The 72,089-nt window shown below is 37.1% G+C and overlaps 1 protein-coding gene across 1 annotated transcript; it reads right to left on the reverse strand.

Annotated features, from left to right (window-relative positions):
- Positions 1 to 16,404: 16,404 nt before the first annotated feature.
- LOC150075397 (uncharacterized) lies at positions 16,405 to 58,867 on the reverse strand. The gene is made up of 11 exons (XM_090388475.1): positions 58,813 to 58,867; positions 50,245 to 51,435; positions 49,294 to 50,181; positions 45,265 to 45,453; positions 36,978 to 39,122; positions 31,619 to 31,807; positions 24,978 to 31,187; positions 24,501 to 24,680; positions 23,740 to 23,876; positions 22,374 to 22,589; positions 16,405 to 16,560 (listed from the first exon to the last, which is right to left on the reverse strand). Exons 1-11 carry the CDS (start codon positions 58,865 to 58,867, stop codon positions 16,489 to 16,491), a joined length of 11,472 nt encoding a protein of 3,823 aa, XP_090244601.1. The 3' UTR covers positions 16,405 to 16,488.
- Positions 58,868 to 72,089: the final 13,222 nt, after the last annotated feature.

Below are 72,089 nucleotides of genomic sequence, written 5' to 3' on the forward strand. Positions count from 1 at the left end.
ATACATGCATTGTTATTCATTTATATGTTTATATTCATGAATATTCTTCATTCCTATGGCATCTTTGTTCTTCTCTTTTCGTAACCTGTATTGTTCCTCTCTTATCATTTCCATAATTTTTTCCACTGTTTATTTTGTTCATTAAACTCAACGTTACTTTTATTGCATGGGGTGCCAAACTAATCGTCCAGATATCTTTACATTTGACTGCATTCTTTTTTTTCTCTATTGGGATCGTAATTTCAGTCATAAAATACTCTGGCTATTTCTCTTCTCATATATCTTTCCAAATATTTTTTTAGTTACCTTATCCTTGCATTTCCCATTGCTTCAAGTATTTCCATTTGTATCCTTTCGATTCTAACTGTCTTTCCTCTCTTCATCTTCTCGTTATGGCTGTAACCTCTCTTTCAATTATTGTTGGACATAACTTAATCTCATTAATCTTGTCTTATCCTCTCATTTAACTCTCTCATATAAATCCTCCATAATTCAATCCATCTGTTGGGTATAGTATGCTTATCTTTTAATAATTCCCCAACTCTGTCCTCAATTTCATTCTTTTTTGTACCAGTCTTAAATTTATTACTTTAAAACTCCACCCTTTCAAGCGTCAAATCATACCTTCTTTTTCATTTTTATACTCTTTTTTTCCCCTTTCTTTTTCTCGACACTGCTTCCTTAGCCATTCCTCTCTCTCTCCTCAAAATCTTCTTAACTTGTTTTTATATCGTGTTTCTCTTTTCCCTCCACTGTATTCACATTCTTCCATTGTCTTTTTTACATCCATTTCTCCAATCACTTCCTCCGTTATCCACCCTCTCTCTCTCTCTCTCTCTCTCTCTCTCTCTCTCTCTCTCTCTCTCTCCTATTCAATTATTTTTTCACCGACCTTAATAACCACATTCCTTATTTCAGTCCAGTTCTTATCCACATCTTCACTTTTGACCTTACTTGTCAGTTTCCTAGTCTTTCTTCCAAAATCTTCGTTAGCTATTATTCTCCTCACATCCTTTTCATATCTAATTTGTTTTTCTTCGTTTTCTCAGTTCTTCCGAACTTTACCGATACATCCATAATCACTATATTTTTATCTCATCAATATGCATGCGAATTTTTCACACTACTACATACTTTTTTTTTTAAATTTTATTCTGTCTTTTAGTTGATTTCATCCTAAACCCCCTGGAATTGTCCATGTATTACGTCTCCTTTTAAATTACTTTCAACTTCCTGAAGAGAAACATGTTCTTCTGTTTTATCAGTATATATCAGGAAATTGAAACGTCCTTAAGGTGAATTTAAATGTACAGTCTCAAGTATACACTAGTTTTAAACCATTTTGAAAACCGGAGTGAAGGAGATTTTTCAAAAAGGTTGATAGTGCTTGACTTAGAAGGAGGCCCATTAGCTTAATTTATGTCTCCTGATTTATTTTCTTTATTTAAATCTCCTAATAACGATTACTTCAAAAACTCACTCGAATTATTTTAATTTAAAAAGAAATAGATTCCACCCTGTAATTCTAAAATAAAAGGTAAGTAAGCAGCTTATAATGTGAAATGTAATTACAAGGAGCATGACCCGTCTCTCTAATTTTATTCTAGGCTACCAAAAAGAAACATATGTTGAAAATAGTCTTTCATTCATTCAAATTTTCATTCAGTTAAAATATAAATCCATAGAGAAATCTATAGATTTATATTCTAACCTGTGGGGTGAAAAAGCTTCACCTGTTGCTCGTCTATGTTTAATTTTGGAATTGCTGATTTTCCAGATCACATGGTATTTTTCAAAAAAAACTACTTTATTTTTCAATTGTTTTGTTGATTTGTACTACCTGGAATGTGCTTCTACTTTATATATTATTTTTCAGTTGTTATTTTAGGATAAAGTATGATATGAGAGATTTCATAATGCTTTTTTATCTTATCAACTATTTTGTCAGTTTGTGCACCCCGTGTCTAACCGCTTCCTGATGTGTTGGAACTAACAGGAAGTAACACCAGAACAGCTGTCAGGATCCACACATTTTAAATAATAACAAAATACTTGTCTTTTCAAAACAGCTGTTTATTTGAAAGAAGTACAATACCAGGGAAACTTATCGGGGAAATTTTTGTTTAGAATTTCGTTTTATTAGTACTGTATATCATGTTTGCGAATTGCTTATATCCTACGTGAAAGTATATTGGTTTCGCCACTTTTCAATCTTTTGGAAAGTTCTGGATTCGATTTCCGTTGTAGACTGGAGGAATTGAAGGACTTGAATCCATGCTTTTCCACATTATGTAGAAAGAACAGGGTTCGTTCGCACTGTAGTATCCTTTTATGGTCGGTTATTCGTTTTGCAAGATGAAAAAATGAAAAATAAAATATTTCAGGAAGAAAATGCCATGCAGTTCTCTCCGACACCGACTAAGCTAATGTGATGAAAACACACATCAATTGTAATAAAAGAAAAAACAAGATAAAACACGGAAACATGTTTACAAAATAACTTCGTGTTGGTGCACGGCGAGTGGAACATCAGATGATAAAAAAATAGTAATGATAGAAAAAAAAAACTATGAAGACGAGAAAAGTGGTAAAGCAACAGGAAATTTGCTCATATCAAGCCAGTTCTTAAAAAGGGTGACAAATCTCTCCCAAATCTCTCCAATTATTGTCTCATTACAATTCGGATGGAGAAATCGATTAACCGCCAACTCTTAAATTATATTGGAACCTTCCATCTGATCAATGATCGCCTGCGTGGATTCTGTCAGTGTCGATCCACTGGTGATATTCTGGCTTATATTACTCATCTGTGGTCATATTCAATCGAAAAGTGTGGCAAAACTCAAGCAGTTGCTCTTGACGTTTCAGAGGCTTTTGATCGTGTTTGGCATAAAGGTCTTCTAAATAAGCTTCCATCTTACTAAATGGTTTGCTAACTGTTTTTTGTAATTGGGTATCCAGTTTTCTTTTTGACCGCTCACTGCGGGTGATGGCAGATGGCTCTCTCTTCTAACTTCTCCACTAATGTTGGTGTTCTCCAAGGTTCAATTCTTTCTCCCACTCTTTTCCTCTTGTTTATTAATGACTTTCTTCCATTGACCGGAAATCCTATCCATAGTTATGCTGATGATAGCACATTGCGTTCCACCTTCCAGTTTGAGAAACCTTGCCCTGCACAAACAGCTTCAACTTCTGATCTTCCAGGTAATTCTGGAAGATCAGAATTGAAATCAACTAAGTTATCTTAGTTGAATTGAAATCAACTAAGATAACTTAGTTGATTTCAATCCTTCTAAAACTAAGTCCTGTGTTACATCGCTCCAAAAGAATTCTTCTGCTCCCATGCTTATCTTCGATTACACTCCGATTACCGTGATGTATAATCTCTCTTTTGGCATAAGCACATACATTTCAAATACCGCATCCTCTGCATCTAAAAAACTGGGTCTTCTCTTTCGCCCGGCGTTACTTTTCTTCCAAACAAGTCACTGCACAAGTTTCAAATCCGCCCTACCATTTTCCCAGATTTGGAGCGGTATTCCCAGAACTACTCTCAGGCTTCTAGATTCCATTCAAAAGAGGGCAATTAGGTTAATTAATGACTCATCTCTAACAGAGTCTCTTCACTCTCTGTCTCATAAATGTTCTGTTTTTGCTGCATGCCCTTTTTATAGATAATTCCGTGGGCACTTTTTTTCTGAATTGGCTTCTATAATTTCCGCTCTCTCTTCCAAATCAGTCCGAATACGTGCCACAGCTAGCCAACGTACTTTTACTGTCCAACTTCAAACTCACAGAATCAACTTTTTTTCTTCCTCATTTATTAATTTAACCTTCCTTCATCCGCATTTCCTGAAAATTACAATCTTCAGAAATTCAAGTTAAATGTCAACAAGTATCTTCTTTTATCTTCTCAACCTTCAGCCCGTGCACGGTACTAAGTACTATAAGTTCTAATATCTCTCGTGCTTGGGCTCACATAATAATAATAATAATTATAATAACTAGGGGCTTCATCCCCTGCTCGCTTTGCTCCTGCACTTCCGCGCACGCTTTTCTACGTAAAATGTAGAGGTATACCGAGTAAGTCAAATTTTTTCTACGTAAAAGACACACCTGTCGAAACGCACTGGTCAATATCTAATCAGAAAATGACCCATATAATTATTTTCCTGTGCATTTGTAGTGGGGCGAATAAATATAAAGGTAAACTCCAGAATTGTGTACACCCTCCAACGTGGCGGCAAGCAAAACAGTGGGAAAGCAGTGATCGACAAGTTATGACTCCCATATTTCCACAAACGGACAGGAACAAAGCAGTGATTGGCAGATTCCACTGCTTTCCCCGTCCACTGTCCTCCTAGGTTGATATGCCTAGGGTTTTTCCCCACATGTGCCACTGTTTTTCAATCGGAAACTTGTTTTCTCATTTTGAAACAGCGGGATGGAGGGATAAGCACCTTACCTAAGCTAAGCACCCTCCTCGACGACACAAAACAATCAGAAAAAGGGAGGTGCCTTCACTTGTCAATTATCGTCGTCTTCCTCGCTTTCATTTTATTTTAATGTTAAAATGAAATGAAAGCGAGGAAGACGACTTTCGTTATTTTAAATATTTGTATAGTTTGTAAAATATTTAACTAAAATATTTACAAACTATACAAATATTTAAAATATTTACAAAATACTAAACTACAGTATTTACAAATATACAATATTCATTAATATACAAAAAAAGTTACAATGGAACATCAAATGGAACATCATTGTCCACCTTAGTGCAACTTTCCGCACATAACGCCATTTTGAATTGTGCTGCTTCAGGACATAACTATGAAAACATGATACGCTCATGCATGCCAACTAACGAAAAATAACTCCCTTTATCGTTACATGAAATGTATAATGACTAACTGTTGCAATTTTCATTTTGAAAAATTCTCTCATGGTTATAATTGCACATTTTCACTGATTTATCCCCAATTAAAAAATAAATTATTTTGGACAAAATTCCTAAATTTATAGATATCTTCTAGTAAACAACTAATTTTTAATTGTCATTACGGTTTATATATGAACCGAAGGGGCCTTTTCAAATTAAACGCTTTACTTCAAAGCAACATTTAACATCTATATTAAATTTAATGCTGGTACTATTTCCTGATTTATTATGGTAAGCTTTTTTTTTTTTTTTTTTTCCCCTTTTAATCTCATGTGGAGAGTTTGCCAACTCAGTCTCGATGATGTAAACATCTAAAAGGTGATGAAAGGTAAGTGTACTAGTCCCTGGCCTTGAAAACGTAAGCATCGTCCGTCATGAAATTAGGTGTCGGCCATATATGTAAGATATCGAATTGAACAATGACAAATCATAAATATGAAAAATAATCGGAGTGAAGAAATACAACACTATTCTTAGAATTTTTAATCCAAGGTTCGCAGGCTTTCATCACTGAATATGAATGATCGGCAATTATATGCCGGGTCTTTCTTCACGTTTTTATTCCTGACGAATGCAGTTAGAGAGAAAGAGAAATAAACACACATAGTTTAGTTACTGCATTATTGGTTTAAAATATGTGATAAAAAGTAGTGTTACACTAGTGTTCAAAGAAAGTGCATCACCTAGGAATTTCACATTTCTAACCCTTTTTCGCGATGGTATGTTACATTAATGACTAGCATCACAAATAGAAATATAAACAAAAGATATTTATTAATAGTTAAGGCAAAGCTAAGTAATATTTGACTTGTGTTCCTAAAATATTCTAAAATGAGCAACCTTTGCAACCTTGATAAAACATTGCAACCTTTATACAACAGTTACGGTAAACACGACAATTATGGCTGAAATGTTATCAGAAGCCCTCAGTTTGCTGGAGTTTATCATTTAAAATAGAAAACAAAATAAAAAGTTCACCAGGTGCAAACTAATATTTAGTTGAACCGCCTCTGGCCCTGATGGCATTGACAAGATCAATTTCTGAAAACAATCAACTGATAGTTCGTTGTTCCAAACACGAATTATGGCTTCCTGAAGTTCACGAAGGGTCTTTGGTTTCTTTCTGGCAACTGCAGATTCCACATGATGCCAACAGTTCTCTATAGGATTCAGGTCCGGGCTGTTTCCTGTCCAGCTAAGAGTTGTAATGGACCGTTTTTCCAACCATTATTTCACCTGTAACAAATGTAAACACATTACTGTCGAACCTCGCAGAAATGAAGCTAAAGTAACTACAAAAGTGCCTACTTGCACTTTTCGCCCGATGACAAGGAGCAGAGTCGTCCTGAAAGATGCAGTTACTTGGCAGGTTGAAATGGTCTCTAATGGTTGGCAGCAATTTGCCTTCCAATATAGCCAGGTATCCATTGGCATTTACGGAACCTTTTATAAACTGCAGGCGACCTACTCCGCGATCGAAATGCTCCCCCATATCAGTTGGCTGGTATGGAATTTCACTGTAGACACCATACAGTCTGGATGATATTCTTCACCACGTCTATGGCGAATCGTTTGTCTTCCAACCGAGCCATGCAGGTTGAATTTCTTCTCATCCGAGAAAATAACTGACTTCCAGTGCTCGGGAGTTCATTTGACATCCTCCTTACTCCAAATTAATCGGTCGTTTTTCATTTTTTGTGTGATGAGGAGCTTCTTCTTAGGACGATGGGCTACAAGTCCATTTTTGAAGAGGCGTCTTCTGATGTTACTGCACTTGCTACCACTCCTGTGTGTTCTTCTCATTCTCTTTTCAGCTCAGATGAAGAAGCTTTACGGTTTTTAAGGTATAAGCGCTTCAAAACGTTTTTTTTTTTTTTTTTTTTTATCGTAGAGCCTCGTTTGCGACCGGTTCCTTTTTTTTTCTATCAGCAGAACCAGTATTCCTGAGTTTGGAAAGAAATCTACTCACTGTCGACTGATTACAGGACACTCTATAAGCAATATGATGGGAAGAACATCCTTCCTCACGTAAAGCAACGCTAGCACTCTTTCTTCGTGTCGTCAACTGCACGTAACTCGCCATCCTAACACAAGCAAGGAATGACTGCAACTCTTGCAGAACGTACTTATATAGCTGAAAGTAACAGCTGATGCAATATTATGTCATTAATCTTATCTGATGCAATCTGTAAGAAATATTGCCATATATTTATATTATTCGGACTACAATTGCAATTTTAAGGGGTGATGCACTTTCTTTGAACACCAGTGTATGTTCCGATACGGTATATCTAGGCCTAAACAATATCGTGAAGCTTTATCAATTTTTTCATGTAATCATTCCTGAATCTTTACTGTTTTCTGTAGATATGGAACGGCTAACTGATATAGCATTTTATAATAATATTCTAATTCCGGTCATGAAGCATCGTATCAGAATTCTTAATTATTATTAGGTTAATATTCTGAATAAAATATAAATATAAAATAAATATATATTTTTTAAACTATGCATCAAAAGTTGCATTATTTAAAAAATGCCACCAAGTAAAGATATTTTCCAGTGAATCTTAAGATCACTAAACCGACTAAGAGGCGATATTTGCCATTGAATATTGGATCTTAAGATGGCTAAATCGACTAAGAGGGATATCATATATCGTCATATTAGGCCTCCCGAATATTAATGTTTTGTTGTCGATTTGCCAGCGTAGATAGTAAGGTAAAACCTTACTATCTACGCTGAGACCGACTAACATAGTCACAGAGCAAAAAAAAAAAAAAAAAAAAAAAAAGAAGCCCATAAAAGTTGCTCGCGTCATTGATGGAATCGAACCCCGGCCTTTTCCATCCAGTGTATGGAGGACGGTGACGATACCACTGTGCTACAGCTCATATCGACTAAGAGGAGGACGTTCACTATATCCCTAACGATGTTACACGCTAATATCCTTGGCAGTTTTCCTTGTTCTAGGAAAAAATATCGCCACCCTGTTGAAATTAGTGACCAAAAGAATTGATGATCCTAACATAATGATATTGTAACAAATCCTGTCACAGGAGCACCCAGAAGCCTCCTCCTTCCCTTAATGATGAAAGTGAACAACTGTACCTGCCTGAACAATATGTTTGCAGCGAACACCATAAAATATTTCAATGAACTTCAAAATAGACAATTACAAGCTAACTGAAAATAAGCCATACAAAAAACAATCCAGTAGAATCTGTATCGCGGCTTTACTTGAGTCATGCTTAAACCCTTAAGAGGATACCTAATAAAGAACCAACTGTAAAGTCTCACTTAATCCAAGGAAGCAGTGATGCTCGCTTTGTATAACCACAATACTACACTTTAGTAACCTATTTTAAATTTACGCAGATTTCTAGAAAACTTCTTTCTAGAGTCTCAACTGTTCATTTTTGCTTATATTTTAACTTCATTGCATTTATGTACACTGCCCTACCATTAATATCCGGACACCCCTTCATGGATGGGGAAACAGGTCCTATGCAGGCAACACAGAATCTGCTATAAATATACACACTGGGCTTCGAACAGACAATTGCAAAAGTGGGAATGCAAGATGACACGTTCAACAGAATTACCTCAAGACGTTCGACAGAATTGATCACCTAAACAAATACTAGACGCCGATTAACATGGTGTAAAGAGCGCGAATCCTTGATTGTAGAGCAGTGGAAAACAGTCCTATGGACAGACGACTTCGCACTCTACCAGTCTGATGACCGTTCTTGGGTGTGGCGAATGCCAGGGAACAGTTCCTTCCTGATTGTATCCTCCCAACAATGAAGTTTGGTGGAGGCAGTGTCACTCTATGGGCTCCTTTCATGGTTTGGCCTGGGCCCATTAGTCGTTATCGACAAAACCATGAATGCTGTGCAATACCAGGACACCCTGGACAATTATGCACTTTCAAGATTATGGCAATACTTCGGGGAAGGCCCATACCTGTATCAGCAAGACAACGCGCCATGCCATACTGCTCGGGCGTAACAGAGTAGTTTGAGGAGTGGTGTGTGTAAAAAAGTTGGATTGGTCAGCCCAGAGTGCTGATCTGAACCCTATCGAGCATCTTTAGGATGTGTTGGATCGTCGGGTACGTGCACGTCAGATCGCCCAAAGAAGAAGGCCGAACTGGTGGCTGCGTTAAAGGCCGAGTGGAGTAACATATCACCTGACATTTATAAAAAGCTGGTTGAGAGTATGCCGCGAAGATTGAAGGCCGTAATAAAAGCAAAAGGTTTCAGCACGAAATATTAGACACAATGAAAACTCTTTTTTTTTTTTTTGTCTAAAAGCAGGAGTCCGGATATTGATTGTAGGGCAGTGTATATGTGAAATAGGCAATTGTAAATCAATATTGTATATTGTAAATATTATTGTAACTATACAAATAATCTCGTATGTAACTATCTTATTTTCACCCCTCTAGCTTACATGCTGTGCAGGAATAAATGAAAAAAAAAAAAAAAACCGGCAAAATGAATAAATAAATAGTCCATGACCAATAACTCGCCCACTGTGTAGAAAAGCCCATAAAAGTTCCTCCGTTCTCAACCGAATTTAAACCCAAACCTTTTCCATATGGAATGGGGATGAGTGATTGTAATCACCGTGCTACAAGCGAGAGCCGTTTTCACAATACGAAAATACTCATAAGTACAATTCGGTATTTCTCTAAATTAGTTTGATGGCACTTTGGGATGTGTTTGGGCCTAGGATGCCCGATGTCCTCTTACATTAAGCTATATAGAATTAATTATTTATTTCGTATGATGTGATCAATACACGAAGGAACCAGTTTTTTCTTGCTTCCTTCGTGTATCGTGGCCGGAATATGCAACCAACCGGTTGGTTCGGCACCATCGTGATATCCAGCCCGAGGCGGGAATCGAACCCGCGATCTTTGGGTTGCCAGGAAGGCACTTTACCTACCTGGCTAGCCCGGTCGGCTATAGAATTAATAATGTCACTTGTGGAGGTATCAATAAACTGATACCTCCACCAGGACAATGTAAACAAAATATATTTACTAAATGTTTTGTCGAATGTAGTGTCGGAATGAACAGTAAATGAAATGAAAATTGTAATAATTTATTTTCACTTTAATTATTATGATTTCCCTCGTCATTTTATGACAAATGATATGTGCTAGTTAAAAAAATAAATAAAAATTGAACACATGTTGATAACATTAATATTTATTTGATTTCTTTTAATTAAGATAGACGTATAAAACCTTTCACAGGAGTCTTGTAATAATCGTTAATGCAGTCAAACAAGGAAATTGATTGTTTTCCTGCACGTGTAGTTTAAAAAAAAATACATAATTAAGTACTTGTTAATTAATCTCCCTCCACTGTAAAGTTTAACATAACCAGTGTATATTTTTGTATATAAATGAATATACCTACATAAATGTACAATGGTTAGATAAGGTTAGATTTATGTTAGATTTACTTGAGATTTACACTGGCAGGACCATACTTAACTAGTACCGAAAATCACTTTGAGTTATAAGCAAATCATGCATATTCTATTCATAATCTATGGCTTTCGAAATTATTTATGGTTAAAACATCAAAAGAGACAATCGTAATCTCTTATGTGCTATGCTTGAAATCTGTATGAGTATTTACAGTTCAAGCAAAGCATATGTGCGATGTTGAGACTCTAGAGTCTCAACTGTCCATTTCTGCTTATATTTTAACTCCATTGCATTTATGTATATGTGAAATAGGCAATTGGAAATCAATACTGTATATTGTAAATATTATTGTAACTAGACAAATAATCTCGTATATTAATAATCCTATTTTCACCCCTCTAGCTTAATTGGCACTTTAATGGTTTTGCCATAGAGGAGCTTATAATATGCAAGGAGACAGCATGATTCATCATTATCGTCGCTATGGGACGTCACTATTGTCAAATTTGTGGCAGAGGCGAGACATGCGACTTAAGCAGATGCAAGGAATTGGATAATGAATTATTATTTCGGTGTTTATGAATGATATTGATGATGGGATATCAAGTTTAATGTCTAAGTTTGCAGATGATACAAAGGTTGGCAGGGTCATTAAGGACACTACTGACGCTATGCTGCTGCAACAGGATCTGGAAAGGTTGAACAGATGGGCTGAGAGGTGGCAAATGAAGTTTAACATTGACAAATGTAAAGTACTACATATGGGTAACAGTAACCCCAGAGCAATGTATCAACTCTGCGGTACTACACTGACAGTGGTGGAGAATGAAAAGGACCTGGGGGTAATTGTGCAGGCAGATATGAAGTTCTCTGAGCAGTGCAGACGAGCTGCAAGAGTAGCTCATGGTGTCTTGTCAATGATATACAGGAATTTTTCTAGCAGGGATAAGGAGGTGATTATTCCCTTGTATAAGGCAATGGTTAGGCCACATCTTGAGTACTGTATACAGGTCTGGAGGCCTCATTTCAAGAAGGATGTAGAGCTGCTGGAACAGGTGCAGAGAAGGGCAACAAGATTAGTAAATGGAACAAAGGGTTGCTCTTACGAAGAAAGGCTTAAGTTTTGCAAATTACAGAGTCTGGAGACTAGGCACCGGCGAGGTGATCTGATAGAGGTGTATAAGGCTTTGAATGGTTTGAGCATGCTCAATGCCAATGGGATTCTTCATCTTTCTCAGAATAATCACCTCAGAGGGCATAAATTCAAATTGAGGAAGGACGGATGTCGGATAGATGTGCGGAAATTTGCCTTTGGCCAGCGGGTGGTTGGTTGGTGGAACCGACTTCCATCACTTGTTGTTGAAGTTGATAGCCTAAACAAATTTAAAGCTCAACTGGACAGGTATTTCGAACGAACGGAGGGGTGAAATGGGAGAGGGTTTTTTTTTTTGGCTGATGCTGAATAAGCTTGCTTTCTTGCATCATATGCCTCTACTAATGCTAATGCTAATGCTAATTATAACCATAACTGTCTCCTTGTTTAATATACCCTCCCTGACTGTACTCTTAAAAATATGAGTAAACTATTAATGTTAATTAGAGAAACTCAAATAATATTCATAATAAGGAATGTCTTTTTGCATATTTGATCAGCAGAAGAATTATATTTTGTTTTTTATTATTTGTGGCAGCTTTAATAATTTGTTTTATATTTCCAAAATAATAATAATAACGAAGGATATACAAGAGATAAGAGAGTGGGAGATTCGAGAAGAAGAAGAAAAACAGTCGATCAGGAACACCCACAACTGGCGAACCCCAGGAATTGATAATATCCACAACTACTGGTACAAGAAGCTCACCTGCACACACAAGCACCTAGCAGAACAGTTAACTCGAATGATAAGGCACCCGGAGACAATCCCGAAGTTTCTCACCGAAGGAGTCACATATCTGAAGCATAAAGACGAAGATACAAGAAACCCGGCGAAATACAGGCCAATCACCTGCCTCCCAACAATGTACAAGAGTCTGACTAGCTGCATAACCAAGAAGATATCAGACCACTTAGAGAGAGTCAGAACGTAATGGCCGAACAGCAGAAAGAATGCAAGCGGAGGAGCAAAGGATGCAAGGAGCAATTAACCATAGATTCCGCAGTTATGAAGCAAGCACCGCAACCTATATACGGCCTACATCGATTACCACAAGGCCTTCGACTCCGTACCTCATAGCTGGCTAATGAAGATCTGCAAGGTCAATCCGATAGTGACAAACTTCCTAGGAGAAACAATGACGAAATGGAGTACCGCCATTAAGGTCGAGAACATCACAACCAGGCCAATCCCCATTAGAAGAGGAATCTTTCAGGGAGATGCTCTGAGCGCACTATGGTTCTGTCTAGCACTCAACTTAACGGCAGCAAGTATGGATATAACCTCAAAGAAGGAAGAAAGAAAAAGAAGGAAGAAAGAACCTGTACACCCTCACCCACCTGATGTACATGGATGACATCAAGCTTTACGCGACAACCGAGAAGCAACCTCAGAAACTACTCCGGATCACCGAAGAATTCAGCAAGGACATCAGGATGGAATTTGGTCTAGAAAAATGCAAGACCCACACACTGCACCATGGAAAATTAGTTGGCTGAAACTACCAGCTGCTGACTGGTAAAGAGATCGAAGCTATGAAAGAAGGAGAGAGACTTATAAATATCTAGAGATGATGCAGGCTGAGCAGTTGGAACACAAGGAAATCAAGAAGTGCCTGACCGAAAAATATCATCAGAGACTCAGAGGCCTGCTGAAATCAAAATTGAACGGAGGGAACACAGTTAAAGCCATAAACAGCTATGCAGCTCCAGTAATAATATACACATTCGGGGTCATAGATTGGACTAACACCGAGCTAGAAGATATCATGAGAAAGACAAGGACAATGATGACAAAGAGTCGCCAACACCACCACCACCCGATGTCAGCAGTGGAGAGAATAACAATACCTCGGAAAGAGGGAGGAAGGGACCTGATAGACCTGACAGAACAACAAAAAAACAGCGATAGTTAACCTGAAGGATTATTTCGAGAACAACACAGCACCACTCACCCTAAGCGAGGAAACCGCTCCCGCCCAAACGGTACAAGAAACGAAGATAGAAAGATGGGCAAAGAAGACACTCCATGGCAGACCCTACAATGACCTCCATCAAGATCACATCGATAGCAATGTCCAGACTGAGTACACTCATAGACACGACCAGGTAACCAGGATAATACATCAGAAGCTAGCGAGGAAATACCAGTTGACCAAAGAAAGTGTACCATAGTAGAAGTACGAACCCCCCCCCCCGGCAGTACTAGAGACCCTAACCCACAAGCTGTACTGGGACCGCGCCACAATAATGGATAAGACCATCCCGCACAACAGACCGGACATAACCCTTGTGGACAAGATGGAAAAGGCTACCTACCTGATTGACATAGCGGTGCCGAACACTAGCAATGTCCAGAAAACCCATGAGGAAAAAATTAGGAAGTACACGAACCTGAGACATGAGATCAAGGAGATGTGGCATATGCAAGAAGTATCAACCATCCCAATCATATGGTACCAAAGACTCTGCATAGCAGCCTAGGAGCAATATGTCTCCCAGAGAACATCTACAAGGAACTCCAGAAAGTCGCAATCCTGAACACCTGTAGGATAGTCAGAGATTTCCTCGACCGAAAGTAACACCAGACATTACAACCACCCTGTGTACTTGGAAGCAATACCCGTCACGGAGTGGAATCCCCCAATCAGGGAGAAATAATATAGAGCAATAATAATAATAATAAACATGAGAAAGACAAGGACAATGATGACCAAGAGCCACCAACACCACCCGATAGCTGCCGTGGAGAGACTGACAATTGCCCGGGAAGAAGGAGGAAGGGCCTGATAGACCTCATTGAGCAACAGAAGACAGCAATAGTTAACCTGAAGGATTACTTCCAGAAACACACAGCAGCACTCCACCAGGCCATAAGGAAGATAGACAAGCGGTATACCCCACTCAACCTAAGCGAGGAGTCCCTCCCAACCAGGAGGTACAAACGAAGCTAGAAAGATGGGCAGAGAAGACACTCCATGGCAGACACTACAATGATCTCCATCAGGGTCACATAGATAAAATTGCTTCCAATACATGACTCAAGAGCGGGACACTCTTCCCCGAGACTGAAGGATTTATGCTCGCCATCCAAGACCAGGTAATCAACACCAGGAACTATAGAAAATACATCGCCAAGGAGCCCGGAGTGTTAGATGACACATGTCGACGATGCCACCTGGCCTCAGAAACGATCCACACATCACCGCGGGATGCAAGGTGATCACCCAGACTGAGTACACTCATAGATACGACCAGGTAGCCAGGATAATACATCAAAAGCTAGCAAGGAAATACCAGTTGATCGAAGAAAGTGTACCGTACTATAAGTACGAACATCAGACAGACAACCCACACGCTGTACTGGGACCGCGCCACAATAACGGACAATCCCGCACAACAGACTGGATATAACCCTTGTGGACAAGAAGGAAAAGGCTACCTATCTGATTGACATAGTGGTACCCAACACTGGCAACCTGCAGAAAACCGATGGGGAAAAATCAGGAAGTACACGAACCTAAGACCAAAGAGATGTGGCATACGCAACAAGTAACGACCATCGCGATCATCGCAAAATTTCATTTGCGATATGTAGCATTTGAAACTTAAACTCAATATGTATTCAGTTTATTTATTTTTTTATTTTATTTGAACAGAAGGAAAACTACATAAAAACTCTTATTTTTATTAAATTTGTATTTTCCTATTTGAATAAGGAATTTTATAAATCTGTAGTAAAATCTTTCCATTTCCAAAATATGCCAAGTACACTCTTTATGCCGAAATTCCATCTACATACTACAGGCCTTTGTAAGGAGTTACCCTGATATTGCACTACTTTCAGCAGATAGCTTTAGCTGTAATAAAACTTTGAAAACTCATTTCGTGTACCGCATTGCAGCTGACATCGAACTACCTCTTTACAGTATAACTGTTTTGTCTGCGTGTTGTCACTTGAGATCACCTGCTGTCTAATGAGGAACCAGGTAGTCCTGAAACAGGCTGTCATAGCGGTCTCATCTTTTAAACAAATGATCAATTAACCTTTTAAAGAGGCCATCTGTTAAATATTGCAATACCAGGGCAGATTGCTGCAAAGACAAGTTTGTTCTTACATGAGACCATTTCATTATCAACTTAAATCCTCTTGGCTGCCAAAATATATTATTAAAAAACAAAGACAGTCCTGCGAGCATTTTTTAAAGAAAGAAATGTCATTCTTTTCTTTCTTAATATTTACGTATTGTAAACATGTTGATATATATTTTTTTTTTTTTGTAAAATGTTCCGGATTTTAAAGAATTCCGGATAAATGTCACTCTTTTTTTTTTGCATGAATTCCTAAAGAAAAATCTTTGATGCGACTGCCGGATTCCTTTCTTAATATTTACAGATTGTAAAATATTGATTTTTATTTATTTATTTATTATTTATTTTTTTTTATAAAATGTTCCGGATTTTACAAAGTTTAGTGTGGTAAAGAAATAGTATACAGTTTACGTAAGGTTTATTATTCACAATATCAAAATGCTTTGTAGTTAAACAAAAAATAGTTCAGCAGCTGTATTTCAAACACAGGAGAAATAAATTCTTAAAATTAACACAAGTATTCATTGTGTTCTGCTATTGTCATATGATAAAACATTTTCCTTTAATGCACTATAAGGCCATTTTAGAGGCTCAGTTATGAAAATAAACTTTTTTTTATATTTAAAACATTCCAAAAAATTCTTTCTTTCTTTCTTTGTTGTCATCATCACTGACTGCTATAAATCGATAATGGACGAGTCTGGAATTGGAACTGGAATTCATGGCACAAAGTCCATCTAAATATTGAGGATTTTACTGGTGATGACGAGGAATCACTTCACCATGCAGACTCTTTTTGCAGTCATGGTTTGCTTCCTACCTGCAGCAATGCTGTTTATACTTACATTTTTTTAGCTGGCCTTCTTCCTCACACCCATCATCTGATCGATATCGATGTTCCAGTGCTCCTTCAGTCTAGCTCTCTATAGAAAAAGGGTTCGTTATGTCATTATATGAAAATATATTATATGAAACTGGAAGATCACAGACAGTGCTATAGTATGCTGTAGCAAGTGTTCAGATAAGCACCTGTGGAGTTATATTAAGAAGAAAGGTGAAGCCAAAAATGAATTCCTGCTTGCTCTTGCTTAGTGTGTGTGTGTGTGCTGCTAGAATGTTTATCTAAGGCATCTAAGCATGTGCCAGCCATTGAAAATAGGAGCTTTTTTGCCTTTTTGGAAAAAAATAATTAATGTAAACTCCTCTGACCTAGTGGTCGTGCCGGTATAGCTTTGTGATGTGTGCAGGTACAGTTCATTCATTTATATCTTCTGAGTTAACGAGATAGAAAAGTGTGAGTGCATTGCGAATATAAATGTAGAGTTTTTAATCAGTATTATTTTATTATTATTAACATACAAGTGCAGTTATAAGACCGAAATGTATAATGAAACGAGAAATAATTTAACTGTATTTGCATTAAGACAATTTAAATTGCGTATGAAACATAGTTATCCATATTTAAATAGAATTTTCACTAATTTAGTAATAATTTAGTATATGCACTCCTATACAAAAATATTAGAGAATACAAGTGATAGAAGCTGGTTGCCTTTTAGGGGTTACGATAACTTTAATATTCCTCGGCATTGATTTCTCTAGAAATCAATATCAAAGATTTGGTAGCGCACAGGTCTCGTTATGTTAACCCATTCCCCTAAGAATATGTTCTTTAGATTTCTCATATTCGTTGGCAGCTGTTGTTACTCCCTACTGAGACTTTTCAAATGATCCAATATGTTATTGATAGGAATCAAATTCGGGGACTGTATGGCTGCATATATTCACAGCTCTTGAACAAAGTTTTCTCCCTGCATAATCTTGTCCTGTGCATTGTGGCATAGTTAACAGTCACCAATGCGAAAAGAATCCAGTCGCGATAGTCACTAATTATAAACCCTTGACAGAGTCTGCGCTGATAAGCGAGTCACCTCCACTATTAGTAATGCTCACATGGTAAAGCATTAATCATGAAATTAATAATCACTATCATTTATATGCTTATGATCTCATTTCCATACATTACCAAATGATGAGATATTCCATTTAGATATTCGACAGGAAGCGCTCAAATCTCATGATGTGATTTCAGGGTGTATTCTCTAATACTTTGATAAGTAGTGTATTTTATTTTAAAAAAAATTGCTTTTTGTGTTTTTGGCATCTGAACCCAAACATAATTTTATCTCTACAGAGTCAGTTCTTTTACGATTTTCTACAGCGTTGGGGATTTTCGGATATATTTTTTAATGATTGAAGAAATCCAAAAATACAATACTGTTAAAGTCATCTGCCACTTGCCTATGGGCCCACCCATTATGCCCACATCATAAGCGCTTGTTTATTTTGTGGACGTAATGGCTGGATCCGTAGAAATGTCGATTCCAGTACTCAAATAAAGCCTGTACTGATTACCTGTACAGGTTAAAAAAATTTTTTTGAGCTGGTACAGCTGGTAAAAATATGTTGGATAAAACGTTCAGCTTTAAACAGAACTTTTTAAATACACTTTTAAAATGTATTTTTATTATTAACATTGACAATGTTATTATTATTATTGAACCCTAAGTTGTTTTTTCTTATTTATATTGCTATCAAAAAATTAAAAATGTCCATTCGAGTGCAAGATTATTATGAGGCTATATCGAAAAAAAAAAAGTGGTAGCGTACAGGTAAGAATAAAAATAGTACTTTTAGCACCAGTCGAGTCGAGCTGTTGATTCAACATTTTCAGACTTGTGATCTTGTTTGGCATAAAGATCTTAGCAGGCTCCCATATTACATCCTATCTCCCGACTTTAAAGACTGGGTAGCCAGTTTCCACTTTCTCCGTCGCTCATTGTGTCGGATGGTTGAGTCCCTCTGACTTCTCAACTAATGCTAGAGTTCCACAAGGTTCTCTTCTTTCATCCATTGTTTTCCTCCAGTTTATTAATGACCTCCCGTTGACTAGAAATCGTATACAGTACATAGTTTTACTGACTGTGTTGCGTTCCACTCGCCCGTACGACAAACCCTTCTCTGAGCAAACAGACACAATCTCTCGTATATCCACTACAATATCATTTTCTTAACACTGATATTGCTGATCTCAAGTAATATCTGAATGGGAAGAAGAAAACTTAGTTAACTTCTGTCATTCTAAATTATAACCCAATTCTGTTTTAGTTTTGGCAAAAAAGAGTTCGCTGCTGCTATTATCGTCTTCAAAAACATATAAATTTTTCCGACAAGATCACTTATCTGGAGGAGAACGTTACTGGAGGAGAAGGGAGGGTAATTCTGACTAACCTTTCTTGTCATATGCATATCAGAAATATCTTTTGCGCCCTCGGCGTTGTTTCTTTTCTAAAGAGATGCTAACTCTACAACTCTCTGATTTGTCCCACTTTTGGCTGGTGCCTCCAAACCTCCCTTAAACACTAGGACTTTATCTAAAAGAGAAAAGCTAGGAAAATTAATGATCCCGCTCTTACAAATTCACTTTGCTATAAAAGAGACATTCAGTTTCTGCCGAATGCCCTTATTGTATTAAAATGTGCGGCTAAAGAGAAACAAGAAATATTTTTAAAATCATTTATTATTTTAAATACAACAATTTCAATATTTATCCCCTTCAAAGTACTCTCCAGCCGCGCCTATGCAGTGCCCCATTCGCTATTTCCAGTATCTAAAACAGCAGAGGAAATCCTCGGAAGATATCGCCTTTAATTGCTGCCTTGTGTTCTTCTGAATGTCTGCTAAGTCCTCAAATCGTTTTCCTTTGAGGTGGATTTTAATTTTCGGGAACAGAAAAAAGTCTGACGGCACCTGAGCTGAAGGAAAAGGCGGGTGCTCCAATGTTGTGATCTTGTTTTTCGTTAAAAACTCACTCACTGCGGTTGAGGAATGACACCATGCATTGTCGTGATGAAAATCCATTTGTCCGGCCATAAATTGGGCATGTTTTTCGAATTTCTTCACATAGTGTCTGAATGTAAAATGTCTGATTTGGCGGGACAAATTCATGATGAACGACACCACGACAATCAAAGAAAATGACAAACATGGTCTTGATGTTCTATCGAGACATTCTTGCTTTCTTTAAACGGGGAGAAGAGGGAATTTGCCACTGCACGCTTTGACGCTTGGTTTGTCGATCATGCTTAAAGACCCAAGGTTCATCTGTTGTTATCACAATCTAAAAATTTAATAACAATTCTTTGCTCTAAATTACGATTACTCATTTTTCCGAAGGGTTACGATTACTCAATTTTCCGATTCAGTTAAAGAAGAGTTCAATCAAAACTTAACCGATTGCATCGAAACAAAAACCGATCGGTACAGAAAAAAAAAGCAAGCTACAGCACGATATAACAAAAATGAAGACAAAGAATGAAATTACACTGAAAATTAACGGGACCGTTGTTGAAAAGGTAAACTCTCACACTTATTTGGGGTTGAAGTGGGATTACAGACTAACCTTCAAAGACCACCTCAATATGGCCAGGCAGAAAACGCTTGCTGCTCTTTGGGCAATCCAAAAGGAGCTGGTCGGTCTTAGGCCTCGAGAGTTCATCTGGGATTACGTCCAAAGAAATTTGATCCCTGTACTGTTCTATGCATCTGTGCTTTGGTCTGGGCCTTTCCTGCTCACCTCAAGAGATTCCTTGGGACAGAGTATTGGCTCCTGAGATGGTTAAACAGGGTGATAGCACCCTTTTACCATCTCTCGGAGCGTGCTCTATGCAAACCTCGGCCTGAAACCATGGGAAACCATCATCAAGGAGAGGAACCTGCACACATATTGGCTCAACTCCTTTGTGGCTGAATGGATTCACCCGACATCTGGGAAGTGACGACAAACTCTCGGACTATCCAACGAACCCGGTGCAGTGCAACACCTTGTCTACGATCTTCACTAAAAAACCTGCAATACCTGGAATCAGTGTTTCCGGCAAATACGGTCGGACCATATAACTCCCTCGGAATCGATGCCTCAGCTTTCTGCAGCTCGAAGCGTTACAGACAGCCCTGAAAGAACTGTACAAAGTAGAACTATTGACTGTACCACTTTCACAGTTTTGAAACTTCAGTGTTATATTATGTTAGCTTACTTGTAAATACAATGTGTGTTCATATATTTTTAAACTCAATATAATCGCCTTGAATATTTATTATGTACACCCCTCTAGCTGAACCAGGCTGTTACGGGGGTTATAATATTATTATCTTTTTATTTCCACTGATGTGGAAATAAAAAGATAATAATAATAATATGAATGTTGTTGACATGCGCAGTAGGAAGGTGTTGGTAAGCCACGATTTCCGTTTCATTTTAGCCACACCTTGTGTTTCTATGGGCACTGTTCTTCTGAATTATGATTCCGAATGTATTCTTCTGAATGTATGATTCCGTCTGTCTCTTTCTACAAATCCAATATATGCACCTGCTAATCATTATCCATTCATGATTAAGTTCTAAGCTCGCCAAATTAACTTTTCTTTTCTTCATATATCCCTTCTACTTCCGTTCTGTTAATGTCTGATGAAATCTGGGTAAAGACACAGATAGATTTTCATCTAATGCAAAAATGTAACTGCCATTATAATATGTCTTATTAACTATAAAGTATTATGGGAGAAAATTTTCATTTTATAATCAGAATGAATATGTATTTTACTTTGACTGGCACAACGGGTTTAGATTGTTTGGTGAACACAATTCTTCCATCAAGAAATGGAGGAACAATATTATTAACTAACAGATGAACCCGTGCTTCATTGCCTTCCTCAAAATCTTCATCTCGGTTCTCTGCACAACACCTTGTCATCATTCGATTAGTTTCCCATTTTTCATTATCTTTGTTTATCTGTCTCTGCTGTGCTGACATTCTCTCCCCTTTTTTTTTTTTGTTCTAAGGCTTCTTCCTTTTTTGTGTGTGTATTCAGAAGACATATTTGAAAATGGATTATTGGCTTCATCATAACCTAAAGAGGAATAACCTTCTCATCATGCGTTCCCTAATAATTACAATTTACTGTACAGTACTTCAAGACCAGAATCAACAAGTCTCTTCTGTCTTCTTAACTCATTCATGGTACTAGAGTGTTATATGTTCCTATTACCTTTCATTTTTAGATTAATCGATCAAAAACATTCAAACAAGCTGCCATTTTACAACGAAAACTTGAAACTTGCCTTTCGTTTCAGACTTTTCGGAAACCTTGGATATAACATTAAAGCAGTTTTTTTAAAGTATTACAGTGAAATAAAACAAATTTATACATTTTGACCTTTTATCGTTGAATAAATCATATTATTTCAACAGAATAATAGAATCTGTGAAAATTATAAAATATAATTCAAGATTGTCACCTTGAATTGTTATTTGTACAAATAACAATTTAGAATATTCCTGATATCATAAAAATCTAATTAATTATCCAGGCGCCATCAAAATTGCATTTGACGTCCTTGATAAAAGTTAAATTCTCTAATTATAACTTCAGTTCAAAACTAAAGTCGAAGCAATGTGGGCTAATGCATCGTAATAAGCAACCGTCTATTTTAAATAAACAAAATAAAATAATAAGACTTAAAATTCTAATAAGACTAAAAATTGGTAGTTTTAATAAATTTATTTGCTTTGGATACATAAATAACATTTAAAAGGCACTTTCGCAATTACCTAAACAGGTAATCAGTTTATTTTCTTTTTCTTTTCTGTTTTGGAGGACTTGTCCAACAACTTACCACTGCTGTTGGGGGTCTTCGGGATTTAAGGATTTCCATCTCTGTTGGAGGTCTATAGCAGGCAGCTTTGGGGGCTGTAAAAAGTGGTTCTTTTCCTGGTCCCATCCAAATCCCGCTATCGTACGAATATTTGCCGGATTCTGCAGTGGTACGACCAGTAGCCATCAACGAATACTCATAAGGAACCTTTTTGTAAGACGGAAGCTTGTTTTTTAGCTGGAATGAAATGAAAATTAAGATAGTTTCAATTTGATGGTTTATTCTTGAGAAATTACAGAATTTTGTGTCAAACAACGTTAACTACAAAATTGAATTTTTTTTTTTTTTTGGAGATAACTTTAGTTTCACTTTGTACAAATAACAATGCAGATCATGTCATAGAACTGTATCTCTCTAGTACTTGACAAATTAGCTTGAGCTGTAAGTACATTGCGGTACACCAAGAAAATATCAAATAAATTTTTCTTGGTTAATTACAAAAACGTTGATTACAAAATGAGTTTGTGCTAAACGTTGTTTGACACTAAACCCTCGAATTAACATGAGATTCCATACATGTTAACATAACAAAGACAGAATCTAATTCGTAACTAATTTAGAAATAGTAGTAGTAGTAGTAGTGGCATGTGATGCAAGAAAGCATGTGTATGAGCTTATGCAGCATCAGCCAAAAAAAAAAAAAAAAAAAAAATTACACCATTCCCTCCAAATGCCTGTCCAGTTCCTCCTTAAATTTATTCAACCTATCAACTTCCACGACAGATGGAAGTTTGTTCCAGCAATTAACAACCCGCTGGCTAAAGGCAAATTTCCGCAAATCTATTCTACATCTGTCTTTTCTTAATTTGAATTTATGCCCCCTTAGGTTCGTAATCTGAACAAGTGGAAGGATCCCATCAGAATTCAGCGTGCTCAACCCATTCAAGGCCTTATACACCTCAATCAGATCACCGCGCAGGTGCCTAGTTTCCAGCCACTGCAATTTGGAACTTAAGTCTCTCTTGGTAAGAGGATCCCTTCATTCCCCTCACCAATCTTGTTGCCCTTCTCTGTACACGCTCAAGTAAATCTACATCCTTCCTAAAATGAGGCCTCCAGACCTGTACGCAGTACTCAAGGCGTGGCCTGACCACGCCTTGACCAGCCCTGGCAGTCTCATGGGGTTTTGTCTAAATAAAGCTATATAAGCAACTATGCATCCATTTCAATTCGCCATTTTACCCCATCTCATTGAAGCGAGATAAAAATCCTAGATGGTGTTTTACGCTATTGAATTAAAATTTAAAACCTATGATTTATCATTAAAATTCAAATGATGTATTTTTAAATAAACATATTAAGCAGAAAATGTAACAATCAGGCTTACCTCTTCTAATGGAGAAATTTTGCTAGATTTGTTCATGCACTTCATAATGATTACTGTTGTTATGACCACTATAATAGTTAATACCAACACTCCGATTACTACTGCAATTATTATGGTCTTAAGATCTCCTTTGTTTTCTGGTAAAACATTAATAAAAAATAAACATGAGCTACAAGCATTAATAAAATAATATGAGAGACATTATATTAGTTATTTTTTAAATTAAAGTTTTATCACTAGTCAAATTGTAAGGTTACATTTATTCTAATAGAACAAAATGTCAACTGCAGATTTCCTAATTTTGATTATGATATTTATTTTATTTATCAATATTATATTTTTTGATTATGATGTTTTGATTGATTGATGTTTATTTCATATTCAGATCCAAGGTCTCCCACATTGCATTGCAAACCTCTTATGTACAAAATTGCGAACGACTTGAATTAATATACAATTTTTTAAAGAAATTTTATCTGTAACTATATTTTATTATAATTTTTTCCTTTCTTTTTCAGATAACTGAAACAGATGTTGAAAAACACATTTATGTTCAGATGAACGAGTTCGAAGAGTTCAGGTAAATTTGATCAGTTACATCAACTTAATTGAAATTAATTTAATTGAAAAAGGCGGTGGTATTTCTAACCATATTGTAGTTCAAAAGCTCGACTGATCCAAAGACATTAGCAATTTTTAAAAAATCTGAACTTGCTGTATATGTTAAAAAGAAACGGTTAATAATAGCCTACCATTCTTACCTGATGGTGGAGCTTCGTAAGGTATTATCTTGAGTTGCTTTCCATCTAGATCCGTTAAAGATATCTTATTTTCATTTACGTTTCTTTTAAAATCATTAACAGCTTCTTCAAGTACTTTTTTGTCCACTTTGTAATCCTTAGCTTCTGAAGGAACAAGCTCAAAGGACACATCCACGCTTCCTAAGGAATATCAGATATAATCACATTATTTTTAAAATTAAAAAAATGTCAAGTTACACACAAGCATATTCATTGAACTTTGGAACCATTTCACACACGGCTTAGATACTCTGCTTTACTTTGATAAATGGACTCATATGAAAAACACAAAATTAAGCTATCAGAGTTAAATAATTAAAATAAATTTATTACATTAATGTGGGCCTGTGTGGATCTGTCTATACTTGTAAGCGATACCGTCTAATTTTTTAAAGAGGCTTATATAATGAAATTGCATTATAATCTTATGTAAAATACCTTTTTTAATGTTGAAGTTCCTGAAAGATTCTAAGGGAAGTCTCATTGCAGTTGACAGCTGTTTCTTTATGTGTTTTTGGAATTTAGCTTTGCGAATTCCAGTCCCTACAACTTTGTCGTAATCAGCATCAATAACAAAGTGCACAGGAATGGGAGAATCTGTTGAAATTTCAGTAGAAGCCTCATCCTTACCACTCTGCGTTTCTGGAGAATCCTGGTCTTGCGCATTGATTACTGATGTTGTTAGAGAAACTATTTCGGTTGTGGTTTTTATAGGAGACATTGTTGTTTTAATTTTTGTTGTTTCAATTACAGCATTTATGGACTCTGTAGTTGGAAGTGGAATCTGAACCGTGTTTTCTACAGCATCTTTAGAAATAGTGTCAGTTGTAAAGGGGGTTGGACTGTTCGTCGTTTTAGGAATATCACTGAGAGTGGTGTAGCTGGATGTAGCTGAAACAACCTGTGCTGGTTCTTCTCTGCTTCTCCTAGAATAACTCTGGGGAGAAGCTGATGTTACTGTAGAAGTAAGTGTAGAGGTAAATCTCTCTGTAGTATCACCTACTGGAAATGGGACACTTGTTGTATCTTTCAAATAATTAATTGGAGAAGTAACCGGAAGTGATGACATAGCCTCGGAAAGAGATTTAGATGTAATTTCCAGTGACTTCGATATCGACGGTGCACTCTCATCGTGAACTGCTGTGCTTGATACGGTGATCTCGGTTTGGCGTAGAGTATTTGGTTCACTTTGGAGTGTAGAAGTTATCTGCTTAGTGAATTGTTTGTAATCCAAAGTATTTTCAGGTGGTGTAGTTGAAGAAAATTCTTTTGTCATCTCTGTAACACTCGCAGGACTAACGTTTTTAGTAAATTCAAGTGTATATTTTGTAGGATTCATATTATTAGTTCCTGCAGTAGTTTTTAGAACTTGGGTTACCTTCTCAGAGGAACTTTCTTGAACATCGTATAGCGTAGTTGAAGTAACTTGCGTTGTCTTCTTAGTCGAACTGCTTGTGTAATCCTGAAGAGAAGTTTGCGAAATCATATTTTCAGTGGCACTCATGCTCATAGTTTGTTGATAAGTAAATAGGATTTCGTTTGTCTCTCTGGAACTTGCAGCGTTGCCTTGTTCAGTAACTGATGAACTGTGCGTTGTTTTTTCGACTGAATTCTTTATAGAACTTTGCTGGATTGTGGATGGAGTCTCGGTTGTTTTCTCACTGGAACTCGTAATTCCATGAATTGAAGTTGATGGTATTTCTGTTACACTTTCTGTGTATTTTTGTGTAGTATATTGTTGGGAGGCTGTTGATATTTGCTTTATTCTTTCAGTGGAGCCGATAGAGGATTGCTCTGTGGCTGAAGAAATCTGTGTTGTTTCATTGGCAGAAGTCACAGGTTCATCTGTGACTTCTGTGAAATTGTTAAGACCTTGCGAAATTGGTAAGCCCACCGTTGTCGTCTCTGCAAAATTGGATATAGTTGCTTGCTTGACTGTAGATGGAATTAGTGTTGTGCTTACAGAATTACTGTCTGTGTCAATTTGTCCTATTATTGTAGTAAGATTACTTACTGTGGGGCTTTTCTGTGTCGATAAAATTTCCGACAAATCTTCTTTGGAACTGACTGATGCACTTTGTTGGGAAGACGATGTGATAGTCGTTTTCTCTTCAGAGCTTGGTGTGATTTCTTGCTCTACAGTTGAAGTCGATGCGATAATTGTTTTCTCTTCAGAGCTTGGTGTGGTTTCTTGTTCTGCAGTTGAAGTCGATGCGACAACTGTTTTCTCTTCAGAGCTTGGTGTGGTTTCTTGCTCTACAGTTGAAGTCGATGCGATAGTCGTTTTCTCTTCAGAGCTTGCTGTGGTTTCTTGCTCTACAGTTGAAGTTGAAGCGCCAATTGTTTTCTCTTCAGACCTTGGTGTTGTTTTCTGTTCTACAGTTGAAATCGCTGCGACAATTGTTTTCTCTTCAGAGCTTGGTGTGGTTTCTTCCTTTACAGTTGAAGTTGAAGCGACAATTGTTTTCTCTTCAGAGCTTGGTGTGGTTTCTTGCTCTACAGTTGAAGTCGATGCGACAATTGTTTTCTCTTCAGAGCTTGGTGTGGTTTCTTGTTCTGCAGTTGAAGTCGATGCGACAACTGTTTTCTCTTCAGAGCTTGGTGTGGTTTCTTGCTCTACAGTTGAAGTCGATGCGATAGTCGTTTTCTCTTCAGAGCTTGATGTGGTTTCTTGCTCTACAGTTGAAGTTGAAGAGCCAATTGTTTTCTCTTCAGACCTTGGTGTTGTTTTTTGTTCTACAGTTGAAGTTGAAGCGACAATTGTTTTCTCTTCAGAGCTTGGTGTGGTTTCTTCCTTTACAGTTGAAGTTGAAGCGCCAATTGTTTTCTCTTCAGACCTTGGTGTTGTTTTTTGTTCTACAGTTGAAGTTGAAGCGACAATTGTTTTCTCTTCAGAGCTTGGTGTGGTTTCTTCCTTTACAGTTGAAGTTGAAGCGCCAATTGTTTTCTCTTCAGACCTTGGTGTTGTTTTTTGTTCTACAGTTGAAGTTGAAGCGACAATTGTTTTCTCTTCAGAGCTTGGTGTGGTTTCTTCCTTTACAGTTGAAGTTGAAGCGACAATTGTTTTCTCTTCAGAGCTTGGTGTGGTTTCTTGCTCTACAGTTGAAGTTGTAGCGCCAATTGTTTTCTCTTGAGACCGTGGTGTGGTTTCTTGCTCTACAGTTGAAGTCAATGCGATAGTTGTTTTCTCTTCAGATCTTGGTGTGGTTTCTTCCTTTACAGTTGAAGTTGAAGCGACAATTGTTTTCTCTTCAGAGCTTGGTGTGGTTTCTTGCTCTACAGTTGAAGTTGTAGCGCCAATTGTTTTCTCTTGAGACCTTGGTGTGGTTTCTTGCTCTACAGTTGAAGTCAATGCGATAGTTGTTTTCTCTTCAGAGCTTGGTGTGGTTTCTTGCTCTACAGTTGAAGTTGAAGCAACAATTATTTTCTCTTCAGAGTTTGGTGTGGTTGCTTGCTCTCCAGTTGAAGTCAATGCGATAGTTGTTTTCTCTTCAGAGCTTGGTGTGGTTTCTTGCTCTACAGTAGAAGCGCCAATTGTTTTCTCTTGAGACCCTGATGTGGTTTCTTGCTGTACAGTTGAAGTCAATGCGATAGTTGTTTTCTCTTCAGATCTTGGTGTGGTTTCTTCCTTTACAGTTGAAGTTGAAGCGACAATTGTTTTCTCTTCAGAGCTTGGTGTGGTTTCTTGCTCTACAGTTGAAGTTGTAGCGCCAATTGTTTTCTCTTGAGACCTTGGTGTGGTTTCTTGCTCTACAGTTGAAGTCAATGCGATAGTTGTTTTCTCTTCAGAGCTTGGTGTGGTTTCTTGCTGTACAGTTGAAGTCGATGCGACAATTGTTTTCTCTTCAGAGCTTGGTGTGGTTTCTTGCTCTGCAGTTGAAGTCGATGCGACAATTGTTTTCTCTTCAGAGCTTGGTGTGGTTTCTTCCTTTACAGTTGAAGTTGAAGCGACAATTGTTTTCTCTTCAGAGCTGGGTGTGGTTTCTTGCTCTACAGTTGAAGTTGAAGCGCCAATTGTTTTCTCATGAGACCTTGGTGTAGTTTCTTGCTCTACAATTGAAGTCGATGTGACAATTGTTTTCTCTTCAGAGCTTGGTGTGGTTTCTTGCCCTGCAGTTGAAGTCGATGCAGTAATTGTTTTCTCTTCAGAGCTTGGTGTGCTTTTTTTCTCTACTGTTGATGCAGTTGCTAATGATGTTTTAGTGAAAAATAACGTGGTACCATGATTTGTAGCTGATCTAATTTCTGCGGTGCTTACAGTAGACTCATCTCTTTTATCATCTTGGGAGGTTGAAGGAACTTTTGTTACTTTTTCAATAGAGCTTTCTGAATAACTCTGCTCAGTCGACATTGTGACCATTATCTTAGTAGGATCCTCTTGTATTGTTGATGGAATTTTTGTTATGCTTTCAATGGTTGATTGGGCTGCTGTTGTCTTCTGTAGAGAATTAGGTATGGTTTCTTTATTGACTAACGTTGGAATTTCTGTCGTGCTTGCAGAGTAACTTTCTGTAGCACTCGTAATTGAAAGGGACTCTGTTGTCCTTTTAATGGTACTGGCCTCGGAATTTTCCTCAGTCGACAGAATTTGCACTTCTTCAATAGAACTAATTGGCACATTTTGTTGGGACGAAGATGCGGTGGGTGTTGTTTGCTCTAAGGAGTTTGGTGTTGTTTCTATAATTTCGACAGTGGAACTCTCACTTTTATCTTCTTCTGACGATATTTGTATTGATTCTTCGGTAGAACCTATTGTGAAGTCTTGATTTGTAATTAATGAAGTTTCTGTTATTTCCCTAGTGGAATGTTCTGTGGTAATGTCTTTGAGTGATGATAGAACTTGTAGCGACTTTTCTGTAAAACTCTCCGTACTGTTTTGCTGTAAAGTTGCTATTTCTGTTGCATTATTGATGGAAGTTGCACTGGGATCTGAAGTAACTGTTGAAATCTTTGTGGTTTTTTCAAAGGAACTCAGTGTGGATTCTTTCGTAGGCAACGACGCAACGTCTGATGTACTTTCAGAAGGAACTATTGTAGAATCCGTTTGTCCTGGTAACGTAGTTTTCACAGAAGCATCACTAACACTTTGTGCGTCTACTTGACTTACAATTGTTAAATCGGTACTTACAGTAGTAAATTTTTGTGAAGTAGATAAAATTTCTGCTGTATTTTCATTATAACTGGGACTAGTCACGTAGTCGTGAGAATTCGTTGGGATGTTGGTTGTCTCTGTAATGAAATCTGATGTTTGTGATATCTCTGGAATAGAATCCGTTGTTATTTGTGTTGTGCTTGGAATGGAATCCGCTGTTGGTGTTATTTTCTCAACCGACTTTGCTGTATTATCTTCGTAAGTAGCAGTTGAAATTGTTATCTCTTCAGTGGACTTTAGGGTGACATCTTGTAGAGAAGTTAATGAAATTATTGTTTCCTGTGCTGCTGACACAGTTATAGTATCTTGTTCTGTACTCGGTGGTGTCTGTATTCCGTCTTCAGTAGAACTGGTTCTTACATCTTGCTGAGAGGCTGACATAACTTGAGTTTTCTCAGTAGAACTCGCTGTAGGAACTTGGGAAGTCGATGGAACCTCCGTTGTGATATCTTGATAGGATACTGACAAAACTTCTGGTATCTTCTGGGAAGGGTTTACTTCAGAAACTTGTGAAGTTAATGGAATTTGAGTTGTCTTGTCAGAAGAATTCTCTATGTCATGGTGATGAGATACTGACTGAATTTCTGTTATGGCCTCTCGATTCGTTGTGGTACTTCTTTGCGTGGTTAGAGTTTCTGTTGTATTTTCAATGAAATTCAGAGTAGTATAGCGTGATGTTGCTGGAACTTCTGTCATTTGAGGAGTACTTCCTCTGATTTGTGATTGTGCAGTTGGTGGAGTCTGGATAACGTTGTCAGTAAAACTTATTACATTATCTTGAAGAGATGTTGATGAAACTTCTGTTAATATGGTAACTTTTGGCATTGTTGTAGTTTCGGTTGTCTTTTTGGTGACTTCTGTAGCTGTAGCTTGTATTATCTTTTCTGTTGGACCCACGGTGGTCTCTTGGTGGAAAGTTGATAAAATATTTCCTTGTGAAATGCCTGTTTTCTTGTCAGTGAATAAATCTTCTGTGTTACCCACTGAAATCTGTGTTGTTCTTTCAACAGAATTTACAGCTGAAACTTGATCTGAAGTCGATATAATATTTATCTGTTGAGAAGAGCCTTCGGGAGGATATGTTTCTGCGCTGTCTCTCGTTCTTTCAGTAGCACCATTAGATACTCCTTCTGTAAATAATATAATGTCAGTAGTCGTTTCAGTATAACTTTCGGTAAAACTTTCTGAGATACTTAATGGATTGTTTTCCGTTCTCTCATTCTCTTTTTGCAACGTTGATGGAGTTTCTGTTGTGTTGTTGATGAATGTTGCTGTAGAGCTGCCCTTTTTAACTGGTGGAAATGGGGTTATCATATCACTGGAGTTTCTTGGACTATTTTCTTTCGGATATGATAGACTTGGCGTTATCGCTTCAGTATAAACTATGGAAATATCGTGTTGTTTAGCTGATGGAATATTCGTTATCTCCGCGATGAAACCTGCGGTAATTTCACCTGCTCTGTTTAAAGTTACAGGAATTGTCTTTTGAGTTGCATCTGAAAAACAAAATAAAATATTGCTTAAAAATGCGAGAGCAGGAAATAATTGAGTCATCCTATCACTTAAATTATTCATCAAATAACAGAATTATTGGACTCTAATTATATAATTAGAGCGTAGAACATCTAGACTATAATTACGGTCCAAGAAGTTGTATTTTCCAGTTTTTCTAGTTTTAATGACTTTTACCTATTTATTTTTTGAGAAAAAATAAATAAATAAAAGTTTTGATAGAAAACGTTTCCATTCTAATTGTTACATTATCATCGAAGCCAAACCATCCTTATTTGAATTTCTTCAGCGCCCGCTATTACTTATGAAATATTTCAAACGAAAATAAGTAAAACATCTGTCCTCATAAAAAAAAAATTATTAAATCAGAAAAATTTAAATCGCAATTAACTCTTTTACACCAAAATTAACTCACCTATAGAAACTGGGACGGTTACATCCTCACGCAGTAATGGGAGAACATTTCCTTCTAAATCTGTTAGGCTGAACTTCTCAAGACGTATATTTTCCGTTAATTTATCTACAGCTGATTCGAGTTTCCTTTTATCTACTTTGTGGTCTTTAATTTCGGAAGGAATAAGTTCATAGGACACTTTCACACTGCCTGAAAATATCAAAGTTAACACCATCATGAGACCGCTTTATTGAAATGGTTATATTTAATATAGAAGAAAATTTTAAATTTACAGTTATCTTTCTCCCTTATACAACTATCTTGTTTTTCTGGTGATCGAGAACTTGAGTTGGTTGTAGTAGTGTTTTAGGCGGATCAGCAACTTAGGCCATATTGCACCTATATAATCAGGGGCGGCTCGTTGGTAGGCACTACGGAACTGCAGCACCCTCAGCTTTTTAAATTTAAATATACAGCCAACGGAGTTATATGAAATTTTGTGAAGAACAATGCAACGCAATGAATATTTTTATTAACAGGTTCCCTCATATAGTATACTCATCCTCTATTTCCAATAATCATTTCAATAATAAACGAATAAAAACACGAAATCGTTTTCAACTTTGAAGTTTAACCGTAGGTGGAACTGTGTGCTACACAGTTCCACATTTTGGGCCCAGTGGCTGGGTCAATGCCTAATTGGCAGATTGCTAATACGCATTTTTTAGAGGTGATAAAACGTGTCAAAGCAACTGCGGAGCAAGCACTGCCGATTTTAACAGTGAACCAAACTTGAATGAATAACAAAAATTTATTAATCTATTTTCAACAAATAAAAACAAAAGAATGGATTTTATTTTTAAATATAATTTCGAGATTACCCAAGTCTGTTAATAGTAAGTGTCCAGTTAATGTTTTTGTAGTATTTTTAACTTGCTTATTATTATTACCATCTATGTCTACATGTCTTATAACCAAGGCAATTTAATGTAACTTAAAGAAGCAGCACACCCATACATCAGAGTCACGAACCGCCACTATATATAATACAGTATATCTGTAAATTGCGTGTGTTCTGAGGTCGATTTTCTGTTTGCTGGACGAAAAACCGTTTCCGGGAGAAAGAAAAACAATTATCCATTCTCGGTCCTGAGACAGAGAATGGATAATTGTTTAATGGATAATAACTCAGCTAAGTTATGAAAAATACCCACAAAAATTAAAAAAAAAAAAAAATGAATAAAAAACTGACGGGATTCGAACATGGGTCATTTTTACACTCTGTTGGGGGGTGTTGAGATGGTGATTATACCAGCTGAACAACCGACGAAGGCAGGGGACTTTAAATATAAATCAAGGATTATAAGAGTAGTTGTAACTGTTGTTTTACGGTTTTATGTATTTTGTTGGGGTTTAGGAGCATCAGCGACTAAGGCCACAATGTTCCGTGTATATTAACTGTAAATTGCATGTGTTCTGAGGTCGATTTTCTGTTTTGTTGCACGAAAAACCGAGTTTCCGGAAGAAAAAACCATGCTACCCTCGCCTGAGACCGACTAACTCAGCCACGTTGTGAAAAAGGCTCATAAAAATACCTCACGTCATCGACGAGACTCGAACTCAGTCTTTTCCATCGGGAGTGGGGAGGACAGCGATTCTACCAGCTGTGCTACCCACGAGGACTTATACCATATTGCACCATATATATATATACACAGACATAATATATTATTTTTGTAAATTGCGTGTGTTCTGTGGTTCATTTGCCTGTTTGCTGGACGAAAAACACGAGTTTCCCGGAGGGGGGGGGAAAACATACAACCGTTGCCTGAGACCAATTAATTCAGCCACATTGTGTGTGGGGGGGGGGGAAACCCATCAAAATTTCTTACGTCATTAAAGGGATTCGAATCTTGTCGTTTTCCACCTAGTGTGGGGTAGTTGTAGCAATAAGTAGTATTGAACTTTATCGAAAATGCGTTTACACTACTGCCTTATGTAGAAGGTCACGGAACCAAAACCTACAAGTATAGGTCGTGACGCGACGTCGCTGTTATAGGATGTTGTTGTAGGATTTCAGGCGCATCAGTGCCGACCGGGATAGCCGGGTGGGTAAAGCGCCTGCCTGGCAACCCAATGGTCGCGGGTTCGAATCCCGCCTCGGGCTTGGATCAAAGTACTGCAAAAAACCTTGGGAGGTGCACTATGGCCACAGAAGCCGATGCGCCAATAACTACCAAACAAAAAAAAAAGGCGCATCAGCAACTTAGACCATATTACGCCGTATATAGTGTCTGTAAATTGCGTGTTCTGTGATTGATTTGCTGTTCTGCTGGACGAAAAACTCTAGTTTCCAGGAGAAAAAAAACTACACTACCCTCGCTGACTTATTTGGCCTCGCCTGAAACCAAATAAGTCAGCTCAGTTGTGAAAAAGACCCATAAAAATTCCTCATGACATTGACGGGGATTTGAACTCGGTCTTTTCCACGCGGTGTGGGAGAATGGTCATTTTACCAACCGTACTATCCGCGATAGCCGCTGTTACAGATGCTATATGCTGTATGTGCACATGGAAGGCTTTCTTTATGTGATAGCCATTTCTTGATGAATAGTGTATTGCACATTGGTGTCTCTGTAATCAGTGCCTTAATGTGGAAGCACGTTTCTATCAAAAGTGGCAATCTTGTAAAGTGTACTTTACGAGAATTCGAAAAGTAAACCCGAAAACATAACTCCTGCCGAATTCCATGAACTGTATTCGTCTGATGAAGAACAAATTTTTTGGGTTTAAAGTGAACAAACAAGTTTGTAAAAACACATGCATGTAAGTCGACCAAAATTGCGAATTATTTTTTAGTGCTTCAACGGTAAACTTTTACTGCGGAATATATTCCTTGAGTAAATTTACGAAAATTAACCTTAGAGAGATTAGGTGTAATTTTCTGCATATTAAAATGAATAATGGATAATAAATTTCTTGATATACCGAAAATTTAATACTAAAGGTGAAAGGAAATAATGGATAATAAATTTATTGGTATACTGAACATTTAATACTAAAGGTGAAAAGAAAACTTCATGATTATAAGATCTCTCCTCCTAGTGCGATTTTTGTATAATTTGTATAAAGTATTCAACTATTCAGAAAGATATGATAATTAAACTAAGAACTCATGTCATAAGTGTGTAAGAAGTAGATCTTACAAATTAAAATAGAAATATTTGTTTTGCTAAAATAAATCCAGGAAGGGCAATGGAAAGTAAGAATTAGCATTAATGCCCGAGTATCAATTTAAAGAGTAAATATTAAGATTGGATATTTAGTTTTAAATAAGGTTAAAGTTTCCAACAAATTTCCTTTTGAAGAAACACTGGATTTGGGGATGGGAAAGTTATAGACGTATATGTTAAATAGCGGCTAAATGGAAACCAGTAATTTCGAGTAATATAGAGAGCAAACAGCGGTCAGCACTAGAGAAGGGGTACCATTTGAGAACAGGCGTGAAGGGTTGCTGAGGGCAAGAACAATAGGGCCGTGAAACGGGATTTATGAAACGTCTCTTTTGATCTAAACTACCGTTAAGACTAAACAGGAAATTAGTGGACGTCCAGGGTTCGGGTCAAAAGAAAACAGCGTCAGGGTGACTGAATTTTGGATAAGTTCGATATATTTAGCAGAGGTGTGAACATGAATATGAGTGTTTTGGAGGTGACCTGGCAAACATGAAAAGGTCATACTGCCACATGAAAAAAAAAATAAGAAATTTCTAGGGAATTGTTGGTTTGTGCACTGAGGACATCTGGGGTGAGTTGTTTTAGCAAATATGAAGGAATGAAAAAAATTAAACAGTATGGGGATTGGTTGGAGTCCTTGGGGGAGGCGTTCTAAACTTGAGGGAAAGAGTAAAGTTCGGGGGGAGAATTTGAGAAAGTGTCCATTCTGTATCTGACTTCTCTGTGGTCGAAAGGGTCGTGAGTGTGCGGGTTGAAGTGGGAGGGAGTAGATTTTTTTGGTGGTCAGAGTTCACATCTCGTGGTAGCAAGATGAAAAAGAAAAAGAAAAAACGTGAGAAAAATGGGTAGTAAGGACGCGAGTAACTGCGAACTGAAAGTGATGATGGTTTTTTGGAGGTTTCTTAGACTATGTAACGGTCGAAGCAGGTCATACAGAGTGACGAGCCACGTTACACAGTAAATAAGTAAATAACAGTAAATAAGTCATCAGATCAGATGATGGAGTGTGCGTGTCTAGATTGTCGGTAGAACTCTGTCTACTGAAGTGTAATGTAATGCATTAGAAGTCATTCGGGGTTGAACCACAGTCACTCAAAACAATATACTTATGTGCCCTCTCTCCTGAGAACTGGGCTAGGGCGGCTAAATGGGCATAAGCTTCATTAATTTGTTCAATAAATATATTTTTTTTTCAAACGGAGCTGTTCGAATACTTTTGGAGAGTAACGTTGAGTCCTTTTGGAACATTGTGAAGTTTAAACGGAAGAAGAAAGGGAGTGCTGCAGCAGAGGTACATAGGGTGAAATAAGGGTATTCAAATTTGTCCAAGATAAGATCTTAATATATTTTCGAAATATGTAGCGCCCAACCCTACATGATGCATTTTTTTTTCAGGCAAAAAATGGCTACAGTGAATTTTGCTGGATGTGATGGAACACCCAAATAAATTATAGTTTTGAACAATTAGACTAGATACATACAGAGAGTTTTGACTTTCTTAATGGACATATTTCCTAGTATTATAATTTGAATACTCTTATTCAAAAACCTACAATTTTCTTGAACACCGAAGTCGCTTTGTAACAGTATGTAAAACTATGTATACTGTCCATGTTATATATACTGTTAACTATATAACCAATATTTCAAGTCTATAAAATGATTTGGAAAAACAGTTTACAAAAGAAAAAAAAAGTATGTAAAATGAATAAAGTACATCTACAGATGAAAACAGACAGGGAGATTAGGAAATCAAAAGGGCATCGGTAAAAAAGTAGATAATAAAAGCAAAAGAAAGAGCACGATTAAAAATTATAAATGCAGGCACTTTGAGCTCGAGTTGATATCTAAGCAAGACAGTCGGCACAATAATATAATAAACTTGAACAAAAGAAAAACTGTTCATTATTACAATTATAGAGAACTATATTAATGAACCTCGCCAATCAGAATAATCAAGCAGCACAGGTTTGTATATATCTGTATGAAAAAAATAATCAATGCGGCAAAGTTAGAAATGATCAGAGACAAAATCATTAAATACGTTAATGATATTTTAGAAATGCAACAGTCCGACAGAAAAACTCCATAAAATAGTTCTCACTTATATCAAAATGCAGCAAATTATAAATGATTTCAGATACCTCTTCTAACGTTCAAATTTTTGAAACAGGACGAAGGAAGGTTCATTGCAGTCACCAGCTGGTTCTTTATATGTTCCTCTAATTCGACCCTCCGATTATCGTTAAAAGTAACGTCGTCATATTCAGCAGCTAAAGTGAAGCATATATATATTGGAGCATCCTCTTCAGCAATTTCCGTGTACGTCACTATAGTTTCCCTGTTAGGATTATTGTATCTTGTAGTAGATATTGGAGTAGTCACTTCGTATGTGGATTTGGCAAATGATCTTGGTACTGTAATCTCTGTTTCACTAACAGGATTCATGATGGAATTAGCTGAATGTGAATTCTCACTTGTAGTTTCCATGGCATCCATGTAAATCGTTTCAGATGAGAATCGATTGTTCATCGTCATAGGAATATTGCTCGTGGAAGTGTACTGATGTTTGACTGTTGATAGAACCTCGGCTATTTCTTCTGGATGCTCTTCAGAGGTTTCTGGTAAAGCTACTGTTGTTGTTCTTTCTTTTATAAATGAAGTGCGGTCATCAGATATTGTCTCCGGTGTAGTTTCAGATGTAAATGGCCTTGTAATTTCCGAATTGCCAATGCTGGTAATTGAACTTCCTAACGAATGAACCACGGAACTGCTACTGTTTTCTTCATTTAGAACAGTTAATGGTATTTCAGTATTTACAGTAGAGTTCAGTGTGTTATGTACATCTGGAAGCTGAGAAGGAGTTTGATTTCCGCCTTGATTAAAGTTCAAAGTAATACCTTCAGTTGTAGTTGTTGATGGAATTTGCAATGTCATATCAGGGACTGTGCTAATATCAGCATCATGTGAAGTTGATTCTAGTGTAGTAGAATCGACAGTATTAACTTCTGATGTTATTGTAACTCGGCTTATCCCTTTAGATAAATTTGAAATATCATTTTCAAATTTTGGTGAAAACTCAGTTGTGTTACTGACACTAGCTGTAGCAATATTTTGGTGTACATTTGAAGGAATATCTGTTGTTTTTTCCATAAAGATTGATGTGTTATCTTGCTGTATTGTTGAAGGTAGTTCTGCTGCCATCTCGGTGAAGTTCTGTGTGGTATCTTGTACATATTCTGGAATATTTGTTACCCACTCCATGAAGTTGATTGTTGTATCTTGTAGTAAGCTGGATGGAATCTTTGTCATCACATTGGATACAGTGGGAAAATTATTTTCTGTAGTTGTTGAAGCAGTCTTCTTCGTGAAGCTCGATATTGTACCTTGTTGAACAGTGGATAGAATCTCTGAAACTTTGTCAGGGAAGGTCGGGATGGTACCAAGTTCGACAGTCGAAGAAGCAACTGTAACTTTCTCTATTAACTTTGATGTAGTATCCTGCTGTATCGTTGATAGAACTTCTGAGACTTTTTGAACTGTGGTATCCTTAGTAGTTAATGGAACCTCTGTTACACTTTTAATGAACCTCGATGTGGTATCTTGTTTAACAGTTGTAGGAACTTCTGCATCCTTCTCAGTGGTTGTTAGTGTAGTATGTTTTTCGATGGCTAATGAAATCTGTGTTATGTTCTCAGTAGAGCTCGAGGTAGTACCTTGTTGGATATCCGAAGGAGTTTCTGTTATTTCAGTACCAGACAATGTTGTTAAATTTTGTCTAGGTGATTTAATATCCTTTATTTTCTCTGTGAAACCCAATGTAGTTGCTTTATTGACAGTTGGAAGAACATCTGGTGCTTTTTGGGTGAACATCGATGTGATTCTTTCTTGGACAGTCAAAGGATTATCTGTTACCTTATGAACGTTGGTTGGATTAGTATTCTGTCTGGTTGGGGATGGATTCTCAGTTTCCTCCTCAGTGAAAGACAATGTGCTATCTGGTTGGGTGTTTGATGGAATCCGAGTTAATTTCTCAGTAAAGCTGGATGTGGTACTTTGTTGCATATCTGTGGTAATCTCTCTGGCCCGTGTTATGCTCAATGTGATATCCTGTTTTGGGGTCGATGGAATCTGTGTTACAATTTCAACAGGGCTCAGTGTAGTATCCTCTTGGTTGGGATATTGAATGAATGTTATGTTCTCAACGAAGCTGGATTGAGTATCATCTGGGATAACTGAATGATTTTCTATTGCTCTCGAAGAAACATCTCTTATCTTCTCAGTTGCATCTGAAAAACAAAATTTTGATTTTAATATTAAAAAAACCGTTAATTAATATTCATCGTAGTAAAATTATATATAAAATTACAGAGTAAATGGATAATTATTCCTAGCGTAATTATTAAAATTATTCAATTCTTCAATGAATAAATTTGAATTATTCAGAAAACATATGCTACAAGTCAATCTTTCAAGTTTAATTTTTTTTAATTTCAGTGAATCTCTCCTAAGTTGGATAAAAGAAATTAAATTTTAAGATATATTGTCGGTTTCCACTCGTTTCGGAAGATATGGGAAACCACAAAAGCTGTGGGAAATTCGTTGATGGGAATCAGACTTGTGGATTCGATGCCTGTCAACGAATTTCAACTGCTTCTTCATTCAAGGCTGTAGTTAACAGAAATCAGAAGAATGGTGGTTTCCCCCCCGCCGGGAGTTATTCCGTATTTTTTAACTCACATTCCTGGAGAAATACGGGGGTCATTCCCGCCGATGACTGGATAAATTTTTAAAGTTATTTTGAAACGGGGCTGTAATTAGGCTAGGAGGGTGTCAGATATTTCCCCATGAGTTATCCTGGTTTTTCATCCCACAAAACTTGTAAACTGATCCGTACAACATCTACAGATAACGGACTTGAGCTACAAGTTGTGGTTTTTAAGGTACATATATATCCTCCTGGTTAGCACAATTGGTATTATCACCGTCTTTCCCACATCGTCTGGAAAAGATATCAGTTCGAATCCCGTAAATGACGCGAAACATTTTTATGGGTCTTTTTCACAGTGCGTGAGTTAGTCAGTCTCAGGCGAGGATAGCATGGTTTTTTCCCACGGCGACTTATCCAATTGGATTTTTCGTCCAATAAACAGCAAATCGACCATTAGAATACATGCGATTTACAGACATATTATACATAAAATAAATATTCTGTTTATACTCCGGGAAGACCACACGGTCATAGGAGTTCACAATACAAAGGAAATACAACAAACAGCACCGTATTCAGCAGTCACCGGCTTGAGCCCTGGTCACTCAAGGCATGTTTACTTATGTAACCTCGAACTAGTATTAGCATTAGAATTAGTAGAGGCATATAATGCAAGAAAGCAAACTTATGCAGCACCAGCCAAAAAAAAAAAAAAAAAAAAACCCACTCCCATTTAACCCCTCCTTTCGTTCGAAATATTATTTTAGGGTTACACGTAATTGAATACATTAACCCGTATTTGTGTCTGTAAATTGCGTATGTTCTATGGTTGATTTGCCTGTTTTGCTGGACGAAAAAACTCCAGTTACTGGGGAGAAAAACCTTGCTATCTACTCCTGAGACCAACTAACTCAGCCACAGAGTGAAAAAAAAAAGCCCATTAAAGTTCCTCGCGTCATCGACGGGATTCGAACCCAGGCCTTTTCCACCCGGTGTGGGGAGGACGGTGACGATACCACTGTGCTACACGCGCAGACTTGCGTTCGAAATACCTGTCCAGTTGAGCCTTCAATTTATTTAGGCTATCAACTTCCGCAAAAAGGGATGGAAGTCTGTCCCACCAAACAATTACCCGCTGGCTAAAGGCAAATTTCCTCACATCTATCCTACATCTGTCTTTCTCAATTTGAATTCATGCCCTCTCAGGTGATTATTCTGAGCAAGAGGAAGAATGTTATCAACATTGAGCGTACTCAGACCATTCAAGGCTTTATACACCTCCATCAGATCACCTCGCCGGTGTCTAGTCTCCAGACACTGTAATTTGCAAAACTTAAGCCTTTCTTCGTAAGGCAACCCTTTGTTCCATTTACTAATCTTGTTGTCCTTCTCTGTACTCATTCCAGAAGCTTTACATTCCTCTTGAAATGAGGCCTCCAGACTCTGTATACAATACTCAAGATGTGGCCTGAGCATTGTCTTATACAAGGGAATAATCAGCTCCTTATCCCTGCTTGAAAAATTCCTGTATATCATTGACAAGACACCATGAGCTACTCTTGCAGACCGTCTTCACTGCTCACAAAACTTCATATCTGCCTGCACATTTACCCCCAGGTCCTTTTCATTCTCTACCACTGTCAGCGTACTACCACAGAGTTGATTCGTTACTGTGGGGTTACTGTTTCCCATATGTAGTACTTTTCATTTGTCAATGTCAAACTTCATTTTCCATCTCTCACCCCATCTGCTCAACCTTTCCAGATCCTGTTGCAGCAGCATACTGTCAGTAGTGTCCTTAACAACCCCGCCAACCTTTGTATCATCTGAAAACTTGGACATAAACTTGATATACCATCATAAATATCATTTATAAATACAGAAAACAACAATGTACCCAACACTGAACCCTGAGACACTCCACTAATAACATTAGTCCACGATGAGCAGCGTCCATTGATTACCACCCTCTGTCTTCTCCCCCTCAACCATCCCTTTATCCATAGCAGCAATTTGCCTCCAATGCCACACTGCTCCAATTTGTGCAACAGTATCAAAAGCCTTTCTAAGATCCAAATATATAATATCAGAGTTACTGGCTGTATCCAGTTCTTTTGTGACTGCATCATAGTATCTAATCAAATTGGTCAAGCAAGACTTTCCCTTAACAAAACCATGCTGTGTCTGAGCTATAACTGAAGTCTTGTCTAGATGATCCTGCAGTGCTTCTTTAATCTTTCCATTAATTTTCCTGGAACAAAAGTTAAACTCACAGGTCTATAATTACTTGTGTCAGCCTTTGATCCTCCTTTGTGAATTGGGATCACATTTGCTTATCTCCAGTCTATGGATACCTCCACTGAGTCCAAGGAAGCTCTCATAAATATAGCTAAGGGTTTGATTACTTGCTTTGCTGCTTCCTTTAATATAACTGGATATATCCCATCCATCCCAGGTGCCTTTCTTGTGTTTATCCTCAACAATTTCTCCTCCACTTGCTCTCAGTTATTACAAAACCATCTAGCTCACTGCCAGAGTCTACTTCACCTCTGGCATTCCCCTTCTTGAATAACTCCTCATGTGTGAATGTAGATGCAATATATTCGTTTAGTTTGTTAGCCACCTGAGCAGTATCCTCAACTGTTCAACCATCAATATCCAGTGGACCAATCTGATTCATCCCTTTCATTCTAGAGTTTACATAGGTAAAGCACTCTTTTCTGTTTTTCTTTGCTTCCTTTGCCAAGGATTTCTCATAATCTGCCTTTGCCTGCCAAATCTCCTTTGTGACTTGGTTACAGACAAGCTTATATCTATCATAGGCTTCCATGTCACCCATTAATTTATATGTATCCCATGCATTTTTCTCCTCTGCCATATGTCTCATTAGTTCATCTGACATCCATTTAGGCCTAAACCTTGAACAATATTTCTTAGTTGGTATGTAAAGCCTACTAGCTTTCAGGATAAATTCTTTGAATGCTTCTCATTTTGAATTTGCTGTTGGTAACATCATCAGTTGGTCCCACTGTATAGAATATAAATACTGTCTCAGTCCATCGTAGTCACCTTTACGAAAGCAATAACCCTTCCCTTTACCCCTAATGGTAGTTACCTCTTTGAGTAAATCCCACTTCAGCACACTGTGATCACTGCCACCTAGTGGTTCCTTTATCTGCAGATTCTTAATACATGTAGAATCACTACTGATAATCAAATCAAGAGTATTACTCCCTCTGGTTGCCTCCCGAACATGCTGATGTAGAAAATAATCATCCAATAAATCCACAAAAGCCTCGTTAGTGTGTAAGTGACCAACTCACAAATTCCAGTCAGTATCTGGGAAATTAAAATCCCCCATTATAATACTCTCTGATTTACTGGCCCACTCTATTTCCCTGTACAGTTTCTTATTATACTCATTAGAGTCATTAGGCCTATAGCACACTCCTACTCTCAATTTTGATCTCCCAATACTTATGTCACACCAAACTGACTCGACACATCAGTGTCCATCGATGTCGACTGGCTTCACTTCCTTGGATTTTATGTGTTTCTTAATTAATAGCATAACTCCTCCTCCTTCCTATCCTGTCTATTCTTTCTGTACACATTTTACTCCCCAAATTCCAGTTCTGCATTCCTTATTTCTGTGTGTCGCCACGTCTCTGATATCCCTATAATATCCGCCTTTGATGCTTTGAGCAATACCTCAAATTCATCAAATTTATTTACCAAACTCCTAGCATTGGTGCACACGCAAGTATGCATGCACCTGTTCTTTTTCTTAACTACCCTAACACAACCCATGTGTTTACTTGTACCGCAGGGACTCTCAGCAGTCTCTGAAATATCCTGAATCTTGTTTTCCAGGCTTCTGCTCATTCCAATAGAAGCAGTGCAAGAATCACTTTCATCTCTGCCAGTGGCTACTATTAATCAATTAGTCCTTGTATTCCCCCTAAGCTAGCAGTTTTCCGACCCACCTAACACTGCCTCAATAGCATCAGCAAATATTCTTGCACCCTTTCTATTTAAGTGCATCCCATCCCTGTAGAAGCAGTCTGTCCTGTCAACAAGTACAGACCAGGCTGAAAAAAATTCTATACTTTGAGCCTTTCCCAATCTTTCCAGAGCCGAATTGATCAACAAGGCTCTCGTCATATACTCTCTCCTATCGTGTTTGGGCAGAATTGCAGACACTTTCAAATTCAACCCTAATTCACGGTTTTTTTCAACAGTGACCTGTACTTGTTAAGTAATTCTGCCGGTCTCCTACTCGTAATATCATTAGTGCTAACGTGTACAACGATGTCACCTTTTGTGCCCTTAAAGATGATATCCGCTCTACACCGTCAACCTTTGCCCCTGGCAGACATACCCCGGTCCTGTTCCACCAATCTTTTACATACCATGTTTCCCGTTTCCCTGACAATAGAGTCACCAACAACTACTAGTTCCTGTGGGACCAGTGCATTCTGCCTTGGGGGTTTCCGCTGTGTTGCGTGATGATCAAATGCAAGCTCTGGCGTTGATGAGGCCAGCTGAGAGCTTGATGCCCCCCACCCCAAATTTGATCCTTCGAGGGCATCTACCTTGTCCTTCACGCCCTCATATAGGCCTATAACAACGCTGAGTTGTCGCCTGATTTCCTTACACTCCTTACATCGGGCAACACAAAGACATCCCCCATGGCAGTATCATGTCCCATACCCGATTGTCCACAAACATCAAGCAAGCAGTGCATTTTAAAAGCTGTGATTCAGAGGGTAATTTCCCCCCCCCCCAGTTCTCCCCTGAGCCACAGCAACCCCATTAGCTTGAGCCTTTTGCTTTGCTGCTCTTAAATCGAAATCTGAGTCATGATTTCGATTTAATTTCAATAAAATTTCAATTTCGGTACAAAATTATAACCTTAAAGTTGTATCCCAAAAGAGTTATAACACTATATATCTATATATATTTTTCAGTATCGAGTATTATCTACGAGTTCCATTTATATAACTTCCGTATCAAGTTATGTATTAATTAATTATGTTACGTTTGTAAAATCTAAGTCGTTATATGTATTTAGTTAAAAAGTACAATTTAATTGACAATGAAGTTTAGCACGATTAATAGATTTTACTGATTAATTGACAATATTATATAATATGCTATACTATACTAAGCTAACGCTATCTAGTTCGGGATATCACGTTGTATCGTATAACAATGGCGGCAAGTTACGAATGGTAAATCTACAGACACTTAAGTATTAATTAACTTTCAAAATCTCGCTGTCTCAATTCATAATAAACCAAGGATCTTGACTAGGTCTATAAGCTACTTATAGAAAATAATTTAATATAACAATTTGTCAATAAAGCGGCTAAATATGGCTTTACCAATTTGACAGATCTGACCAATTTGACCGGCTTGACAAAACTTGATAAATCGGCTACGGCGACGTAGGTCTAAGTCTCTAAACTCTACAGTTTAATCAATATCTTTATAAAATAAGAAAATAATCAATATCGTTATAATCAATAGAACGATATTGATTTTGATATAATGAATACTGTTATAAAATAAGAAAGCCGAATATTCCTCAGTGGGAAATTGAGATAAAGGAAAACAAGCATTGTTTTCCTTTATCATGCCAGTGGTATTATGCTATACGAATGGCATTAGTATTTAATTAAGAAAAACTTACAAATCAAAAAACTAAATTAACTCACCTAATGACACTGGGACTGTTATATCTTCACGCACTAATGGGAGCACTTTTCCTTCCAGATCCGTTACAGTGAAGTTCTCAAGCCGTATCTTTTCAGTTAATTTATCTACAGCTGATTCCAATTCCTTTTTATTAACTTTGTGGTCTTGACTCTCGGAAGGAATAAGTTCATAGGACACCTTCACACTTCCTAAAAGCATCACAGTTAACAATAAGTTTTACTGAAACATTTATTTCTTATTACAGAAAATTTTGTATAGTTTTACATTAGGTTACCTAGGCTTATAATTTATAATTAACCTCCCCCCCCCCCATGTTTATTGCTCTATTATTGCTAATGCTTCCGACTTGAAACAAAAATATTTTGATAACAACAGTAGTTATAGCAATGAAACGACAGTATAATGTACAGAGTGGGTTTAAAGTCGCCAAACTTATATAATTGGATGTATCTCCGAGTATACAGTACTTAAGGGAACAACATGTAATTTTGCTGACGTAAATCGGAAGTAATATCATTAACTTTCTAAGTAAGCATTGCGTTTAGAACAGAGATGCTTTATTTTGAAGCAATATTTCAAAATCAATTGCTTTGTGATTCCTGTTATACAGGAACATTGAAAATATTTCATGACACATAACTTAGCAAGTGAATTCGTCATATGGGAATATGGTGGACTCGTGTGGTAAAATTTCTTGATTAAGAATTTTTTTAAGAGTGGCTGTGTCACTTAAGAAAAAATTTCTTAAGAGTGGCAGATCATCGACCCTGTTTTCTTTTCAGAAACAGTTAATTAAAGCCTATCGACAGTGAAATCTGTGTTTGAAATTTGAACGAACGACAGTGCCCACGAACTGGAAATCGCCTTTTCTGAGAAAAAATGTAGGGTGTAAGCGTCAGAAAGTAATCGTTCTGAAATAAAATTAGATGTTTAAGCATTTAAATTTTGCCCCTTTCCCTTGATTGATACTAAATTACAGGTAGTTCTCGACTTTACAAGTTAAATCGTTCCTAGTGCGCGCTCGTAATGCGGGAATTTATTTCATATAGACATAAGGTTAAAAATAGGGGTTACGTTCTCAATAATGAAATTAGTTAGCTAATTAGTTTATGTTTAAACAATGGTTGATTTATCCAAAGAAATGAAAACGTAGCCTGTAAAATCAAGGAAATTATAATAATAGAGAAATTATTTACGACTTACAAATGTTAAAGAATGTTTATTGTTCATCATCATCGTCGACTAAATGCACACTCGTTGGTTTGTTGCACAAGGAGTCTTCTTCAAAAATGCTTCAAGAGGCGTTTGTTTCCAAGATAATCTCCTCTTATAAATTTTACGATTGCATGCTTAAGCATTTTTTAACGGCACACACAAATTGCAACTAACACGATTCACGTGGAGTAACAAGTTTACGAAGCTTAAAAAAACGGAATGAAGAGAAGATTCTGAAAATTTATTTAAGTTTTTTATACGATTGAAGATTTCAGTAAAGGACAAACACATTTCACCATAATATCCTAAAAAACCACACAATTCCAGCTATCGAGTTTACTACCCGCTTGCAATAACAGAAAAGCTCAATAAACTGGAAAGTGCAAATTATTTTTATTGTTTTATGGCCGTGACCTCCAAAAATGTGCTTTAGAAAAACATCACAAAGGCGTTTAAAACTGATTCTTATAACAACGATGAAAGTTTAGTGCATTTTAATGATTTGAACTAATACAATTTACAAACCTTGCTCACGACCTTTTATATGGCCTTAAGCTCACACTCGTAACCTTAAAAATGACATTTTAGAGAGATAAATAGCTTAGTTATACAGTAAAAATTTCCGATTTCAACTTCCGAGATCTTGAAACGAATTAGCAAAATACAATGTGTTGTTGGGTTCACATTACGATATTTTAACGATACGATGGTGTCTCTGGAACGGATTAATATCGTAAAGCGGGATACGCTGTATTGTATAGCTACGCACGTGGTTTGGAATGCGGTATTTATAAATGTTTAGCATTCATTTTTTGGAAATTAATGTTCATATTTTCCATTTTGTTTATACTTGGGGGAAAAAACTCGTAAATCCCAGAACTCGTAAAGCGAAAACTGGTAAAGCGAGAACTGACTGTAATGTGCTATTAATGAAAATAATAGAACTTGAAAGTGCTCCCTAAAAATTTGTACTTAGCAAATTAGCATTAGCATTAGCATTAGTAGAGGGATTTGATGCAAGAAAGCAAGCTTATGCAGCATCAGCCAAAAAAATAAAAAATAAATGAAAATAAATAAATAAATAACCACTTCCACTTCACCCCTCTGTTCGTTCTAAATACCTGTCCAGCTGAGCCTTAAACTTATTTAGGCTATCAACTTCCACGACAAGGGATAGAAGTCTATTCCACCAACCAACCACCCGCTGGCTAAAGGCAAATTTCCTCACGTCTATCCTACATCTGTCTTTTCTCAATTTGAATTTATGCCCTCTCAGGTGATTATTCTGAGCAAGAGGAAGAATCCCATCAGCATTGAGCATGCTCAAACCATTCAAGGTTTTATACACCTCTATCAGATCACCTCTCCGGTGCCTAGTCTCCAGACACTGTAATTTGCAAAACTTAAGCCTTTCTTTGTAAGCGCACCCGTTTGTTCCATTCACTAATCTTGTTGCCCTTCTCTGTACTCGTTCCAGCAGCTCTACATCCTTCTTGAAATGAGGCCTCCAGACCTGTATACAGTACTCTAGGTGTGGCCTGACCATTGCCTTATACAAGGGAATAATCACTTCCTTATCCCTGCTGGAAAAATTCCTGTATATCATTGACAATATTCCATGAGCTACTCTTTCAGCCCGTCTGCACTGCTCAGAAAACTTCATATCTGCCTGCACATTGCAGGCAGATATGAAGCCTATGGGCTTCTAGTACCTTTCCAAAATACAAAAATAAGCTATAAAGGAGATAGCTATACAAGGATTAGCTATACAAACAGTTATACATGAAAGTTTCTTAGAGTCAACTGAAGTTAATTTATTGAATTCCATTTCTCCGAAGTTTCACATTTTTGCATGAAAAATTGCAGATATTTTGTTACATGACTAATTACAGATGATTATCCTCAGTGATAACTGAATTATGACCACCTACCTAATATCGTGTTGGACCAGCGTTCGCACCGATAACAGCTGCCATTCGCTTTTCCACAAGGTTTTCCTAGTGTTGGAATAAACGACGGTTTCGCGTCCATACGCATCACTTCTGGTTCCAAAACACCCCACCACAGGTGTTCAATTGGATTCAGGTCGCCAACCGGGCTAGCCGGGTGGGTAAAGTGCCTGCCTGGCAACCCAAAGGTCTATGTTTAACTTCAACTGCCGTTTCTCATCCCATCGACCTAATTATCATTGTATCTTATAATTTAATTTGAATTATAATTAACAAAAAATACAGTTTTCTTGTACTACCTAAATTTCTTTGTAACAGTATAAATAACACTATGATAACTGTAGTTTGGAATCGCTATTCCAAATGAAACCAATTTTCATAGTCGATAAAATGATATAGAGAAATTGTTTACAAAACAAAAAAAGTGCATAAATGAATAAAGCATAACTACAGATGAAAGCAGAGGGGGAAGATTGGGAAATCAGAAAGGTATTGATATAAAAGTAGATAATAAAAGCAAAAGAAAGAGCACGATGAAAAATTATAAATGCCGGTACTTTGAGTTCGAGTTCGAGTTAATATCCATGGAAGACAGCCTCAGTGTTAACAAGGGAAAGAAAAACTGTTCCTGTTACAACAAGAGAGAATTATGTCGATGAAATTCTCCAATCAAAATAATCAAGCAGCACTGGTTTGGACTGTATGAAAAAATAGTCAATGATGAAAAGTTAGAAATGATCAAAGAGACAAAATCATTAAATACGTTAATGATATTTTATAAATGCAAAGGTCTAACAGAAAAACTCCTTACAACAGTTCTCACTTATATCAAAATGCAGCAAATTATAAATGAATTTCAGATACCTCTTGTGACGTTCAAATTTTTGAAACAGGACGAAGGAAGGTTCATTGCAATCATTAGCTGGTTCTTTATATGTTCCTCTAATTCGATCCTCCGATTATCATTAAAAGTAACGTCGTCATATTCAGCAGCTAAAGGGAAGCATATATATATTGGAACATCCTCTTCAGCAATTTCCGTGTACATCACTATAGTTTCCCTGTTAGGATTATTGTATCTTGTGGTAGATATTGGAGTAGTCACTTCGTATGTGGATTTGGCAAATGATCTTGGTACTGTAATCTCTGTTTCACTAACAGGATTCATGATGGAATTAGCTGAATGTGAATTCTCACTTGTAGTTTCCATGGCATCCATGTAATTCGTTTCAGATGAGAATCGATTGCTCATTGTCATAGGAATATTGCTCGTGGAAGTGTACTGATGTTTGACTGTTGATAGAACCTCGGCTATTTCTTCTGGATGTTCTTCAGAGGTTTCTGGTAAAGCTGCTGTTGTTGTTCTTTCTTTTATAAATGAAGTGTGGTCATCAGAAATTGTCTCCGGTGTAGTTTCAGATGTAAATGGCCTTGTAAATTCCGCATCGCCAATGCTGGTAACTGAACTTAAAGAATGAACGACGGTACAGCTTCTATTTTCTTCATTTAGAACAGTTAATGGTATTTCAGTATCTACAGTAGGGTTCAGAATGTTATGTCCATCTGGAAGCTGGGAAGGAGTTTGATTTCCGCCTTGATTAAAGTTCAAAGTAATGCCCTCAGTTATAGTTGTTGATGGAATTTGTAATGTTATATCAGGGACAATTCCAATATCAGCATCATGCGAAGTTGATTCTAGCGTAGTAGAATCGACAGTATTAACTTCTGATGTTATTGTAACTCGGCTTATCCCTTTAGATGAATTTGAAATATCATTTTCAAATATTGATGAAACATCTGTTGTGTTATTGACACTAGCTGTAGTAATATTTTGGTGTACATTTGAAGGAATATCTGTTATTTTTTCCATAAAGATTGATGTGTTATCTTGCTGTATTGTTGAAGGTATCTCTGCTGCCATCTCGGTGAAGTTCTGTGTGATATCTTGTACGTATGCTGGAATATTTGTTACCCACTCCATGAAGTTAATTGTTGTATCTTGTAGTAAGCTGGATGGAATCTTTGTCATCACATTGGATACGGTGGGAAAATTATTTTCTGTAGTTGTTGCAGCAGTCTTCTTCGTGAAGCTGGATGTTGTTCCTTGTTGAACAGTAGATAGAATCTCTGAAACTTTGTCAGGGAAGGTCGAGATGGTACCAAGTTCAACAGTCGAAGAAGCAACTGTAACTTTCTCTATTAACTTTGATGTAGTGTCCTGCTGTATCGTTGATAGAACTTTTGAGACTTTTAGAACTGTGGTATCCTTAGTAGTTAATGGAACCTCTGTTGCACTTTTAATGGACCTCGATGTGGTATCTTGTTTAACAGTTGTAGCAATTTCTGCATCCTTCTCAGTGGTTGTTAGCGTAGTATGTTTTTCGATAGCTAATGAAATCTGTGTTATGTTCTCAGTAGAACTCGAGGTAGTATCTTGTTGGATTTCCGAAGGTGTTTCTGTTATCTCAGTACGAGACAATGTTGTTAAATGTTGTCTAGGTGATTGAATATCCTTTACTTTATCGGTGAAGCCCAGTGTAGTTGTTTCATCGACAGTTGGAAGAATCTCTGTTGCTTTCTGGGTGAACATCGATGTAATGCTTTCTTGGACAGTCAAAAAATTATCTGTCACCTTATTAACATTGGTTGGATTAGTATTCTGTCTGACTGGGGATGGATTCTCAGTTTCCTCCTCAGTGAAAGAAAATGCGCTATCTGGTTGGGTGGTTGATGGAATCCGAGTTAATTTCTCAGTAAAGCTGGATGTGGTACTTTGTTGCATATCCGTGGTAATCTCTCTGGCTTGTGTTATGCTCAGTGTGATATCCTGTTTTGGGGTCGATGGAATCTGTGTTACAATTTCACCAGGGCTCAGTGTAGTATCCTCTTGGTTGGGATATTGAATGAATGTTGTGTTCTCAACGAAGCTGGATTGAGTATTATCTAGGATAACTGAATGATTTTCTGTTGTACTCGAAGAAACATCTATTACCTTCTCATTTGCATCTGAAAAATAAAATTTTGATTTTACAAATAAAAAACCGTTAATTCATCATAGGAAAATTATATATAAAATTACAGATAGTATGAATCAGAGCTGTACTACTCAATATGTTCTACGTTGATAATAATATTAGTAAAATAATAAGAGGAGTTTACCTCAATATAGTGCGTAGAACACTTGCGTATGATACCCTCCAGAAATTAAAACGGAAAAAACGAAAAAATCGACAACTTACCGGTACATTAGAGTAAAATATAAATAATTAAATAATCAATTTAACACAATTCAAATCAATTTAAAACAATTAAAAAAATCTAATTAACGCAATTAAAAGAATCTAACGAAAATATTCAAAACGATTTTTCGTTTTTCGATTTTCGTTAGATTATTTTAATTGCGTTAACTTGATTTTTTTAATTGTTTTAAATTGATTTGAATTGTGTTAAATTGATTATTTAATTATTTATATTTTACTCTAATGTACCGGTAAGTTGTCGATTTTTTCCGTTTTAATTTCTGGAGGGTATCATACGGAAGTGTTCTACGCACTATATTATGTAAACTCCTCTTATTATTTTACTAATAAAATTACAGAGTAAATGGATATTTATTCCTAGAGTAATTATTAAAATTACACTGGTTTACGGTGTAACTGGGGTTTGAGTAAACGTATGTGGCAGTTATTTGTGCATGTTTACTGATTACTAAACCGAAGTCCGTTTGTTTCTATCACGTAAAGATTTTTCACAATTCATTAACAAAATATTACCTAGATATTATTAGCATTAGCATTAGCATTAGTAGAGGCATTTGATACAAGAAAGCAAGCTTATGCAGCATCAGCCAAATAAAAAAAAAAAAAAAAAAAACACTTCCACTTCACCCCTCTGTTCGTTCGAAATACCTGTCCAGCTGAGCCTTAAACTTATTTAGGCTATCAACTTCCACGACAAGGGATGGAAGTCTGTTCCACCAACCAACCACCCGCTGGCTAAAGGCAAATTTCCGCACGTCTATCCTACATCTGTCTTTCCTCAATTTGAATTTATGCCCTCTCAGGTGATTATTCTGAGCGAGAGAAAGAATCCCATCAGCATTGAGCATGCTCAAACCATTCAAGGCTTTATACACCTCTATCAGATCACCTCGCTGGTGCCTAGTCTCCAGACACTGTAATTTGCAAAACTTATGCCTTTCTTCGTAAGAGCACTCCTTTGTTCCATTCACTGATCTTGTTGCCCTTCTCTGTACTCGTTCCAGCAGCTCTACATCCTTCTTGAAATGAGGCCTCCAGACCTGTATACAGTACTCTAGGTGTGGCCTTACCATTGCCTTATACAAGGGAATAATCACCTCCTTATCCCTGCTAGAAAAATTCCTATATATCATTGACAATACACCATGAGCTACTCTTGCAGCCCGTCTGCACTGCTCAGAGAACTTCATATCTGCCTGCACAACCACCCCCAGGTCCCTTTCATTTTCTACCACTGTCAGTGTAGTACCACAGAGTTGATACGTTGCTCTGGGGTTGCTGTTTCCCATGTGTAGTACTTTACATTTGTCAATGTTAAACTTCATTTGCCACTTCTCAGCCCATCTGCTCAACCTTTCCAGATCCTGTTGCAGCAGCATAGTGTCAGTAGTGTCCTTGACAACCCTGCCAACCTTCGTATCGTCTGCAAACTTGGACATTAAGCTTGATATACCATCATCAATATCATTTATAAATACAGAGAACAATAAAGGACCAAATACTGAACCCTGAGGGACTCCACTAATAACATTAGTCCACGATGAGCAGTATCCATTGATTACCACTCTCTGTCTTCTCCCCCTCAGCCACCCCTTTATCCACAGCAGCAATTTGCCTCCAATGTCACACTGCTCCAATTTGTGCAGCAGTCTTCCATGTGCAACAGTATCAAAAGCCTTTCTAAGATCCAAGTATATAATATCAAAGTTATTCCCTGCATCCAGTTCCTTTGTGACTGCATCATAGTATTCAATCAAATTGGTCAGGCAAGACTTCCCCTTAACAAAACCATGCTGTGTCCGAGCTATAACTGAAGTCTTGTCTAAATGATCCTGCAGTGCTTCTTTAACTAGTGCCTCCATTAATTTTCCTGGAACAGAAGTTAAACTCACAGGTCTATACTTACTTGTGTCAGCCTTTGATCCTCCGTTGTGAATTGGGGTCACATTTGCACATCTCCAGTCTGTCGGTACCTCCCCTGAGTCCAAGGAAGCTCTCATAATTATGGCTAAGGGTTAATATAACTGGATAGATCCCATCCACCCCGGGTGCCTTTCTTGTGTTTATCTTCAACAATTTCTCCTCCACTTTACTCTCAGTTAGTACGAGATTCTCTAGCTTACTGCTAGAGTTGAATACACCTCTGGCATTCCCCTCGCTAAATAACTCCTCGTGTGTGAATATCGATGCAAAATATTCATTTAGTTTGTTAGCTACCTGAGCAGGATCATCAACAGTTGACCCATCGATATCAAGTGGACCAATCTGATTCATCCCCTTCCTTCTAGAGTTTACATAAGTAAAGAACTCTTTGCTATTTTTCTTTGCATCCCTTGCCAATGATTTCTCGTAATCTGCCTTCGCCTGCCTAACCTCCTTTGTAACTTGGTTACAGATCAACTTTTATCTATCACAGAAGCCTTTGTTAATTTGTATGTATCCCATGCATGTTTCTTCTCTGCCATATGCCTCATTAGTTCATCTGACATCCATTTAGGCCTAAACCTTGAACAATATTTCTTAGTTGGTATGTAAAGCCTAGTAGCTTCCAAGATAAGTTCTTTGAATGCTTCCCATTTTGCATTTGCTGTTGGTAACATCATCAGTTGGTCCCACTGTATAGAATTTAAATACTGTCTCAGTCCATCGTAGTCGCCTTTACGAAAGCAATAACCCTTCCCTTTACACCTAATGGTAGTTACCTCTTTGAGTAAATCCCACTTCAGTACACTGTGATCACTGCCACCTAGTGGTTCATTTATCTGCAGATTCTTAATGCATGAAGAATCACTGCTGATAATCAAATCAAGAGTATTCCTCCCTCTAGTTGCCTCCCGAACATGCTGATGTAGAAAACAATCATCCAGTAAATCCACAAAAGCCTTGCTAGTGTGTGAGTGACCAACTCACAAATTCCAGTCAATATCTGGGAAATTAAAATCTCCCATTATAAGACTCTCTGATTTACTGACCCACTCTATTTCCCTGTATACAGTTTCTTATTATACTCATCAGAGTCATTAGGCCTATAGCACACTCCTACTCTCAATTAATTTTGATCTCCCAATGCTTATGTCACACCAAACTGATTCGACACTGCACTGTCCAGCGATGTCCACTGGCTTCACTTCGTTGGATTTTATGTATTTCTTAACTAATAGCATAACCCCTCCTCCCTTCCTATCCAGTCTCTCCTTTCTGTAGACGTTGTACTCCCCAAATTCCAGTTCTGCATTCCTTATTTCTGTGTGACACCACGTCTCTGATATCCCAACAATATCTGCCTTTGATGTTTTGAGCAATACCTCAAATTCATCAAATGTATTTACTAAACTCCTAGCATTGGTGTACACGCAAGTATACATGCACCTATTTCTATTCTTAGCTACCCTAACACAACCCATGTGTTTACTTGTACCGCAATGACTCCCAGCAGTCTCTGAAATATCCTGCATCTTGTTTTTCAGGCTTCTGCTCATTCCAGTAGAAGCAGTGCAAGAATCTCTTTCACCTCTGCCAGTGGCTACTGTTAATCTATTCGTCTTTGTCTCCCCCCAAGCTGGCAGTTTTCCGACCCACCTAACACTGCCTCGATAGCATTAGCAAATATTCTTGCACCCTTTCTATTTAAGTGTATCCCATCCCTGTAGAAGCAATCTCTCCTGTTAACAAGTACAGTCCAGGCTGAAAAAAATTCTACCCCTTGAGCCTTGCACAATCTTTCCAGGGCCGAATTGATCGACAAGGCTCTCATCATATACTCCCTATCGTGTCTGGGCAGAATTGCAGACACTTTCAAATTCAACCCTAATTCACGGCTTTTTTTCAACAGTGACCTGTACTTGTTAAGCAATTCTGCCGGTTTCCTACTATACGCATTTATCTCCTATTATACGCATATGTGTACATAACTATAGTTTCTGCAATGGTTTACAAGTTTTATACCTCTTTATTCGTAATCATTATCAAATATTTGCCTCAAATACAACAGATTGTGCATGTTTAACCCGTAATTACACAAACTGCAAGGTCATACTGCAAGGTAGCCGACCTTGACCCAGGAAGGAAACAGCCCTCCCCCCATCCCGATTTGCCGAAAGGGCCCATCTGTGATTCCCAGAATTTTATTTTCCAGTGGAGTCTGGGAAACTCCTGTGTGTAGTTACGGGTTAAACTTGTCTGAGCATGCACTCACTTGTTTGTACAGTCCACTCAACCACAGAGTCTATATAAGTGGCACATCCCTTATGCGGTCACAGTTCTCCTGTAAAAACCGTCGTGAGCTCTCGTTGTGTGTTAGTTTTCTTTTTAGTATGGCAACGAGAAAGCGTATGAACAGTCCCGACATATTTTGTTACATATGTGGTTGTTTTGTTCATGTAAAACACGCGAAATATTACCGATTTTGTAAAAAAATCGTAGTATGCATACTTTGACATAAAACTAGGCGATCAGGATAAATCGTGGGCACCGCATAAAGTATGCCATACATGTGTCGAACATCTTAGAAAATGGAGTCAAGGAAAAAAGGTGTTCTTGCCATTTGCTGTTCCTGTGGTGTGGCGCGAGCCAGTAAGCCATGCCGAATGTTTCTTTTGTGTATGTGACGTTAAAGGTTACAATTCAAAAAATAAAGGATATCAAATATCCAGATCTACCGTCAACTATAAGACCGGTCCCGCATGGACCTGATCTGCCTGTAAAACCTCCACCAGAAACTTTAGAGTCCATATCTTCTTCCACCGTAGCAGAAGCTAAAGAGGTTAGTGAAGAGGAATGTTATCAACCAGAAAATATTTTAACGCCACAGCAATTCACGCAAGTCGAACCGAACGATTTAGTAACGGACTTGGGTCTTCCAAAGTATGCTGCTGGAATTCTGGGATCCAGACTTCAAGCGAAGAACTTACTTGCTCCAGGTACATAATTTTCCTGGAACAGAAATCGTGAAAGGGAGTTTATACAGTATTTTTCACAAGAAGGTCCTCTCGTATATTGCAGTGATATCGCTGGTTTAATAAGTGCCTTAGGACCCCCATCATATGTTCCTAGTGAATGGAGACTATTTATAGACTCTTCTAAGACTAGTTTAAAAGGCGTTCTCTTGTATAATGGAGATAAGTACACATCTGTGCCAGTTGCTCATTCAGCCTACTTAAAAGAAACTTATGACAATCTAAAGTTGCTTCTGGAGAAAATTAAATATCAAGATCGCGATTGGCAACTATGTGGAGACTTAAAAGTGTTATGTATGTTGTTGGGGCAACAGGGTGGGTACACTAAAATGGCAAGCTTTATTTGTGCATGGGACAGCAGAGCTAAAGCGCTGCATTGGACAAAGAAGTAATGGCCTCGGAGGCACAATCTTACACCGGGGTCAAAAAATATTGTGCACGAAAGTTTGGTGAAGTCAGATAAAATCATTTTACCTCCACTGCATATCAAGTTAGGCATAATGAAGCAATTTGTTAAAGCACTGAGGCGCCTCCGTAGCCAAGTGAGCAGGAGCAGCAGTGCGTAACGTACGCTTCTTGATTAGACCGGGGTTCGAGCCCGTGACCACCAAATACGGAGGATGTGGAAAGGTCAGGGAATGACCACCTCATATCCCCGGAGCAATATGGCCTTAGTTGCTAATGCTCCTAAAACAATAAAGCACTGAATAAGGATGGCAACTGCTTTAAGTATCTTTGCAGTAAATTTCCCGGTTTATACTGACGCAAAACTTAAGGAAGGTATCTTCATTGGTCTCCAAATTAGAAAATTGGTTTTAGACGGTCAGTTTGAAACTACTATGACTGCCGTTTAAAGGGAAGCCTGGATTGCTTTTAAAAGTGTAATGGAAAACATTCTAGGAAATCATAAATCACAGGATTATGAGAAAATTGTTCAAAATATGCTTGAAAAGTTTCGCAATTTAGGCTGCAATATGAGCATCAAAATTCACTTTTTTGCATACCCATCTTGATTTTTTTCCCGAAAATCTTGCACAGATGAGCGAAGAACAAGAGGAGAGATTCCATCAGGACATAAAGGAAATGGAGCAGAGGTACCAGGGAAGATGGAATATAAGCATGATGGCCGACTACTCCTGGTGTTTAAAAAGAGAGAAACCTGGCACTGTACATAAAAGAAAAACGATTAGACGTTCTTTTCAAACAAAGAGACGAAGGTCCGATTAATGAAAGTTTCTCAATTGTGATTAATACTTGTTAGTATTTACGTATTTTTTGATATATGAAAATGTAATCCTATCAATTTCTCATTACTAAATACAATAAAGTTATATTCTTTCGTAAAAAACAATACTTTTTTATTTCTTAAATTGTGATGTATCTGGATGTGATAGAAAAAAAAATCTGAGTCATATTTAAAATCACAGCAACATATTTCGGCAGTATTACCTATTGAAATTCAAACCCTAGTGAACAAACAGAAATTTGTAAACTAATGTTATTCAATTCTTCTATGAGTAAATTTTAATTATTCAAAAAATATATACAAGTCAATCTTTCAAGTTTTATTTTTTTTTAATTTCAGTGAATCTCTCCTGAGTTGGATAAAAGAAATTAAAATTTAAGATATATTTTCGTTTCCCACTCGTTTCGGAAAATGTGAGAAACCACAAAGCTGTGGGAAATTCGTTGATGGGCATCGAACTTGTGGATTCGATGCCTGTCAACGAATTTCAACTGCTTCTTTATTCAAAGCAGAAATCAGAAGAATAGTAATGGTCTCCCCACTCCGGGAGTTATTCTGAATTAATTTTTTAGCTCACAAAACATGCAATTTTACCGGTGAACACACTTCTACAGATATAACGATACATTGCAATCTGTCCTGAAGAAATACGGGTGTCATTCCCGGCGATGACTGGAGGAATTTCTAAAGTTATTTTGAAACGGGGCTGTAATTAGCCGATATTGCTCGGAGGGAGTCAGATATTTCCCCATGAGTTATCTTGGTTTTTCATCCCACTAAACTTGTAAACTGATCCATTTTAAGAAATCAAGGAAAATTGAAATTGAAATCAAGGGTAGAAAATCAAGAAATAAGCGAACAAGTTGCACTTAAAACGCACCTTATCTTAACATCTAACAAGTGTATAAATGAATTCAAATACCTCTTGTAACTTTAAAATTTCTGAAACAAAACGAAGGAAGCTCCATTACAGCCATCAGCTCATTTTTGATATGTCTCCGGAATTCGGCTATCCTAGTATCATTAGTAGTAACTTCGTCATATTCAGCAGCTATATTGAAGCAGACATATATAGGAGCATGCTCTTCAGCAATTTAAATATGCGTTACTATAGTTTCCATGTTTGGATGGTCGACAATTGCGGTAGATATTGGAGTAGTCGTTAAGTCTGTGGATTTTGCAAATGATTTTATTACTATAGTCTCAGTTCCATTGACAGAATTTATGATGGAATTGGTTGAAAGTGAAACCCCAGTTGTAGTTTCGTTGATATTCACAGAAATGGTTTCTGATAAGAATCGATTGTTCGTTGTCATAGGCATATTACTCATGGAAGTGTATTGATGTTTGACTGTTGATTGAACCTCGGCTATTTCTTCTATGTTTTCTTCAGAGGTTCCTGGCAAAGCTACTGTTGTTAATCTTTCCGTTATGGATGAAGTAGGACCGTTAGAAATTGTCTCCGGTGGAGTTCTAAATGTGAATGGCTTTATAACTTGAGCATCTCTAATGTAGGTTGTAACTGAATTCCCCAGAGAATGAACGATGGTATTTGTACTGGCATCTTCATCAAGTAGTGGTATCTCAGTGATTGCAATCCAGTTATGAGTGCTATATCCACCTTGAGGTGCAGGAACAGCTTTCTTGTCATCTTGATTGATGTTCAAGGAGATATCTAGGGTTTGAGTAGATGATGGAATTTGCATTTTTGTATCTGGAATACTGCTAATGTCATCAGGCGCAATTGATTCTAATATATTAGTTTTTGTATAATCAATTATATTAACTATCAATTATATAGATGATGTTGGAATTTAGTTTGTCTCTTTATATGAGTTTGTATCTGTTTGAAGAAATTGCCGTTGTCTTCCGCTTGAAGCTCAGTGTAGTTGACGATACCTCTCCTGTTTCAGTGAAGGTCAGTGTAGTGTTTTGTTGGACAACTAATGGAATCTCTGTTACTTTCTCAGTAAAATTTGTTGTGGTATCCTGTTTGATAGTTGCGGGAATCTCTGCTACCGTCTCACAAAAATTTGGTGTGGTTTCTTGTATAGTTGGTGAAATTTCAGTAACTATATCAGTGAAGTTCTGCGTGGTATCTTGTTTAGTAATTGACGGGGAGACTGTATCCTCGGTGAAAGGTACTGTGCTATGTTTCTGGATGATTGATGGAATCTGTGTAATGCTGCTAATAAATTTTGATGTGGAATCTTGTTGGTTTTCTGAGGGGATTTCTGTGTTCTCAGCAATTCTCAATGTTGTGTCTTGTTTTATCAGTGATGGAATATCCGTTACCTTCTCAGTGAATGTGAATGAAGTATATTGTTGGGCGTTTGATGTAATCTCTACTAGTTTCCCAGTGAACATCAGTGTGGTATCTTGTTGAACAGAGTCTGTTACGGCTTTCGTGAAGAGTGGTGTGATATTTTCTTCTGTAACGTTATTCGTGGTGCTTGAATTGGTATCGAGTTGAATTGGTGTTGATGGAATGTCCTTTTCACTTTCTGTAAAACCCAGTGTGGTATCTTATTGGATGGTTGATGGAGTTTGGGATGCTTTCTCGGCAGAAATCCATATTGTATTCTCTTGGATAGGAGATATCATCTGTGTTACCTTCTCAGTTGTTTTTAATCTGGTACCTTCTTGGATAGTCGAAGGAATCTCTGTTACTTTCTCAGTGAAGTTCGATGTGATGTAATCTATGGTGGATGTAATATTCTCTTCCTTTGCGAAAAAGTTGAAAAAAATTAGGTAAAGGGAAGACTAGTTAAATTGCTTTAAATTAGAACATTGGTCTTGTTTTATTGTGCCTCTAATAATGGGTGCTGAACTGTTGAATCAATAATAAGTCAAGCTTTCATATTGTATTTTGAATATTTTATGGCAACTGTAAAATTTTCCCAATTTACCAATAAATATACCCAATTATACCCAAAATTTATAAATATAAATATATTTATAAATTATAAATATAAATACAAAAAATATACTCATAAATATTCCCAATAAATGTACCCACCCGACAAGACAGCCCTATGTTCAAAACGTTTCCGACTTCCCAGAAATGCGGGAACGCAAAATATGAAGTGTTCAATACGATTACCTAGTAATAATAGACCAGTTCTGGCTTTTCTAAAATTTGATGGGTGCCTAGTGGTCACAGTCCATGTTTAAGTGATGCATTGCATCCTGGTTTTCGCGCATAGTATAATTAAAATATTGGGGTACCAACGTCAAATTCGTAAAATCATTACAGATTATTATGGTGACGCAGAATTATGAAGTGTTAGTATTAAAAGCAAAGTGATGTTGGGATTTTCTTTTGATCACAAAGCCATTATTCAAGAGAATTCAGATCAAAAGGCCGGCATATGACCGAAGTGCAAAGCTCTTGAAGTGCTTCGTCGTGAAAGAAATGCGATGAGAAGAAAAATAGATAGTAAAAATCAACTTTATTTTGGTTAAAGTAAACACACACACACACACACACACACACACACACACACACACACACACACACACACACACACACACACACACAGATCTATGTTGGTTGGGTCAACAGATATCATCATTAAAAACGTTTTGCTGCTCAATGACATTGATGTGAATTTTTTGTTTTCGAAAATGAACATTCTCTTTTAAATAATTAGGATAGAAGCTGAAAGCAAAAACATTGCTTTTACTTACTGGAGGGATTTAAGTTGGTATCCTGAAGAAGTTTTCGTTTTCTGTTCACTGGAGCCTGTTCATGGTTTCTATTACTATTTGATTCATAAATTGCTTCTTTAAGTGCGAAATTCTGTGCACTGTATTCCTTGCTTTTGGAAGGAAGAAGTTCATAGGAGACTTCATCACTCCCTAAAGAATATTAAAAGTAAATAGTAGATTCTGTAAGAAAAAGAGCTGTTATTACTCTCCTTTCAGTTATAAAGTCATCTACAAATAAAATGGCTCCTAACGAAAGTGGCATGTGGCGTTATGGATAACAAATAACAATGTAAAAATAAAAATAATAAGCCTACAAATCGTTGTGACTATTTTGAACCATCTGTTAAACTTTCAATTCCAACAGATGTTTGAAACAAAGATTTATGAACCTATATTATGATGTTGTTATAGATGCATCAGCAACTTAGGCCATATTGCTCCTTATATATGTGTAAATTGCTTGTGTTCTGTGGTCAATTTTGTTTGCTTGACGAAAAACCGAGTTTCCAGGAGAAAAAACCAACCTGCCTGAGACCGACTAACTCAGCCATCTTGTGATAAAGGCCCATAAAAATTCCTCGCGTCATTAACAGGATTCGAACTCATGTTTTTTTTCACCGAGTGTGATGAAAACGGTTATTATAAAAACTGTGCTACTCACGAAGCCTCTATCTTACGATTTTGTACTTATATTTGAATTAACATAACGCGCTTGAATATGATTCTATGTATCCTGTGCAAACTACGTCCTGCTTCCTTCCCTCACCAGCTTGTGGAGGGAGCTGCATTTCGATCCACTCTCTATCTCTCTCTCTCTAAATATGAAACTTAAAGAGCGGGTAGATCGAGATTTCTTTTATGCCCCTGGCATGGCCGATCCTATAGTTCAAGGGATGGGGGCGCAGGTGCAAGGCTTAAAGTTTAATTTATCTCCTCCTTGATGGGACTAGCCCCCCCCCTTTGCTAGGATTTGCAGCCCTTTGAAATAGGGGTTCTGGAAAAATTAAGGACAGGAAAGATATTTTGTCGATGTGAATAATATGAGATTTCTTTTTTCGGCAGATGCACAATATGCTCGCTTCCTTGCATTATTATGCTATTTTAATACTAATACTAATACTGATTTCATGTAATAAGACATCATGGCTCTTTGAAAAATTACATAAAGTGAAATGAACTGTATTTTGCACATTACAAATAATAAGTTTAAAAAATACAAAGTTGTTTGGTTATGTAGACTTATATTGAATTCGCGTGAAGGCAACCTAAGGTTGTAAAGGTCAATACAGTGAAACTTCTCCTAACGGACACCTCCCGTTAACGGACATCTCTCTACAACGGACATTTTCAAATTCCCTAACTCAGCTCCATTGGTTTTAACGTGTTTGCAGCTTCTGTCTAGCGGACATTCTCTGTAACGGACGCGGACAGGCAATCTGCACTGTTTCGTTTAGATTAGCACTTAATTTGATCTCCCCATAACGGACAGCGGGCGAGCTCACGGCCCTTTTTCTAGGAACGTTTCTTCCACGTATTGCCTCAATCGTGTGTTTATTTTCTATTTCCGATTTTCTGAATTTTATCAAGGTTTACGTCGCGGTTCTAAACTCTTTTTCAGGAATTTTAAGGCACGTGTAAAACTTCTGATGAATTCGGTGTGTGCAGGGGTGGGGGAATATGGTCGGCCTTTCGTCTTTTCAGTTTTGTTCGGTGTCGTGTTAACTTTAAAAGATAAAGTCGAACTCATTAATGCGAATGATCGGCAAAAAAATAGTGTTCGCAATCTCGCTGCAAAATTCAAAATCGAGAAGACGCAGGTAAGCGACATCCTAAAGAAAAAGAAAAAGAATGAACTGCTCAAACAATTTTGGCAACACGGAAATGATCAGGTTCAAAAATCATTCCCGAAAACTGTTGGACTTCAAATTGACAATGCTACGTACGTGTGGTTTTGTCGCGCACGTGCTAAAAAAAAATTCCCATTAATGGGCCTATTATTAGGGAAAAGGCTTTGGAGGTTGCGAAATCTATGGGAGTAAATGAGTTCAAAGCTTCTGTGGGATGGCTAGACAAGTTCAAAACTCGGCATTAAATTTCTTGGAAAACTGTAAGTGGTGAAGGTGGATCTGTTTATACTGGGATTGTAACAGAGTGGACCATCAAATTGGAAGATTTATGTCGTGATTTTGAAGCTAAGGATATTTACAACTGTGACGATATCACAGGGTTGTTTTTTAAAGCTCTTCCTGAAAAAACAATGAGTCTAAAAAACGAAAAGTGCCAGGGCGGAAAATTTTCTAAGGAACGCTTGACTGTACTATTGTGTACAAATATGCTGGGAGACTTTGAACAACCTCTTGTTATAGGAAAACCACAAATCCTCGTTGTTTCAAGGGCATAAAGTTGAATCTTTTGAATGTTGACTGGAAGTCTAATAAAAAAAGCGTGGACGACACGAGACATCATCAGCGAATGGATAAGTCACTTTAACCAAAACATGATTCGTCAAAACAGAAAAATTATTCTTTTCATGGATAATGCTGCATCTCACCCGCACATTGAATTGTCCAACATTCAAATCGTTTTTCTGCCACCAAACACATCTGCAGAGTGTCAGCCCTTGGATCAAGGGATAATAAAAAATTTTAAACTTCACTACAGAAAACATGTTTTAAGACATCTCATTGCAAACATGAACGATGTAACAGTGCGAGTGACTTTGCAAATAAACTCAGCATCCTAGATGCGATTCAATGGATTTCCTCTTCAGTAAACGCAATTAGAAAACAAACTGTCGTGAACTGTTTTGTAAAGTCTGGCTTCTCAAACGCAAAAATTGAAGTTGTGAACAGCAATGTGGAGCACCAAGAAGAACAAGAACTTCAAAATCTATTGATAATGTATGATACTTCAGCTACAAGTGACCCTGGCTACAAAGATATAGACTCGAATCTCACTACAGAAGATGCTGCTATAGATATCAACGACATTATCATCGATATTTTTCAAGATGTTCCTCATGAGGATGAAGAAATGGAAGGAGGTCATTCTGTCGAAGAACATATTAACCACGAACCACCGATGAAAATAGAAGAAGCGCTCATACAAATCAATCGTTTAAAAATGTTTTTCGCCGCTGAAGAAGATACTGAAGGACTTTCGATGGTTTCTTCAATCCAAACAAATGTTTGAAACAAAATTATCAGCCGGAAGAAGGTGCAGAAGAAAATAAGTGATTACTGTATGTATTTTTCTTAAGATAAAGTCATAATATGCATAGCACAATTGTATGTATATTATTTACAAAAATATTGTTCAAAATCTGTATATATTTAATTTAATTTTACATTAAACGTTTAACGATTTTTCTTTCTTTCTTTTTTTTTTCTCCCTCAGACTTCTTGTTAGCGGACACTTCTCTCTAACGGACAGATTTTCATTCCCCATGGCTGTCCGTTAAAGGGAAGTTTCACTGTATATCACACCATCATATTACCTGTGTTCTATGATCAATTTCCTTGTTTGTGAAACTCTCGTGGGTAGTGCGGTAGGTATAATTACCGCCCTCTCCACACCGGCTGGAAATCCCGTCAAATATACGAGGAATTTTTATGGGTGTTTTTCAGAACGTGGCTTAATCGGTCTCAGGCGAGGGTAGCATGGTTTTTCTCACGGAAACTCGGGTTTTTCACCCAGAAAACAGCAGAAAAACCATAAACAGGAGCACTTTGCGGACATACACGCTATTATATACCGCACAATATGGCCTAAGTTGCTGTTGCGCAAAAAAACTGTATTATGGGATGAAACTGTACAACTTTTTTATGGGATGAAAACCAGAGTTTCCGTAGGAAAAGAACAGGGCAGTGATCGTTTGAGAAATACAAAGTTCCTCCCATCGAGTGAAACACTGTATTAATCGAAGTTCTAGCAACGAGCGTATAAACTATCATGACAGGGCCACCTGAGAACCAACTCATCTGACCATGTGTAATATATCCATACATTGGGTGTGTGTGTTCTCTGTTCCATTTTCAGAAACCCGAGTTTTCGGGGCTAACTTTGCTGGCCTCACCGGAGACCGACTAACTGAACCACTGAGTGAAAAAGCCAATAAAATTTCTTCGCATCATCGACGGGATTATTTCTTCGCATCATCGACGGGATTTTCAACCCGATGTGAGGACGGCGATTATGTTACAACTATGTTACCTGCGCGGTAGCAAGGAGGATATATATAGAGCTGTATAAAATTTATTAAAACAAAATAAATTGATTTTACTTACTAAAAGGACTCGGGATTGTTTTCATCCCAAGCTCCTTGCCATCTAGGTCTGTTAGCATAAGCTCTGTAGTATTCATAAATTCCCTCAAGTTGTCAACTGCTTTACCGAGTACCTGCGCATCTATTTTAGAGTCCATACTATCGAATGGAACTAGTTCATAGGAAATCTTCACACTCCCTAAAAATAAATTAATTTAGATAACTTTAAAGTAAGGAATTGTTCATTCTGGGCATGGATTAATTGAAAGGAATACTATAGTAGACAAAATTACACCTTGCAATTGTCTTTTCTACAGTGGAATCAAATTAAAATGGAATGCAATTTGTAATTAAAATGAAGTCCATTTTTCAATACAACAAAATTTTATTTAAAACGAATAGAGAGAATTCAATTAAAACTGTTACACTGTCTGCTGTAAGTATCCACCTTGTTCATACAGAGTGTATTCACTCGTTTTATTGTGTTTGATTATGATTATCTGAATGCAAAGTGATGTTCCCAAATAAACGCAGGTTATTAATACTGTACTGTACTACACCTAAAATACCACTGCTGTCACAATCAGTGCCTTCTGTCACCTGTCTAAAAATATTTCGCTCCATATCCCATGACATCAGGCTTTCTGTTACCATAGTTACTTTAGTACACACTCTTTCCAGTAGGTTGCAGGATGAATTTATAATGTTAGGTGGATAAATGGCTGACCCATGTATGTTCGATGTTAACATTTTAGAATTCATTATTATTTATTAATAATTAATGAACGCCTGCGTATTTATCTATCTGGTATTAGAAAATCGAAATTAACTGTGATTCAAAGTAAACAGATCTGATTACAAATTACTTAAGAACAATTACTCGTGCCACGTTTATAAATAAACTGAGTTCAAATTACCTCTTGTAGCTTGAAAGTGCTTGAAACAAGCAAGAGGCAGTCTCATTGTCCGTGACAGCTGTTTGGTCACATGGTCTTTAAAGGCTGCTTTCCGATGACCAACAACTTTGTCGTAATCTGCATCAAGAGTGAAATACATGTAAACTGGAGAAATTTCTGCAGTGTTTGGTAAGCTTTCATCACGTGTAGTAGTAATCTCACTAATTTCTGCAATAGAAAATAGAAAATCAGATATAATAGATTAAATTTTAGAATTAGAAAAATTATATAAGATTATCTGAACACCATAATAAAAATACCTATTTATTTATGTTTACATAATCTTTCGATTTGCAAAAGATTAGGCAGTGGGTTGTTCAGGTAGCTAATTACTCTTTGGTTAAAAGAATAATTTCATCATTTAGCCTTGCAGTTATCCTTCATTCATTTAAATCTACGCATATAATGTCCCCAGTTTATGCTATCTCAGAAAGAGAATCTGTATTCCTATTTTAGGTAATCCAATCCATTTTATGTATTGAGCAGAATACCGTGTTTACAGATGTCTTAATTGAAACAGCTAACCTTAAAGCTGTTCTTTAACTTTCAAAACAGATAGAAGTTGGAGGCAGGGGTGTGCAAGGTATAGACTGCACAATGAGTGGTCAGGAGTGGGGCCATTCAATTTTGCAGCCATTTTGAAAGAGCCGACTCGTAGCATTCTTCCATTACATAGACAGATCGTTTATGAAATGTTGTTTATGAAATTATCGTTTATGAAATTTGTCAGATTTCTTATGGAATCTGACAAATTTTTCCGATAACTCTTTCAACCTTATGGTTGAAACAGTTGGGATTACAGCTATTGTATCGCAAATGAATAAAATACTAAAAAATAAAAGTTATCTTATTTAGTTATTGGTTATATTTGGAGAAAATAATATTAAGGACTAATTCCTTTTAATTTTATTCGGGGGGGGGGAGATCCATTTTTTTTTATATTGGTTATAAGAAATAAATGTAGTTTCATATACAATGCACTCACGAATACTATTACTACTATAACCTAACTGTAATAGTAGTAATAGTATTCGCCATATAGTGCAAGGATTATAGCCTCAGATGCTGATGCACCATAAAACCCTTATACAAACAGTAGTGCAAGGAAACCTTTTGCTGCACTGGCGAAAAAAAAAAAAAAACAAGTTGATAAGAAAATACAAATTATATGCTTCTCTTCTCACACAGTTAACCGTCGAGTTGATCTTTACATTTAATGAGACTGTCAGCCTCAACTACCTACGAGGGCAACTTGTTCCAAAAATCAACGACTCACTAGCTAAAAGAAACTTTCTGTAGTCTAATCCAGGGGTGGCCAGCAAGTCGATCGCGGCATTAATTTCGGTCGATCACGACGGATTTTAAATATATGTATAAAAAATTGATTAGTCAAAATCTAAATGTTATTATTATTATTATGCGCCTCACTGCATAAGCTTAGGCGCCTCCGTAGCCAGGTGGGAAGGAGCAGCAGTGCGTAGCACACGCTTCTTGATTAGACCGGGGTTCGAGCCCGTCACCACCAAATACGGAGGATGCGGAAAGGTCATTCAGGGAATGACCACCGCATATCCCGGAGCAATATGGCCTTAGTTGCTAATGCTCCTAAAAAAAAAACAAATAACAACAACAGCATAAGCTTATTACAAATCCGCTGAACCACGTGACTACTCTTGTCGCCACACAGCCGCTAGGCTTGTCTAGTGAAAATTTACGCAGTTACATTGTGGAGAGCATCGTATGTGTCGAATTCTTATTTAGCTTACTTAATATTAATAACTGGACAGTACTTATACGTTAATTTAATACCCTTTGATTTAAAATGAAAACTACGAAATAGAGTAAAACGTATCATTTTCATCAAGAGTGGAAACTAGAATACTTTTTTGTAATGTTGTTGTTTGATTTGCAATGCTTCCGTGGCTATACCCAAAAAAGGAAATTTAGAAAGGCACTTCAACGCACTCCATGGTAAATACCAATCGGATTATCCGCCTAATAGTGACCTTATAAAAAAATGAATTAAAAGAATTTAAATCCAGATTATTCGCATCAACAAAATTTCTTCATTTACAATCTAAAGCAGTAACTGCAGTATCATTTGAAGTGAGCCGTCTTGCAAAAAAATGCAAACCATTTTCTGGTGGTCAAATCATCAAAGACGCATTTTTAGAAATAACAGATTCTCTTTTTGAAAATTTCAAGAACAAAAATGAAATTAAAAGTGCTCTTCAAGATCTGCAATTATCTCGAAATACTGATGCGACGCATCGAAAAAATGAGCGAAACAATTGCGTGCTCATATTGCTAATTGTGTGTCATTTTCTTTACAACTGGATGAATCTACAAACGTCAGTGACACATAGCTCAATTGCTCGTTTTTATTCGTATGGTGTTTGATAATTCTGCCACTAGAAAAGAACTGCTGGGTGTGGTTTCGTTAAAAGAAAGAACTGGATATCTTGATATATTTAATGCATTCAAAAATTTTATTGAACAACTTAAATTGCCACTATTTAAGCTCCTATCAATAACAACAGATGAAGCTAAAGCAATAACAGGGCATCTTAACGGATTCATCGTATTATGTCAAATGAATTCCCAGATTTTTTGAGTTACCACTGTATCATCCACCATCAAGTGTTAACCAGCAAAAGATTAAATACTAAAAGTGTTTTGGACATAGCGTTAAATATCGTGAATTCCATCAGAGGACATAGTCTCTTCAAAGGAGACTTTTCAAAATGCAACTCGATGAAAATGCATCAGATCTGATATTACACACAGATATGAGGTGGCTGAGTCGGAGCAAGTTTCTACAGAGATTTCGAAATTCGCTGAATGAAATTTGTTGATTAAAGGGGAAATGATTATCAGCAGCAAAAAATACGGAGTGGTTGTGTGATCTGGTTTTTTTGGCAGATTTCACCAGTAAATATAAAGTGATCTGAATTTGGAATTACAAGGAAAAAAAATAAAAATGTGGGTGACATGATTAGTAGTATTTCTGCATATAAATATCAATTTTCGCAATGGCTAATGATCTCAAAGAAAAAAAATTCGATTATTTTGCAAATATTAAGATCATTTGCAAAAATATCCTGTTTTTGAATTTAATAGTGAGAAATGTGTTTCTGAAATTGAGAAAGCTGTTGATGATTTTAAAACCAGATTCAGTGATTTTAAAACAATTGAAGAAATTGTTCAATATATTTCTTATCCATTTAATGTCGACTTAGATACGAAACAAATTGCAGAAAAAATCTCTGAGATTTTTCACATGCAGAAAATATTACTTGAAAATGAAATTATTACATTTGTAAACGATATCTTCTTAAAAGCCAGATCATCAGAAAAATACTTTTGGAAATATGTTTGTCGAGAAAAGTACCCAAATGGAAAAAATGAATTGAACTTTTAAATTTCTGTTTTGGTTCCACATCTCTATGTGGCCTTTTCGTATTTGAAACAAACAAAAACGAAGAATCGCTCTACTCTTACGGGCTTGCATACAGAAGATTCTTATCACAGTATATTCCCAATTTTGAAAACTTGGCAGATGACATCAAGACACAAACTTCACATAAATTAAAAATTTAAATACGTGTGAATTTAAAATAAGAATTCTGAATTGTATTTAATTTTAAAATTTATAAACAACAATTTTCAGTATGTGTTGATTAACTTTTTTAACCATGTGCAATGAAATTCTTGAGATGGTAGATCGCGGCATATTTAGAAGAAAAACAGTAGATCACATCACAAATTAAGTTGGTCACTCCTGATCGAATCTAAACCTCAACCTCGTACTTTGAATTTATGACCCCTAGTTCTTGAATGCGTTATAACAGTGAGAATTCCGCATTCAGAGCCTTATAAATCTTAACCAAATCACCTCTGAGACGCCTGGTTGCCAAGCTCCGTAGCCCATATAATCGGAGCCTTTCCTCATACGGTCGTCCTTCTGCCGATCTAACCGTTCGAGTTGCCCATCTTTGGACCCTTTCAAGAAGCTCAATGTCTTTTTGCAGATGAGATTTCTTATTTGAACACAGTATTCTAAATGTGGTCCTACATTTGCCTTATATAGTGGGATTGTGACGTTCGATAAATCGTCGGTAGGACACCATGATGTTTCCTGACTGCCTGTTTACACTGTTCAGAAAACTTCATATCTGCCCGTATTGTAACTCCCAGATACCTTTCCTGCTCCACTGTTTTTAATTCAACCTCACCAAGTGTATAATTTATTTGTGGATTGCTGTTCCCCAAGTGTAAGACCTTGGATTTAGCAGCATTAAAACATAGCTGCCACTTCTCTGACCATCTTTGAAGTCTGTTCAAGTCATCCTGAAGGAGCGCTGCTTGGATGATCATTAACGACTCTGCTTATCTTTACGTCATCAAAAATTTTTGCCATCACACTTTTTATCCCTTCGTCGATGTCATTTATGAAAACGAGAAACAATAGTTGTCCAAGAACCGATCCTTGAGGGACGCCACTCCTGACGTTACTGAAGAATGTCCACTCTTGATTTTTTAAGGAGTCCTTATGTGCTGTGAGTGCTGAAAATTAAGCTAAGCTATACATACGATCTAGTGAAGAATGTCCATTAATCACAACCCTCTTTCACAGCCTTCTGTCCTGCAACCACCCAGTAATCCATCTTAGAATCTTACCAGTAATCCCAAACTGCTCGAGCTGATACAGTAACCTCTCATAAGGGACCGAGTCAAACTGTAGAAGTACATGAAACTGAGTGGCATCCTTACCTGTCAAACTTGAATGAGGAGACGGTTGTTGCAAGGTGAATTCTTGGGCACTCGACTTGAATTGTTGGTTTGTGTCTTCGCTACCCAACTCGCTTATCGCAGATTGCTTTTTCGTATTTTTCCAAACATAATTTTTAAAAGACAGTTTCACCACACGTTTCACAATGGGAAGGTTCTTTCCACTAAGATCCGTAAACCAAATGTGCGATTGATCACCGATGTCATGTAAGAAATTAAAAACTTCGACTGAAGTAGTAAGCACCTTGAGTTTCACGCCGATACTACCTAAAAAAAAAAGAAAAAAAAGAAAAGAAAAAGGAGAAATATATTTAAAATTTACCATTTTTTTTTACCAAACAAAAAGAAAGTCTTCATAAATGGAATTTGTTTAAATATTGTCAATTAATTATTTAAAAATTACTGAACAGCTTAAAATCAACAATCAGTCATTGGAGTAGATTTCCATAAGACCGTAGTATAAGTTTTCTTGAAAAA

This window comes from Mastigoproctus giganteus, chromosome 14 (genome assembly GCF_048544385.1).
Source record: "Mastigoproctus giganteus isolate SK-2022 chromosome 14, ASM4854438v1, whole genome shotgun sequence".
NCBI lineage: Eukaryota > Metazoa > Arthropoda > Arachnida > Uropygi > Thelyphonidae > Mastigoproctus > Mastigoproctus giganteus.

Excerpts from the sequence above, each read along its gene's own strand:
- LOC150075397 (XM_090388475.1), bottom strand. The coding sequence starts at position 58,867 with ATGGCTGTAATGGAGCTTCCTTCGTTTTGTTTCAGAAATTTTAAAGTT. Across the intron at positions 39,123-45,264 it reads AACAGTCCCAGTGTCATTAG|ATGCAACTGAGAAGATAAGA; the intron begins GTGAGTTAATTT and ends TTTGTTTTTCAG. Across the intron at positions 22,590-23,739 it reads AAATTTCTCCATTAGAAGAG|CTAAAAAACAAGCTTCCGTC; the intron begins GTAAGCCTGATT and ends ATTTCATTCCAG.